Source organism: Convolutriloba macropyga, chromosome 13, assembly GCF_964194025.1.
Source record: "Convolutriloba macropyga chromosome 13, txConMacr16.3, whole genome shotgun sequence".
NCBI classification, from domain to species: domain Eukaryota; kingdom Metazoa; phylum Xenacoelomorpha; order Acoela; family Convolutidae; genus Convolutriloba; species Convolutriloba macropyga.
In genome coordinates, this window is record NC_134480.1 from 29,443,715 (window position 1) to 29,515,803 (window position 72,089).

The 72,089-nt window shown below is 35.2% G+C and overlaps 1 protein-coding gene across 1 annotated transcript; it reads left to right on the plus strand.

Annotated features, from left to right (window-relative positions):
- Positions 1-12,382: 12,382 nt before the first annotated feature.
- On the plus strand, positions 12,383-43,376 carry LOC142351958 (uncharacterized). The gene is made up of 5 exons (XM_075404248.1): positions 12,383-12,989; positions 27,854-28,076; positions 28,374-29,444; positions 41,541-41,788; positions 42,394-43,376. Exons 1-5 carry the CDS (start codon positions 12,555-12,557, stop codon positions 43,192-43,194), a joined length of 2,778 nt encoding a protein of 925 aa, XP_075260363.1. The 5' UTR covers positions 12,383-12,554; the 3' UTR covers positions 43,195-43,376.
- Positions 43,377-72,089: the final 28,713 nt, after the last annotated feature.

Consider the following 72,089-nt stretch of genomic DNA (forward strand, 5'->3'; position numbering starts at 1 on the left):
GTTACTGGTCATCATTATAAGTAAGAAAAATCATGAAATATATGTAATTGCTCACTCCTAAAAGTTCTGCTATCAATCAAGTTAGCAGGAATTTGACTATAGTTCTTGACTTTGTCTTGCAATTTCAAAACCCATATTTTTACATATTGACTGCTCACTCAAATTTCAGACCACAATACAAAAAATATAATAATATCTTGTAGATGTATTCAAAACTTTACTTTTGTAACAAATATATCTTTCCCATTAATCCACTCACAGACTTAGCATTTGAGTAAGCAATTTTTTTGCTTGATGTTTCCGTTCTGGAAAGAATATATTGTATTCTTTTTATATCATCTTACATGAATTCCTTCACTCAAAAGATGTTATTGTTAAGAGGTACACAGTCTCAATTGTATTTAGGCTAGGATAAATTGATTGAAGTAGGTTTTCTTGATAAGCACTCAAACTCCAAGCAGACATATAACTATTGGCTGCGTCACAAGAGGGGACTGTTTGGTTGATTTAATTTGCACATGACTCGCCCAAAAAGAGGGGTGATAAGTCCTGGACATCTGTCCACCAAAATGAGGATATAGCTCTTCGATTTCATTGCTTTAAATTTTAAGTTACCATCATCAATCATTTGACAATAACCAGAGTTAAGGTTTTAATGCCGTTTTGCACGTCAGTACACATAACAGTGTAATTACTGAGTAACAAATTTGGTAGTTTTTACCATTGCTCATTGTGAAATAGAAGCAGAGCATAAAATAGGATGATCAACCGGATCCATACCAAAATGACCTTAAAAAGATTGGAGTTGATGACGCAGTTCCAAATCGCGTTTAATTAGGCTTCGCCTCTAGTGGTTTTCGATTGCGTATTTGACTCGGTCATAGAAAGTTTCTCTTTTCCAGCGCGTTTAATTTTTCTCATGACCAGACTACACCTCGGACAAACTAATTCACAACACTTGGAACATTCTAGCAAACTTTTTTTCGAAAAATTGTGAGCTTTGGCGAAAATAATCAACGCACGGGGCAATCAGAGTAATTTTGAGCTCATTCAAACTGGTCTCATCATAACTGTTTATGAATCCCTACAAAAGAGACATAGTCACCAAATAGTCATGAAATACTTCACTTTTAACCTGAAACTTGGATAAAAAAGTGAAGTAGAATAATGTGTGTTCAATTTTAACGTTCATCACTTTTTGAACCCTTGGAAAAAATCAAATTTTGTTCCATTTTGTTGCTAAAGTTCGCGCTATTCTAGTTAAATTGCTATCAACTATAATAAAAGTTGAAGTTTTTCGAAACACTTTTGTGTCGAAGTTAGAATTATGTTTTAAAACTGGCCTGATTTAAATTTTATGCTAAGTGAACAATCTAACAAGTGAGATCTAAGTTCCGCAATCGGAGTGGTAGATCTGATCAGTTTATGCGTATTTGCCAAGTGTATTCATTAAGCAACTTTCACTTCAGAATTCTCTCTCCATCTCTCTCTAGATGCATCACTCAGAATTTACTCATTTAAGACTTGATTATTTGCCAAAAATCATCACCATTAATTCTGCTATGCTAACTACCAGCAGTGGTTAACTAATCCATCATTTATTATAACTCTGTTATAACTTATTATAACAAACTCGCGAACCCAAATATTGAAACATACCTTCCGACTCCAACAAAATCCCAGTGACAATACTTGTGAAACTTCCGATTTGGGCCAGGCGTCATTAATAGCCCAAATTTTTATCCCACTTGGCTCCGGTCATTGTGAGTGATCGCTAGTTTGGCGCGGTTATAAAAATCAAAACGTCTGGCCAATGTTTGTCATCACTCGAAGATTGTGTACTGATAAGATATAGCCCAATTTATCTGATTACTTAGATAAAACTGATAAGTTATATTGATACGTTATCTTGCTTTCAACTCTAAATTTTCAGTTAAGTCAACAATTAATCGGAAGCATCTTCAACATTTGCAAATTCTACCTTAATACAACTTTCACTCTGAAACTGTCATTTCTCAAGTCAGCGCGAATCAAATCAGCACAATTTGCAAAATATCAAAATTTCAAAATCGTCAAATCGATCGTTTGCAATTGAAGCATTCGAAACAGAATAACGTGAACAACTTCTGACAAATTTCAGCATCAAATACGGTTAGTTTTTTTATTGACAGTTTCCTTATTTCGTAACTATTTTTTAAAATCCTCGAAGAACGAAGCACAGCTGTTGCTCTTTTGGTTTTCAAAGCCTTAAATACAAAAATAGAGAAAAGCTTAAATTTGGTCAATATGAAGAAAGAGATCGAAAAAGAAACCCAAAATAAATTTCGCTCTCAATTAATCAAACTCTTCGCAAGAGAGCGTTTGAGAAGCAGGCGCAAAATTTTATTATATAGTTGAAATGATGGTTGGTGTTTTGTTAGAAAAATCTTTCATTGAAAAAGATCAAACCAAGTTGTTTTTTTAAAGCATGCAAAAAATTAAATTTGTTTTGAGAATGCAAACGTCTGAATACATTACAATTTTGCGACTTTCCCAGAATCAACAAGCCATTCTTGAGGTCACATTCCTGGTTACTTTCCTCTCTCTCTCTCTCTCTCTCTCTCTCTCTCTCACACACACACACACACACACACACGCACACACACACACGCACACACACACAAACACACACACATACACACACATATTCACAGATATATATATATATATATATATATATATATATATATATATATAAATATATATATATATATATATATATATATATGGAGAGAGAGAGAGAGAGAGAGAGAGAGAGAGAGAGAGATTGTATGTAAACACCAAAAAAAAGTTTTGAATTTTTTGAAATTAAAACTGCAAAGTAAATTTGATATCAAATAAGGGTGGCGTTTCTGAGCTTTTAATTAGTTTTTATCGCAAAGTACGATGAGAAAAAGTGTTTCTGGCACTTATTAATCAAAGAACCAAACGTTAGGGGAACTGGTATTCAAAACGGAAAAACAAAAAAAACTAAAATAATTTTGAGAAGTAGAGACACCTTAAAAGATGCAAACAGTGTTCATTTTTTCCCAAAAATAGGCTTTGAATCGTTTTGTATCGTCTCTGAAGATAGTTTTGGAAAACTTTTCAATTTCTGTCCTAAATTAAAGAAAAAAAAATAATTAAAATTATGTAATAAAAATTATAATATCCCTTTACTTACTTTTGGATTTCTTTAAACAACTTATCAATGAGTTTGACTTTTGCTGATGCAATCTTTGATTTTTTTTATATCTCTATCACGTGAAGAATTTTGTTAGTTAACAAATGATGGAAAAACATCCGCTAAAAACTAAGTGCAAATAAAAAGGCATCATTTTCATATGTAGTTTTAGATGAATCGTTTTTCGGTAAATTATTTTGTTTATATCGTAAATTGTTTACTTCTTTATCTTATATTTCTTCAAAATTCTGCTTTTTTCGGAACTTCTAGCATAGAAAATACTACAAAAGGTAATCGGTTATTTCAAAAAGTCTTTCAATTGTTTTTTGCATGAGAAACTGAGGTATTCTACAAAACTTTAATAAACGTGTGTTGAATTTTGAATTTTATGCGTTTTTGAAAATCAATGTTACAAACTGCATAATGACATATTGTTACTATTTCATTTTGCGCGTGGAATTTTTGGACACAGTTTTTAATTTTTGTCATTTTTTGACATAACAAAATGTGCTCTCTTGATTTGTTACTCTCATAAAGTCCCAGAGAATTTTTGATTTTTATATTTTTTTAAAATTTTTTTGATTAAATGTATTCTTTGGATATATAGACAATGTCTGTTTGGTAGGAAATAAACTTCGAGCAAAAATTTTGATTTCATTTTTCGAAGCGCACACTTTGACTTTCTTTGAAATTTCTCTTCTTGATGTTTTTATTTTGTCGCCCTTTTTTTGAAAAAATGTGAATAAACCAGGTTGAGGTCTGGGTGCAGTACAAGTTGTGATTTTTATTCCAAAATTTGATACTATTTTGCAATTTTGTGCCTCAGACTGATTGAAAAAATTGTTCGGTTTATTTTAGGTATTCAATTTGTTTTATATTTAACAGTTCATTAGCATAATTTTCTACGGCTATATTAATCACCCTCCCCCCCCCCCCCAAAAAAAAATTGAAGCTGCTATCTTGACAAATCTCTGTCATTACTCTGGCTGTCTGTTTCATCAAACGCTATTTGCAATAAAATTGTCCAATTGAATTGAAGCAAAGCGGAAAAAATAGCAGGAGATAGCGGATAAGAATTAAGATGAAAAGGGTGTAAATGAAGAGAGCATAGAAAATAGTGCACTGCTCTAATTCCATTCTGTATACATGTTGGTATCATAACCAATGCATCACCTATACTGTAAATCGAACTTAAACTGATCACTAGAGTGATATCAATTTTTTCAATTTTTTTTGTTTATTGATACCAATCTTACTGTTAGCCGAGCCGAATGGGAATATATCAAAATATTGGGAAAATATTTGAAAGATTCAAATATTACCGGTCATATTGAGATTTGTAATGGAACGAGTGACAATTTGTGATAGAATTATTACCAGAGGAGTAAGTAGTATTAACTGACAAATCATTGCAAGAGTAGATAGATACAATTACTATAGTCGCTTCTAGTAGTACTATAATAGCCAGTAGAGTTAGAGAGAGGATAGCGCACGCTAGTATTATAGAACGATAGATTTATCCTTCTATTTTCTCGCTTTCATTCTCATTCCTTAATTCAATCACGCTCTCTCCCTCTTGCGCTTCCCAATAGATAATATACCAAAACAACCACTACTACTAACACTAATACTCTTTCCCTACTGTCTTGCTTCTATCTCTCTCCTCACCCCCGTTTGATTATTATTTGTTCCTACTCTTCTGCTCGGCGTTTTCCTTGTTTTCCTTGTTTTCCTTGTTTGTTTGTTTGTTGTCTTCTTTTTAATTCGACACCTTCTGCACTTGTTGACACCAATACATAAATAAACAAATTGTTGACATACATTATCCATGTCACTTTGTTTTTGTTTACACCCTTAATCAGTTCAATTTTCTAAAACTGGTTATTTTTTTTTAAAACAAAAAGTTATTTTATAGCCTAGTGTTATAGAGTATGCAATTTATTGTACCCTAATTTTTTGTTCGAACGTGAAACAGAATCTCAACAAAAATTGGTAAGTTGTGTATTAATATAGAATTATATACTGTGAAATATACTTGAACTTAGGAGACACAAATAAAAAAAATAATTGCAAAGATTTATAAATTTTATTTTGGTTTTTTTAAATTCAAATTTGCAACTTTTGAAAAATTTTTGGTTGCTTTATTTTACTTATGTTGTGTTAAAAATAAAAATTAAAAATGACCGCACGAATTAACTTACGAGCTGGCAAATTTAAACCAAATTAGGAATATTACTTTTTATAAACAGCTCAAGATTCATTTTCCTTGCAATGTCCGAATATTTCATAGTGTTTATTACTTCATCGAGATCTCAAAAATCATGCATTCTGTACAACCGTCATGTCCTCAAACTTAAACCGACTTACAGAAAGATTATTCATGAAAATCAAAACATTTTTAAAAATATCAAGTTATTTTTGATAGTATTGGTTATTATAAAAAATATTTCAAATATTGCGAGTATCCTGTCCGACTTCAATAAAAACCTTTTAATTGTCGATGCTTTTTGGCGAAGTGAAATTGCTAAAAAATCGTTCTCATGTTTTAAGTAAGCTGGAAAAAATGAAATTCTCTTACCAAAAAGATCAAGTTTGCGATTTATAATTCGGTACGGGTTCTACAGTTTAATGGTTGACCTAGAACTATGTAAAGAATTGAAACACATTTACCGCAACTAGGCTTGAGAACGCAATTCTACAAATCGTATCTCACTTCTCCCTCAAAAAGATAATTTACTTTTTTTCCTCAATTTTTTCATTTTTTGATGAGCGTTTAAACTATAATGAAATTATAAAAATCTTACTCTAAGTTGGTCTGTTAGTGAATGTTGTGTATTGTGGAAATTTAAAAAGTGCTGATGAAAGAAGTTGGTGCATTTTTCAATATAAGTAAGAAAATTATTGAATAACAAAACAGAATTCAAACTTAAGAAAGAAGCTCTCTGCTGTAAGATTATTTGCTGAAACTTTAAATTGAACTTCAGTCATTCAAGGAATAAACTCATCCTAACAAATTCATTGTGACTTACATGAACAGTTATAATTTTTTTCTCGTGAAACTTTACTATCGCGCCTACGGTTACGTTGAGATTGCAGTGTTAAAGTTTTATTGCTTTTCTCTGTTTAGTTTTTGGCAGCACCAATAAAGCCGATCCTGTACTTAACTGCATGTCTTAGTCGGTACAGTACAAATATAATTTCAGTCTGTTTTGATTTCAAAAATTCCAAAAATTCTGTAGTACTTGCTTTTCATTCAGAACTGAAATTTATTTAGAGGGTAAAAATTTTGATTTCCTTAGCGTTTTCAATTTTTTGCTGTTTTTCTGACCTTCTCAATTTGATTTAGATTTGCATTGTCTTGCTCAAGACTTGGTTTTAGACTGCCACATTTGAAATATGACAATATTATAGTTTCGAATCAGTACTAATGTATGACTCGTAATAAGACTATCTCAGTAGAACTAAGTTTGAGTTGGAATTGAATTACATCTCATTTCCAGTCTTCCTTGCACCAGGTTCTTGAACAGTTTTTGAAGTTCTGATTGAAAAATTTAACTAAAAATTCTGATTTGAGGAATTTGAGTTGCGTTTTATGTATATATTTTCTATAGTTCTTAGAGTTTCTCAGTTATCAGTTTCTTTCACGATTTACATGCTTCGGTTGCTTAGTAATTGGATTGAGATCTGCCTATCTCTATTTGCGTATCTGCTGTATTTTTTGACAACGAAAAGATTGCTGATGAACGAAGGTGGTGCATTTTTCAATCGAAGGAAAAAAATGGTGAATAACAAAACACAGATCAAGTTTAATTAAGTCTCTGCTGTAAAATTTTTATTTAAAATTTTAAATTGAACTTCAATCACTCAATGAAAACTGACCCGAACATGTACATTTAATTCCTTGTGACTTTCTTGTGATTTTATAATTTCTTTTTGTGGAATTTAACTATCACGCCTACGATTATGTTGAGGTTGCAGTCTTTTGTTTTATTGCTTTTATCTGTTTATTTTTTGTAATATAAATAAAACTATCCAGGACTTAACTACATGTCTAAGTCATAACTGGACAATTAGATTTTCCAGTTTACTACTGAACTTGAGGTGGAATGGATTTACATCTCTTTTCTAGTGTTGCTCGCACCAGATTCATGAAAGATCTGATTGAAAATGTAGACTAAAAATGATGATTTTTGTCAAATTTGAGTGGCGTTTTATCTATATCCTTTTTACAGTTCTTAAAAAGCTCAGTTTTAAATTTCTTTCAAGATTCACATGCTTTGGCTGCATATTAAGGGGGTTGAGATTTGCGTAAACTGTAATCAGTATTCAGTTGAGCGAGAGGGAAAATTTTTTCCTCTCATCAGCAGCTTGTCTTGAAAAAGATGGCGTGAAGTACTTTTTTGTGGGTGACGGCAATCACTGAAAGGTTTCAGAATTTGATTCATTTTTTTAAAATCATAATTAGCACTAGTCCAGCAAGTATGTTATCTCTGGAAAGTTATAATTTTTAATTGCTGTTACTGCAGCAGCTTATTTTTATCCCTAACGATATTAAGTAAGCGTCCATATACACAATTAATTAAAAACTGGCAAAATTGCAGTATAAGCTAGCTAGCTAGGAGAGGAAAGTTTATCAGTAATTATGAGAGTATTATGGTCTCCTAAGTTGGGGGACTTAAATATCCTCTTTTCATGTCCAAACAATAGAATCTGTGTGATTGTTGTCATAATGTGTGTTTAGTTGTATAGTTCTTTAGGACGCAGCAGGTCTGCGCAGCGAAGCAGCATTTGTTACATTTCTTTTTTCTTTTCTTCTCTATTTTGTTAACTTTTCTTCAATTTTCTCGCTTTTCTTTAAATTTTCTTTCTTTTTCTTTCAATTTATTTCGCTCTTGTTTTTTGCTTATGCGATTAGTAAAATACGGCCGTTCTACTTTCGCTGTGTTAGAGTTGAATAAGTAAATAATAATAATAAGAAAGTTAAAATTGAAGTCGATGGCTTGTGGTGTTGAAACAAAAGGATGAGAGCGTCTTGACTACGACGTTGCTGAAATAAGTAAAACTTTTTATATGAACCAAAAGACAGTATATTCTATCGAGGTTTTCAAATTTCTTAATTTAAAGGCCTGAGCTAAGGATTTTGAGAGTAGAAAACCCAAAGTCGTATAATGAACTGAAAGAGTTCTAACAATTTAAGATACAAAACAGCTCCAAAATTTTTTTTGCAGAAAACAGCAGCTTTTGCATGTTGCCCAAATCTCAAAAAAAATTATTACTTCAGTCGAAATCATTTGAGGAAAAACGAAAGAAAAAAATGTTGTTTGAAAAGCAGAACAAATGAAGCTAAACTGTGTTCAGATTGTTCTGGTTAAAGTCGGTTCAGTTCGTTGATTATCGCTTGGTAACATCTGGTAAAGAATCTAGTTATTATAAATAACTAGAGCAGTGCTGTAATAAATATTTAAACTAACTACATCTGCATTCAGCTTCAATACCCCCCCCCCCCCCCCCCCCAGCAACATAGATTTCTAGATGCTGGCTGTCTTTAGTTAAAGTATAGTAGTAGTAGAATTATTACTTATAGCCTCCTGCTTTGGTGCATCGCTCACACCTACATTCGTCTCCTTTCTTTCTCCCTCGCTGTTTAAAGCACCTCTGGGGGGGGGGGGGGGGGGGGATAACAACACAGGCTGAAATCTTTCTTGCAGAACAACTTAACTCAGAAGTTATTACTTAAGTTAGTACAACTAGTACTGCCGATTAATTAAATATTATTAAAGCGAAGCCAATGTGAAGCCACATACAACTTGCATCAATCATCATTATTGCTTAGAGCTGCTTTGTTGTTTTTGTTGTCGAAAGCTGCTGCATCGTCGCTTTTGTAAACAACCTTTAAACTACTTATAACTCACTAGTTATGACTAACTACCAAAACGTCCTCAGCGGTTAAACAAAATTGCTCAGAAAGAACAAAGATTTAGAAGAAACAGGCGAAGAGCAAAAGAAGCATTTGAATGTTTCCAGATTTCATTTACCTTCAGTTTATTACAAGAGACAAAATCGGCAGTTTATGGTTCAAACTTCAGGTGAGAGTTAAATTTGAATAGAGTTGTTCAAAAAGTTTCATTCAAGACATTTCAAGTAAGTTCAGTTTTATTCAGTTTTACTCAAATTTTTGAAGTTTTGGCCTTTTTTGTTGAAAATTCTGCATTTGATCGAAAGTTTTTTTCGATTTCTTTGAGTCATTGATAATAAAGTTTACAAAAAATTCTCAAATTTATTGAGTTAAAAACTGTAGAATAAATAACTTTTTATTTATTTTCTAACAAGCTTTGGGTTTAAAAAAAAGTTCAAAAAAATTGTAATGTTGACTCATAATATCGTTGATTTAGAAGCAAAAACAAATAAAATACTTAATGCGTTTCTTCAGTTCAGTGGTCTTCACTTCTGGCATTTTTCTTTCTTTTCTGTAAACTTGAATGTAATTGTTATTGTTATGTATTGTTGCTGCTTCTGTTAACATATCAATAACTTTTCATAAATCTACCAAACTGTGAATGCTACAAACAATCGTAACTTTATCTTCTGCTCTTTTTCTGCTGCTTTTGCTGTCTTTTTTCTCTTTCTTTCTATCTCACACTAGCTGTTGTAGTCTCTTTTTCAAAGTGGTTTTATTGTTTCAAGTCTTCTTTTTATACAGTTTCTGTGCAGTTTCTTTATTTATTGACTTTTTGCTTCTTTTTCTGCTGTTTTCACAGTTGTCTTTTTTACTTCTTCTTCGCGTTTCTGTCTTCATTTCGACTGGTCTACTATAACTACTACAACTACCATTGAAAGCATTCATAATGTCTGCTCAGCTCATAATTTTACGCTATATAATGTACGAGTGCGTATGTATGTATGTCTTCTATTCAGCTCAGCAGCTTATTTTCTCTTCTGCTGAAACTTTTTCTGCTGTTTGTTTAAAAAAACAGCAGCAGTTTCTTCTTTTTTCTCGTGTCTGCTTTTATCTTTCGTGCTATCTATCTGAAATTGACCTTTTTTTCTGCTGAAAAAGTTTTCTGCAGTGCTCAGTTTTATCTTATCGTTTCACTTTTGGAGCTGAGATCATTTTTCGCTTATCTTTGATTGAAAATTATGTTTATTACGCTCAACGCAGCCCTAAAACTTCTTGAATTTCGACTAAGAAAGGTACGTATGTCAAAGTTAATAATTTGTTAAAATTCGCAATTTGTAATTTCCACCGAAATTTAAATTTTCCAAATTTTATCAGAATTGCTTAATTCTTTTTGTATTTTTAAATATTGAAACAATCAGTTGTAAATTTCAAATTTTTATCCACAGACGCCAAAAAATGTATTTAGAAAAAAATATGTGAATGCTTTGTGCTCATATTATTTATTATAGGCGCTATGATTCAAAAATAAATCCTAATTTAGAGTTATTACAATTTTATTCACGGCAGAAACATTCTCTTATAATTTTGACCAATTTTTTCTTACCACCTGAAATGGCCCAGCTTTTTGTTTTCCAACAAACAGGTAAAGCTTGGAAAATTCTGATCAGACTTTCTCCACAAAGAGATTCTGATCAGATTTGCTCATAAAAATCATGAGTGAAATTTCTCTCTGTGGAGAATAATCACAACATACAAACAGACTCTGAAGAAGCGTGAAGCAGCAAAAGTAAACAAGTGAAGAAGAAGTAAGAACACTTTCTGTTCAGACTTATTTCACTCCTTTTCCCTGCCTTACTTGTTCGTTATCCTCTTCTTTTCTTCTTATTCTTCTTGTGAAGGACTGAATACTAGCCGATTGGGCAATTAGACGACATGTCGATTAGCCGAGCCACAGGAACTGAGTCGCGTTGGCGATTTAACTGAATTAATGTTTTCTCTGATTTTTCATTGAATTTTGTCCAAGACCTGAGTTTAAGAAACTGTATAGCAAGTTGCTATTGGTTGCATGATATAATGATCGTGCGTTAATTTTTTTTATAAAAAAATAGATCAATTTTTTGCACATTTTCCATTTTTTTGTAAAAAATGGTTTTGGGTAAAAACTCATCAGAAAATATTTTGCTTGTATTTTTTTAAAGATTTCAGGCGGTCGTTATGTTGCTAGTTCTGCAACTTTTTTTTTACTTCATTTTCAGAATTTTGAGAAAAATCGGCAAAATTGGCTCAACTTTTTTTTCGTCTTATATCCAATATTGGTCTAATTTCCCCACAGTCTATCCGTAATAAGAATATTTCCTGCTGCTCTAATTCACCTTTTTCCTTAATTTCTGCGTCTCTTCTGCAGCCTTTCTTATTCTCTGCTTTCGCTGCTTGTTTTTCTCTTCAGCAGTGGCGGGAAAAAATTAAAAAGCAGAATCTGCTGCAGAAATGAAGAAGCGAAAGAAGAAAACGGAAAAGACTTTTGTTCAGCACCTTTCAAATTTATTCACCGCAGCTTTTCCCTCTTTTTCCTACTTTTGCTCCGTCTCATTTTGGACTGTCTTTGTGCGTTCAGTGGGAGTCTGTATTGTGAGGGGACTTAATTAGCCGAAATGAGCTTACGCGTTGAGAAGGCGATTAATTTACTTTTTAACGGAGTCATGCTATTTTTGCGGTTACTGTTGTTTCTACTGCAGAAAGAGTTTTTTTTTAAAGAACTGAGCAGATAGATAAAGCAAAAAATAGCCAGGAATCAATGCTGGAAAAGGTATGTACATTGGAAAATTAAGGAAAAAAAACTGCAGAAAGGTTTGCTGTTAACAATAAGACTAAGAAAAAGGGAAATAAAAGAAGCAGCAGAAAGTATTCGTGGAAAAGAAAGGCTGAGAAGGGAGAGAATAAAAGAAAGGGGGTGTGGGGTGGGGGTAGGAAGTTGGCTAATTTGTCCAGAAATCTTTCCTCTTTGGAGCCGTAGATTTATGAAGATACCAGAATATTCAGTGTCGTAAAGCAGTCATATAGGAGAAGTTAGTGCCTAATTACATCTGCACTGCTGCGGGCAATTCTGCGTCAAATTGACCTTTAGCACCCCCATAAAGCTATCCCCCTAATAATACCCCGCCATAGTATATGACACAAAACAACCCGCACCCATTATTCCACCGGTATCTCTCCTCCATCAAATCCAATACCAACTTTTACTATCACTGTTTCCAGATGCCGCAGAAATAGCAGAACATTACTCCAGAAAACAGTTCAAATTACCCAGAAAGTAGCCAGCCCCCAAAACTGAACTCTATCAATTCTGTATCTGAACAACTATCTCTGAATATAACAGAACACAACAGGCGTAAAGGAAAGGAATCATACCAAACCGTTACCCTAATCAGGAATCCGGCAAAACCGACAGCCGAAATGTCTGCGGGTCCTGCTATTGCAACGTCCCGCGCCACCCCTATAGTCCCAACTTCACCTCGAACCCCGCCCTCTGGCGTTAGCGCGAACCCTTTGTCAGTTAAAAGTCTGGTTTCCTCGTCTGTGGCAACCCCGACCCATAGTGGATCAGAAATCTTGCCCAAGTCGGACTTGAACCCTATTGTTACTGAGGCGTCCGAACTTTCAAGACTAAATTGCGAAGTGGAAGATTCCGCCGCGGTGGATTGCACCCCGAGTATTGAAAAGTTATCGAAGTTGTTGGCTGGTGAGAATGAAGTAGAATTGGCGGAATCGGAGGAGGAGGAATATGACGACGTAATCAAAGATCATGACGTCATAAGTGACCCCGAACTGGAGTCGCCGAATGCGGTGGATGACAAATTTCAGAATGCATTCTCACTTCTTCAGAAAACGGTCAGTTCATTTTTTTTTCAATTTTTAACAAAAGTGCCTTAATTGTGTGTCCTTACTTCAAGTATTTAGTATTCACTGTGGCTCTCAACATTGAGTAGGACTTGAGTTTGAAAAAAAATCATTGGATTATGAGCAATTAGGGGCAAATGTTTTGAGGAACGATTATTTTTTTTTAATTTTAGACGAAATTTAGGTGCCTTTTACAATCAATAATAAGATCGACTCTTCAACACTATTTTTTAAATTAATTTCACTTAGATAATGAGTTAGAACGGTATAAACTGACATTTGTATATATAATCTTAAATTCTTTTTCTAATTTTTCATTTCTAAAAAAATGTGACGTTGCTTCATGAAATAAAACTGTTGGTTTTCAATTTTTTTCTCCTACCTCCTCCCCCCCCCCCCCCGCATTTTTTTTCATTTTCTATCCATATGAAATTGGCGCTCATTTCTGCTACGGATCTTTTGCACTTCCGCTCTTTTGTTCAATGAAGATCTCCAAATGGTGCTTTCTTCACACTGGTTGTTAATTGACTGCATTAACTTGATAAGTTAATTGTGCAGTAATGGCCCTGCTCTTACTGTGTCTGTGATTGGGCCAAGTGAAGGGAGAAAGAGGCCAAAATGCAGCTTCTCTTGGGGATACCTGTAGGGTCTGTTTCCTGACTTCTGGGTTTGTTTCCTTCCCGACTTCTCCCAGGCTGCTCAGCTTCTCGTCACTCCATCAGTCCACTTTTAAACTCGCACTCATCAGTATTATTTTTTTTTCAGTTTTCTCAGTTTTTATGTGGTGTTTGGCGACGGAGGGGGGAAGTGGTGCGGAGTGTGAGAAGGGAAGTGTTGGAGGGGGGAGGGGGGGGGGGTGTGAAGATGCCGAGAGGGAAGATAGCTATTTTTGGTGGGTACGGTGAGCGGCAACCGCTGACTACCTTCATAAATACTTTTTCAAGTTATTTTAAAATTTCGAACTTTTGACAACGTTCATTTGCTGTGAAACTTTCATAAATTCAAAAATATGAATGTTTTCAATCCAATGAATTCTGAAGAAAAAGAAACTTTTTCAGCGGCTGCCTTCTTTTGTGAAAAAAAGTTTGTTTCTTTTTTCACCCTCTTATTATCATAATTGAAGTAACATCTGCTGCGCGCTCTCCCATAAACTCCCACCGACTTGGTTCCTTGGATAAATCATCTTCATCATTGACCAGCTAGCCTGATACTCCTCAACCCCCGCTAATACACTGCAGGTAGTGGGCTCATCTTCTTTTGCTCCCTGACCCCCTGATTTCGTGCTCTATTAGCCCCAGCCGCTATCCATCCGCACTGGTGCCCCCTAATCGAGAGTGAAAGTGATAGAGAGAGGAGAATAGGGAAAAGAAATGAAGTCAAAAGGGGTGAAGTCAACAGCAATCTCTTTGATTAGAATTAAGATAACAGCAGCCACTCTGCGAAAGGACAGAGGGTAGAGCAAGAGCTGGAAGAGAGGGAAGAAAGGGGGAGGTTGAATTGATTGATAAATAGCCAGAAGAACCCCGCACAGCCAGGGCGCAAGTACACCTAACGCAACACTCACCCATCTACCCCCCCCCCCCTCTAGTCAGACCCCCTCTCCTCCCCGAAGTATGTGTGCAGAGAGGGGCATCATAGCGAGGGCTACAAGTGTTAGTTAGCAAGATTAGAGAAAGCAGATAAGAGGAATAACTTAGTAGCAGTTGTCCAAGAAGAAGTAAGGGAAAGAAGCAATTGAACAAGTTCAATTATTCATCCCTCACCATCCCCCACCCGTCTATTTCATCTTGCCTTCCATTTGCCTAATTAACTATCTGACCCGCTTTTGCACCGGTCTCTCTCTCTCTCTCTCACACACACGCTCTCTTTCTTCCTCTCCTCTCTATCTATGTTCTTTTTCTCTTGATCTCCTTTTGCCTCCCAATATGCCAGCTTAGAAAAATCACTATGGTTCGCAAAATGATCAACTCGTTTATTTCCTATGTTACGACTATTAAGCTTAAAAAAATCGGTTCAATGTAAATTGTTTTCTTTGAAAATTATCTCGCCAGTTTTCTTATAAAATTTAAACAAAAAATCATTTTGAAATTTTGAAAAAAAATTGATGGCGTTTTGTAAAATATTTAAATGTATGTTTTAGTTCTTAAAAAGAGGATGATTATGAAATGTTGATTTGTTCTACAATACCATCTACTGCAACAAATTGGGCTTCAAACTAACCAAAAAATCTTCATCAAGCATAATTTTTAAATAAAGAGCTGTGGTCTTTTCGATTAAGATTTTTGATGTTTAACAAGTATGAAAACCTTCAATTCTATAGCGTTTTTTATGTTGAGGTCTATAGGTTTGCTTTTCAAAGATTAACAACTAGAGCATCAAAGTTGAAATGTTTTTGGGTTTCTCCCTTTTTTCTTCGTTCCTATTTCTACGCCCTGTATTTTTTGTACTACTGCCTTTTTTAACAATTGTCAAAGAAGAACTAAGGGATTTTATTAAATATTGTAGTCTTTTTACCTTCTCCAGCACCCATCGCTTAATCATGAATTTGTTCCCATTTTGAAAAATGAGTCTCCCTCACACCGCCTCTCAATCTTCTCTCTTAAAATATGATTAAGGTGAAGAATTTACTTTGATAGTTTTGTGGTTTCGCAACTCTGCGCCCCTTCTAAAATGTTTTCCTCTCCAGTCATTCGAGAGCAATTCATCCGACTTTAGTCGGGTCGGTTTATTTTTGATATCTCTACCTTTGTTTGTGTCTAATTTCTAATTGGTCATATTTTTCCATTAATCTATGATCAGTTCACGATGCAGCTCTACATTTTTATCGCGCCTTCTTTGCTAGCTGCCAGCTGTTTTTGCGTTTTTGTGGACACTTTTTTTTCAGTCTTTGTGTTAAAAAAACTTTGTTAACAAAGTCTTTGTGTTAATTAATGTTGCTCACATGACATGAGTTGCAAACATTTGTCCCTTTCCCATTTTTCTAGAATGATTAACACAAAATTCATGATGATTGTGCTGCTTTTATCATAATTAAATTTGCGTTTTTACCATTCATTTTTTGTACTACTGCCTTTTTTAACAATTGTCAAAGAAGAACTAAGGGATTTTATTAAATTTTGTAGTCTTTTTACCTTCTCCAGCACCCCTCGCTTAATCATGAATTTGTTCCTGTTTTGAAACAAGAATCTCCCTCACACCGCCTCTCAATCTCTTATCTTAAAATATGCTTATGGTGAAGAATTTACTTCGATAGTTTTGTCGTTGTGTCCTGAACTGAAAATAGTATTTGCATTTTAAGAAATCACTTCTAAATATCCAATTTTTTTGCGCAATAATTGAAAGATTTTTGTTTTGAAAGTTAATTGAAGCTTAAGTTGTCCTATAATATATTTCAACACACAACGCTTCTCGATAACTTTTACCTTACAAAAACTCTGATACTTCCTAGCTTCTAAATATTGCAGCAGGTTTATTGAATGGGATTGCTGACCAAGTATTACGTCACTTGAGAGCAGACAGTTTTTTCAGACCATTAATCCAACTACTCTTTGCTTTTCCACTTTCCAAGTGATCAGACTAAACGAATATCAAGGAATCGTTTTCCGAATTTTTTTTCGAATAGTTTTGATGCTTCTAGAGCTCTTGGACTATTTCTCTTCAGTTCTGTTTTATTTTTGTTCGGTTTTTCAGACTTTATTTCTGACGGTGCCGTTTCTGCTTCGTTTTGCCTGACTCTAGGTTTGGTACAAATTAGGCCATAGTTTTTAAATTTTTTCCAGATCAATGGGTTTTTAACTGCTTTCGAAGAAAGCTTGAAGCTATTAATGTACACGTGTGTCTTTTTATGCATTTTTTTTCTGGACTGGTTTATTCTAGAACATTTTTTTGATTTCAGTTCTCAAGTGACATTTTCACGCTTGACTATTTTTTATTGAATTGAATTTCCCGCTTTCAGAAGTTAAATCCGTTGCTAAAATAAAACCGATTGTGAGAGACCACCTTACATAGCACGTATAGTTGAGAAGTCAATGTGCACGACTCGCATCCGGGAGGTCGCGGGTTTGCACCCCTCCGTAGTCAGAGTTTTTGTATCATAAAAGTTTCTCAACTCTGCACCCCTTCTAAATTGTTTGCCTCTCCAGTCATTCCAGAGCAATTCCTCCGGCCTTATTTTTTATCCGTACCACTGTTTGTGTCTAATTTCTAATCGGTCATACTTTTCCATTAATCTATGATCAGTTCACGATGCAGCTCTTCATTTTTATCGCTCCTTCTTTGCTAGCTGCCGGCTGTATTTGCGTTTTTGTGGACACTTTTTCTTCAGTCTTTGTGTTAAGAAAACTTTTTTAACAAAGTCTTTGTGTTAATTAATGTTGCTCACATGACATGAGTTGCAAACATTTGTTCCTTTTCCCATTTTTCTAAAAATAATTAACGCAAAATTCATGATGATCTTGGTGCTTTTATCATAATTAAATTTGCGTTTCTACCATTTAAAATGATGAAATTGATCTTGATCATTGATTAGATGTCCTGATTCCAAATCACTGTATCTTTGATAAGCAAATCTGACCCAAAATTCACTTGTGCTTAAAAAGCTGTATTGATTTGAGTTGTTCGGGCTAATCGATAGAAGAGGCTTTGGTGAAAAGTTGATCGATCCACTGAAATTGTTTCAGATTTGGGCAAAGTTTGCCCTTTGCCAGTGAATGATATAAGATAAGAGAAAAGAGATGGAGAGGAGATAGATATAATAAACACTTAAGTTAATATAAGTTAATAATTATGAACAGACACCTTTAGAGAAGCTGCGAAGTTGGTGATACGTGTTTACATTATCAGATAAGCAAATAGGCTCTAACTACTCCGAGAGAAGTACGTATTTACAAACATACAACAGTGTGCTTCGCTACTGATAGTGTAAGTAATACTAACTTATTATTACTATCACTGATCGCAGATTAAGTAAAGAGAGGGGTTTGGGGGGAAGGCGGGAGTGTGTGTATGTGAATGTGTTGGGGGGGGGGGGGGGGGGGTGGTCGGGGGTTTATGGTTGTGTTACGATGTTAGGAAGAAATTAATGATTATGCGATTTCTGCTGCACTTGAAACTTGTATTACTACAGCTGCTATATATTATTAAAGGAAAGGGGGATATAAGAAAGGAGGTCGATAAAAGATATCGTGTGATATAGATCAGAGTGCGTAATTTTGATAGAGCGAAAGTTTCAAAGTTGTTTACAGATACGATGATTATTGTTAAGTGTATGTTTGCTTTCTTCTGTTTTCTGCTTATCACATCACGGCATGACTTCTGTTCTTTCTGTTTGTCTGTCTTTCGATAGTAACCTCTGTTCTCTAGAATGACTTGAGCTCACTTCCTGTGTCCTATTTAAATTTCTCCTTTTGATTGAGAGAAAATTGATCGAGAATTTATAGTATGCGTATTGATCAGATTGACAAACAAGGCGGCTCGTTAATGTGCGTTCGCACATGATGTTCCGACCCGAGCTCATCTACATTTTTGACTAAAATGTCAACCAAATCAAGAGATAACAAAAATAGATGTTTGAGTTTAAAACAATCGTTACACATTCTATCTACTAATTGAATTACTAATGCCATGCTTCATTACAGCACCAACGTGACCTGACATTGAAGAGACTAGAAAAAAAATAGCACCAACAAAATTTCGGCGGCAAAAAATGAATATCTAAATTTAAAAGCACCTGGTAACAACGTCAAAATGCAGTCAGATAAAACCTTAACTACACAAGTTTACCTTTTACTAACTATACAGCAGATGAAAAGTTTTCTTAACGAGACTAGGTAACAAGCCGACAAAAAGAACGAACAGTGAGGCGAAACTTAAAAATTAATCAACATTTTTTGCACCAAGAAAATTCAAAAATCTTAAAAAACATTGGTTTTTAATAAAAAAATCCTTGATAAATTACTAAAAAGTCATTACAAAACCAAAAGCACCCGTCTGTGGTCAGACTATGCCATAGAAACAAACTAAAGAGAAACTCAAAAAATTACAAACGATTTGCGAAAACACAAACCTTTGCTACCATTAAAATCAATACCTATCATCTGAATATGTATTTTTAATTCAGTTGTTATTTCTGCTATTTCAGTTGAAGGATTTATACTGAAAGATTAAATAAGTTTACTTGGGCCACATTTAAAAACCATTGGGATCTGTTATTACGCGATTGTTCTGAAGGAAGAGAAAAAGAAACGCAAAAAATGGCCATTCAATAAACGTTCAGAAAAACGAAACAACAGTGGCACATAATATCAATATATATGTTATTTCTTGAAATACACGAAATTCGATGGGACATCTGATTGATGAATAGAAGTTAAATTTGACGAAAGGAACCTATTCGCTATATACTGAATGTTTCGAGCAACATCATTCATTCAGTCCTCAATTACAAGCCTATGAGATCTGTGAGCAATTTACGGCTACCTAAAGAACAAAAACAGCGAATTCAGGAAAAAAAATTGAGCGACAAAAGGGTCGAAGGCATTAAAAAAATGAACTTTTCACTAAGCACTCTTCAATTTTAAATTAATTTTTCAGGAGCAATGGGAAAACCTTTTTTATCAATATAATTTCAAAAAATCAACAAATATAAACAAATACATTAGACGCACGAAAATTGCGGGAAAACACGTATTATCAACGCCATTAAATTCATTAGCCTTCAACGGAAGCCAGTATATACAATAAATGATGCCTCGAGGGGACAATAAGTTTTTTTGCCAATCGTATTTCATCAATAAGACCTTACAACAAGTTAATGACTATGAAAACAACAACAGAGAGAGGCAAAAACCACAAATTCAGTAGAAAAGTGCCTGAAGAAAATGTCGAAGCAACTCAAATCATAAGCTCTTCCCTGAAAACTTTATTTATGATCCGTTGAACTTCTTCCCTAAACCAATAGGGACTCTCAGCAGTAAGATGATGTGATAAGATTTCAAAAGGATCGAAAAACAAAATAAAGTACCCAAAAAAAATATGAATTCTCGTGGCATTGATGTTTTAAAACTAATAGGTAGAAGATAAAACCGCTAACCAGATTAATATTGGCTATAGTAGAACGGAAATGGATTCTGTTAGAACCAACAATGACCAAGAGTATTCACGAAAAAAAAATTAGGAATGGTTGAATTTCAAAAAAGTTTCGAAAAATTATTTTTAAACCCTTAACAGCCAGTAAACTCAATCTTTCATCGGAGCTCAATGACGATGCTCAGATATAACCCATAGGGAGGAAAATGATGTCTGTCATGCATAGATAGTTAAAAAGACATCACAATAAGTCTTATGACAGAAAACAATAACAAAAACAGCAAAAACTAAAATTCAGTAGAAAAATGCGAGAAGAAAGTGTCGAAGACAATTAAACCATTAGATATTCTCTGAAAACTTTCTCTGTGATCCACTGAACGTCCTCTCTAAGCCAATTGGATTACAATAATCTTTGGATAATGTGATAAAGAGTTCAAAAGTGACCAATAATTCAAAAAATCCAAAAAAAAATTTAAAAAAATTGAAATCTTTGTCATTGAAGTCATATAACCAATAGCTAGAAGATAAAACAGCTAAACAGAATATTTTTAGTCGCAGTAAAAAGCAAGTGGGTCCAGTCAATACTGAAACTCACTAACAGTTCAAGAAAAATTTAGGAATTGTTATTGTTCAAATAAAATTTTCGAAAAATGATTTTTATTTTAACAGACATTAAATTCAATAGCTTTCAACGGAAGTCAATAAAAACGCTCAAAGATGCCCCGGTGGCAGTACATTTATGTTTGTCATGCATAGGTATTCATTATGAGATCACAGTAAGTATAATGACTATTAAAACAACAAAAAAAACAGGAGAAAACCAAAAAATCAGTAGAAAAGTGCAAGAAGAACGTGTCGAAGCCATTTAAACCATAAATTTTTGTTTAAAATTTTTATTGGTCATCCACAGAACATCGTTTTTAAGCTAATGGGAACTGTCAATATTTGGATAATGTGATAAGATTTCAAAAGTAACCAATAATACGTAAAAATCCAAAAAAAATTTTAAAAAATTGAAATTTTTTGTCATTGAAGTCATATAACCAATAGATAGAAGATAAATCCGCTAACCAGTTTAATTTTGGTTGCAGTAGGAAGGAAGAGGGTGCTCTCACCCTTGGACTGACTTACAATTCACTATAATAAGATTATGATTCTTTAATATTCAAAAAAAAATTCGAAAAATTATTTTTTAAGTCTTAACAGCCATTAGCCGCCCCCTCAATGAAATAGACATGTTCACTTAATGCTCATTATGGAACATATTGCACTGTTAGTCAATGAATCCCTACCATAGGACTCCAAAAAAATAGTAAAACTTCAAAAAGAAATTCAAAATTTCATTCAAAATTACGAAAACTCAGAATCGAAGCCAAAAAAAAACATGAGCAATTCCTTGAAAACGACGTTTTTTGTTCATTGCGCTTCATTCGACTATAAAGGAGTTTTGTCATTAATAGAACGTCGATATAAAATGTGACTTGTCTCTAGGTGACTTAAAAAAGCAAAAAAGAGAAAAGTTTTATTAAAAAAAGGGCTCTCAATTAGAGTTCGATTTTTTTTTGATAGTGAACTTCCCTATGAGACCAGAACTAGTCTTTCTATCGCCTTGCATTCAACTTTTACGAACTCAAAATTTATTCTTTTTATAGAAATTTGAATTAATGTTTTCGTAAAAAAGATCTTAGTTTGAAGAAAATTGTACTAAAAGTGAACAATCATGCTAAAGATCCCATTGTTCACACAAAACTTCAATCCTCGATAACTCCTCGAAAAAAACAAAATTCAAAAAAATCTTTTTACTTTTGAATTCTACGCTGGACCAGCTTTTTAATGATACCACTCACATTTCTCTACGACGAATATATCGATCGGCCAAAATTCACTGAACAAAAAAAAAAACCCATTTGAGTATATAGTTCCTTCCCCCACAAGTGGGGTCGGAACAATAACTTAAATTTTTGATGTTTTTCGAAAGTTTTGATATGTTATCAGGTCAGTTTTTAATGGTCGGTTAAGATATATTGCAATAGTTCTGAAATTAAATTAGTTGTAAGCTTGTAATGTTTTTGAAACAAATAAAATAAAAATGTTTTTTTTGTAAGATTGTTAAAGCGACAAATAAAGTTTCTTTTGCTCGAAGATGAGTACCGCAAAACTGTCATTGTCATTTTCTCGAGAAAATCTGGTTAAAATGTTTGCTAACTGCTTGATTATTAACACAGTAAAATGTCAACGCATTTTTGCAGAAAAGAATTTAGCTCAGAACATTCTAGAAGGATATTTTTTCAAGCAATAACAAGCACGCAAAGAAAATCGAATAAATTTTAAACTCTAGTTTTTTGCATTAACGACCTTACTTGTTGATGCTTCAAACAAATTTTGCTTGGCGAAAGCAACAGAAAACAGACAGGAAGATTAAGAAAAAATAAAGAAAAGACAACAAAAGTCTATTTAATAATTGTAGATTGAAATCACCCCCTCCTTCCCCCTCCCCCATGAAGACCAACCTCCTTCGGAGTGAATGAATGATGTCTGTGAAGTAATTTCTGCATCCTGTTTACTGGCCTCCTTAAGTCAAACATATCACACACTCATTGGTAAACACAGTTCTGCTATCAACCAAGTAGATAGATTACTACAATCACAAACCTCTTTCTCAAAGATAACCCAGCTCTCACTTGTTTGCTTACCATAAGTGCATCATCTCTTTTCAAAACTTTGCTCTATTAATCTGTAATCTGCGCTGGTCAGCTATTGCTGCGAAGAACCTCTCTCATCATCCATCATCGTTTCATGTTAATCAAGTGCCAGAATTTGTTCGATTTTTATCTATACATTCACTCGATTTACAGTGCCTTTGTGCTATGATTGAGGTCAACTTTTGTAGTTTGAAATATCATTTGTATATTTTTATATAGTTATTGAAAAGGACGGACTGTCCGAGGGGGGGGGGGGGGGGGTTGGTACAGCTTAGTTGGTACAGCCTACTCTACTCCGTTTAAGTATGTTTAGCCAAGATAAGGTATGTTTGTGAATAGACTGAATCATTTAAATGGAAATGAGAAAATTGAAAACTTTTTACTTTTTGTTGACAACATTAACAGTTTTTCTGATGATCGCAAAAACAAAAACTCAATAGCCAATCACAGGCAAAACTATAAACTAATTTTCAATTTTTATTCATGCAATTGATGACAAACCATGGTTTCAAGGATAACTCATGAATAACAAAACTCCTCGAATCTATATTTTAAGATTATTCTTCCCGTTCTTTACCTTCCTTTTCACCCCCTCCTCCCCCCCCCCCCCCCCCCCATTTCATTTGCATTGCAAATTTGCTAAATAAAAGCCAGCTACGTGCTAAATTAATCTGGAAGCTTTCCTTCCAGTTGACTTGAGAATTTTTTCAATTTGTGGTGTTGAAGCTATCTAAGAAAGTGCTGTCTTATCCACACGTGGTTCTGTTTCTTGACTAAGATCTAAGCCCCAGTCTAAAGAAATGGGCCGATAGATAGATAGAGAGCAGTAATGTATGTGGCAGTGAAGTCAGTCTGGCCTAGTGTAGATCTGGTTTTGGGTTCTGGGCAAAGACTGAGCGAATGTTTGCCATCTTGGTCCGCTGTCAGGGCACAGGTGTTTTGGTGTTTCTGCACAGGCTGTTTGGGTTCTGGGTTCTCCCGGGGCTTAAGAGGGTCTGTGGCAGAAGCAGCTTAGTCCCCACTGGGGCTGCTAATCTTGTTGATACCCTTTTGAGATACAGCAGATCTATAATTCTCAGGCGGGACGTTTTCACGGCTGTTATTGCCTACTGCTTGACTCTCTCTCTCTCTCTCTTCTCTGTGTTTACAAGTTGATTAGAATGCTGGCTCTTAGGCCGGTGAAGTCATGCTAATCCCTATGTTTATTGCACATGTGTCATTCTTCAATTAATGCTTGATCCAACCACCACAACTACCACTAGAAACCTAAGCTGCCTTTTCAAAATAGGAACCAGCAAAAAGAACGCGTGCATAAATACCTAATTTGCTCAGGTCTTTTCCAGAACAAACAAACATCTAAGCTTGTGAAATGTTTTCCTTGTAATTAAGTTTAGATATTTTGATTTTTATGTCTCAAGCATAATAGATTTGTAGTTTTATTTCTATCGCAGAATCATTAAACAGATCAGATGTCAGAGTTTGAAAATATTTTTTTTCTACAATAGTTTTTGTAAATTGTTTTCAATAATCAGTTATTTGTTTATGCAAATTTTGAAGCATCTTTATCCAATCTGTGATTTTAAGACGGTTCTCTTGTTATGTAATCCGCTCTTAGAAACAATAAAGGTCCAAAAACGAAAGAACTTTTACGAATTTGACCTGAAAAATTTACTATTTGTAATAACACTTTGTTTATTTGTGTATTAATTGAATCTTCTGGCTGCAACTTTTATATCAGACCTGCTGGCAACTGTAACTAATGACCTGGGGGCCATCGGGTAACTTAAGTGGGCTTCCAGAGGTGACGTGAGCCCGCGAGGGGGGAGGGGGTGATCGGGGGTTGATTGGTTGGGTAGTTGAGTACGTGAAAAGTGGGGGTAGTTGTGAGGTAGTGTTGGGGTGTTTTTATGGGGGCAAAAGGAGGGAATTAATCAATTGGCCAGTATCTCTCTTCTGCGGGGCTGACACCTGCTGCGAATAATATTAAAAGAAGTCTGCTTGGAAGATTAGCAGCCCAATTGAATTAAGCATAAGAGCCAGAGCCCAAGAGCCCTCCAAGAACCCTTCTCCCTTCGACTTCTCCTCTGTTTGTTGTATCTTCTTCGCTCTTTCTATTCCTCAATTTATCTCCCCTTTTCCCTCTCCCTTTCTCCCTTTTAATCCTCTGCACTCATACCACCTGCATACAATTACCCAGCCGCTCTCTGAGATCAGTCAATACTAACTTATTAACAAACTAAACCCCAAACTACCTTATACTATCCCTCTCTCTTTAATAGATAATAACCCAATTCGCCTGCTCCGCCAGTGCTGCCCGCTGTAAAAACCCCAAACCACCAATCCCTATTACTAACCTGCTAAGTTTTTTGTGGTGCGGTAAACAAGTATGAACACTTACAAGAAGGATTTCGCTGAAATTATTTACGAGAAAGTGGTTTTGGTTTTTGGTTTCTGAGAAGCAGATTGTCTTGCGTTTCAAAGTGTCATTTTGTGTTTCTGAGAGTCATAAGCGACTGCTCTTATTATGTCTAATCCTTTTGGCTATAAAAAGGTCTCGTGAAACTGCATACAAAGTTCTACCTATCGCAATTGAATTATAAAACTTCTTAATAATTGTATTGTGACCAATGCCTTGTTTTTGTGTACGGATAGTTACTTTTGTGAAACATGAAAGTTCAAGACGGGATACAAATTTAGTGTGTAAAAAAATAATTCGTAGGTGTTTCCCAAAAATTATGCGTCAAAACAAATCATGTGCAATTAGCAATATAAATTTCAATTTTTGAAGTAAGCTCATATTAAAAAAAAATCCTAAGTCGTAAAAATTTTTCTGCTCTTGCTTACATAATTATCTAAGCATCCAAACATTTGAGCCCGGCACTAAAACCGCACTGATTAGGAGTGTTGTCATTGATCACGGGTCACTAAGAAATCAAGCTACTGTTGTTGAGAGACTTCTTCAGTTTCTGAACTTCCTTTGTTGAAAAACAGGCACATGATATCTCCCGAACACTCTTTCCATGCCCTAAGTTTTCCCCGAAAATTCGAAAACTCTTTCCATGCCCTAAGTTTTCCCCGAAAATTCGATTATCTCCACAAAGAAGGAAAAAAATTTTTCATAATGTTTCTAGAATAACTTCTTGTTACTTTTTTGAGTGATTTACGATTTTGAAGTTCTTGTTTTTGAAATACATTTTGTTGATAATAAGGATGCGATTATGATTGAACCAGAATCTGCTACAATGTATCGTAGTGGGGAAGATGTTGCACCGGCATCCTTGAGGTCTGGGGTTCGAGATCCTGTGGTGTCGGTGGATTTTTGCACCCATGAAACATTTCTAAGCTTCGCCCCTCTAAATTTATTTACCTCCGCGTGTTGTGCGAAAGCAATTCATCCGACGTTAGTGGGTTTAATTTTTTAAAATGCCATTGAATTTAATACAGAAACCGTTGTCACAAATAAAAACGCTAAAAGGTTGCTATTTTTTGAATTTTATATTGAATTCAGAGTCTATTCAATGAAAATCTCAAAATTTAGTATAGAAGCTTGTGGCAATTCTTTTCAAAAACAATAATGTCATTGCCTCAAGTTGATATCACAAAACTATTCCGATATCATATTTAGTTTTCTCCTTATCTCAGTATCAAGTTTATCAGAGCTCACTGTTTTTCTGTTTTAACTGACAAATTGCAACTTCACCGTTTATACACTGTCTATAAAGTACACATACAAGTATCCAACTCAACAGTTTTTAAATTAAAAGTTTACAATTGTTTTCTTTTTGTTTTTATCATTCATTCCGTAATCCTGTTTTCAGCTGAACAGCATTCACAAACATTTTTTCTTATTTCTGCAATGATATATATTCGTTTTAAGCAAGTGTTTAAAACTGATAGAAAACAATTTGTAGGTCTGACTTTAAAACTTGCCTAATTCCCCTTTTCTTCTCCATAATTCAACCTCCTTAGCCCTTTCTTCTCTCTCTCACTCTAATTTTCTCTGTTATGTCTTTGTACATCCCTCTTTAAGGACTGTTGTTTCTCTTTCTTGTGTTATGTGCAGTATTGTAAGATGATGGTGGTGGTCGTGTCTTTGAAGCAGTCATCCATTTGGTTTATTAAAGGGTACCACTAGCTTCTGTTTGTGATACGATCAAAGGGCTCTTAACGAGAGCAGAAGCTCTTTATTCAAGCTAAACTGCTCCCCACATTAAATAGAAGACCACTACTTACTGTATGGTCCTAATTGTGTCTATCAGATAAAGTTAGATCTTTTAACTGCTATGACCCACTTTTTATCTCTTATCATCAGCATCATTCCTTATTTCAAACGTAGATGTAGATTGATGAAATAGAAAGAAACAGAAAGTGGTGACTTTTTAACTTAGAGATAACTGTGTTATATCTGACCACTATCATGATAACTTTCTAATAGCCTGATTTCAAGATATGATATTTTAAAGATTTTGTATTTCATAGCTAACAAGAAAACGTTTTTAAACCATCGAATAGATCAAAATCTACCAATATTTTCTAATGATTTCGATGAAATTTTCATATTTATCTACTAATGCAATACGCAGCGATTTACGCATTGAGAACACTAAAAATGAGTAGATAAATATACACGATAAAAATCTTGAAAATCTCATCTCAGGCATTGAGTAAAATGATCAAAAAGCGATGAAATTGGCTAAAATGTAAATGATTGTAAATTGTTTAAAAATGGACTGGCTGAAGACTTTCAATTAGCGAAATGCATCAAGCGTATTTCGGTTGAATTGATTAATTTTTGATCAATAATGCACCAAATCTCACAAAAATAGCAAAAACTCAAGTTTTACAAACATAGCAAAAACATAACTTTAGGCCGGGTTTAACTGAAATTTTTGAATACCCTCTTTATTTAGGAGACTTTAATTCCACTTCTTATTAAGTTACTTTAGTCGTTGGATTTGTCGCATCTTCTTAGAATTTGAAATATTTTATAGATCGGTAAAGGCAACTGTTTTACAATTTTTAATGATTTTCTTGAGAAAATGCTATAAAGCTTCTGTTTGACTTCAGCTCGAATTCCTGGTGAGCCAATACGGAGTTCATTATGCCCTATTCTCCTGCTATCGCACCAAAAACAAACAGACTGTTGTGGCCTCCAGCTCAGGGGGTCTGGCCAGTGCCTTCTTCTCAAATCCCCCCTCCCCCACTCTTATGACGTCATTGGACTCTTCAGATCTGGAAACGATGCCACCCGGAACCCAATCATTAGAGGCCTGGACACAGTTCTGCAAAGGTACTGTTTACATTATTTTAAAGGGTTTTTGACATTATTTTGACATTTTTTTTACCGCGCTCTGAATTTTTAATAATTAGGCAAAAAATGTTATATTTTAACCCCTAAGTAAAGTTTCAATCGGATTGCGCTGATCAATTTCGGCTTCCAAAAATGCTTATAAGATGCTTATTTGCTTCAATTTTTTTATCATATTATGTTACATCTGTTTGTTTTTTAATCAAAAATTTTAACAATTTGCACCCATATTTATTTACGCATAATTAATTTCAAAACAGTAATTTTTTTTATTTTCAGCCACACCCTATGAAGACGATACGATTGACTGCTTGGAACCGTTTTCATCAACAACATACCATGATGTCATACCTACAGTGACTGATAGTTCTGATCCAACTCCAATCGAAGATCCGAAAAACGCAACAAACCATCGTATGTCTTCGACTCTCTCAAGTCCAGTCTCAGTTGACGACCATCGAGGACTGAGTCCAGCACTGACTAAAGATCGGTGTCAAAGCACCGAAGAGCCATCGTTTAGACCACCTTCTGCTGGAGTAAAGCGTCAATTGACAAACAACACCAATAACTCGGACGATAAAAATGAAGAAGCGTCAGATCTTAAGAAAATTCGGGCTGATTTCGAGCCCCGAACCAAAGAAGTTCTTGAAAAAGAAAAGTCTGACAACATTTTATCTCCTACGGTACTGAACTTGACAGGAAATGTAAAAGATGAACCAAAACTGAGTTCCCTAGATGATAAGTTCCCCGTTAAAGACCACAGCCTCGGCAAGAATCCATTTTTTCCTGCCACTGATCTTTTAAACAACGGAGTTTTGGATTTCTCGAACGTCAGGAACCTTGCTGCCGCGGTGACTAACCCAAACAACCTGCTTTCTGCTAACAGCTTGCTCCAAGCTGCCAGTTTAGCCGGAAACCCGCTTGGAACCGGACTCCCCGGGAACCTCTCCGTCAATAACTTGCTAGGATTCGGAGATCCAGTCAAGACGAGCGAGGCACTGTCAAGGTTTGGAGGATCCAACTTGAATAATCTAGTCTCTGGGACCAAGCCACGTGACCAGTTGAGCAACATGACGTCATTTGAGAAGAAGAATATTGGTGGACTTGGAATGAACAAATTGCAGCATGATGACGTCAGAGGTGAGAAAACTGTGATTGACAGCAATGCTTCGAAGTACAACTTGGGCTCTCATCATCACCACCACCACCATCAGGTTTCATCGCCACATTTGGGTGCTGGGGTCAATGGAAGACATCATGGCAAGGGAAGCCCGAATTCGATGAGTGGGGGTGGGGTGGGCGCTAAATCGGCCACAGGCAGCAATAGTCAACAGTCGATGCCCACCCAAGGTGAGTTTACTTAATTGATGTTCATGACCTTCAAAGGTTTGCTTCAAATGGTTTGTTGCTCTTTTGGTATTTATTTACTAAAAACTATACATAATAAATAAATAATTACAAATAGTTCTAAAAACAAATGCTATTCAACATGGCAAATTTTCATCAGAAAACCATATTGAGTTTTTCCATAATTTTCAAGTTTTATTTATTCATTAGCATTTATGTATCATACTTTCTGACTTTCTGGTGAGTTGCTTTTAAAGAAGTTATACGGAAAATATGGTCTTGTTAAATACGATCAAATTTTCATTAAGTGTTCCCAAGTTTTGACGCAATTCTTTTTTATTTTTTGTTTATAAAACGCATTTCCTGCAATTATATACATGATAGCCATAATTCTTTCCAATTCGCTAGTTTACTGTCAAGATACTACTATGCTCTGATAAGTTTCATCTGCTTGTAGTAGAGTAACAACTGCAGTTTCAGTAGCTCCTAATTTTCTTAATATCCCTTTCAATTCTAAACAATGACTCCTGCTTTCTCACTCTTGTGCGTTCATTTCTGCCTCATACTCAAGCTGTTTCCACGTTTCATCCCTCTCGAGTTCTCTCTCTCTCTCTCTCTCTCTCTCTCTCTCTCTTTCTCTATCTCTGTCTCTGCTTTCGTAATGCTTATAGCTTCTATCATCCAACACTATATGATAAAAACGTGACTGTTTTCTGGTTCATTGTTGCCTCGCAAGATGTCTTTAAGAGTGCGCGAGTGTGAAGCCAAAAGCCACAAATCCACTCAAGCGTCGCTAGGAGAACCAAGTCCAAAAACTCATCCAATCTTTATCTCTTTTTCTTTTCTCTCCTTCTGACTTGACTCGTGCTGTGCCATTGTTTATTTCGTCATCATAAGTAAAGCGTGACCAACTTGACTACTCGAGTTAAGGACTCTTTTGACTGTAACAGCAGTTGCGCAAAGCCATACCTTAAGATCTAACTTTTGCTTCTGCCTCGGAAGAACCGTCAAGCGTAAAGTGAAAAAGCAATAGTTTCCGAGCTTAAAAAGTTCCTCACAACATGAATAGCGAGACATTTTTTCTGAATCAAGATTATTTTTTTTGGTACATGATGATCATAATTGCGTACAAAGTTGTTTGTAATTAAAGGAAAATTCAATGTTAAGAGAAAAAAATATCGCACCCAAGCAACGCTCAAAGAGAGTATTGAATGTATAAAAGTAGATGGGCTCCAATTTCATTTAAAAATAATACTTTGACTCTCTTTACCTTTACTTTTTTAAAAAAAAAATTCACTTACTTTTGTTCTAATGCACTTTTTTTAAATAAAAAGACAAGTAGAGCATACAATTTTTGTTCTCTCAAGAATTGAATCTGAAAAAAGAAGATGTCATCGTACATCTGTACAGATGATTAAATTTCTTAAAATTGTTTACTCTAAAGTTCATATGACATTATTTGAATTTCTTCAATTTATAATGGTTACTTTTCCACTGATTCTCTGGGAGCATATAGTCAGACAAATGGTTTCAAGTTACAATCATATTGATCAATAAAAGCACACAAAAGGGGGATGAAATTTAAATAAAATTTAAAACTTATTAGTTTAATAGTTGCTTCTTAAAAATAAGATTTGAACCGTACACCCCCCCCCCGGTTCTGTCGTTTTTGAATTAGGATAGTTATTAAAACTGGTCTTAAAATTCTCCAAATGATTTCTTTTTACTTCTTTCCATAGGCGCTGCCTGATTTTTTACGTCATTACGCCCGCTCTTTTTATTCAACAGCGTTTTTAAACGAATATCAATACCGCTAGAAAAATGAGCGTTCAAAACACATCAGTTGCACTCAAAAGTGACACAATACTTCTACTAATTTTTTGTTGGTTGTTTCTATTTTGCTTTGTTTATAAGGACAGTTTTTCATCAATTAATCGTAGAAAACTATTCAGCCAACTCAATTTTTCTTTTTTTTATTGTGAACAGTTATATCAGGTAATTCAATTTTGATCTCCGGGTACCTTATGAGCGCACGTGCGCACATGTTTGGCTAAAATTTTATTGATCTGCTTCAGTGATAACTTATCGGAAAAAAATTTTGTATTTGGTATTTTATTTGTATTTGTTATAGGATACCAAATAGCTTTATGAGCTGCTAAAATGATTTATTTTCAGATGATTGTTTGGAATCACTCATCGTGGACGATAGGAAAAAGGTCTTGCAAAAGAATTCTCATGCGGCTTCGATCTTTTTACAATAATTTTTTGTTCTCTTGCAGCATTTTGCAGGAAAGAATATACTGAGTGGTATCTTAAATAAAGGAAACTATATGAAAAACAATCAGTAATTGAGCTCCAATTGCTTAAAATCCTTTTTTGCGATATAATTGTTTGCAGTTTTTCTTTCTCCGTTTTTATTCTGCGTTTGGGACAGGCAGTGGTGGAGTTACAAATACGTATTATAAGAGAGTTGAGCGCAGGCGCGGTTGAAATCATCCTATAAACCAGTCTTACATCTCTTAAATATTTTAACTACACATTTTAGAGTTGTAGAAAACTTTTATCCTGAAATTTTGGAGCATCTTGTATGGTTCCTGTATGATTTGAACCTGCTAATCACTAATGATGGAATTGAATTTCAAAATTTATTTCGTATTGATCGCGCCTTTCACGCTAATTGCTAATGTTCCGTAAGCAACTAACACACAAGAAATTATAGTGACATTTTGTAAAAAAAACAAGTTAGAGTTTACACTGTAGTGAGTAAGTTGTGATCATAAGGTAAAGCTTGAAATGATAGCTCAATTTAAGAGACATTTAAAGCCTCTCGCGGTGTGGACCAGTTGGCTCAGTGGAAAACTTAGGATTGCAATCAATTAAGAGATTGTGGGGTCCCAACCCACAAAGGTCCCAAACTTTACTGTCACTATAATGGTGTTGACTTATAATCAACATAACGAGCAAAGCGTTGCTCTGCTAAAACAAATTCGTTCAAAAATTATAGTTACCAAAAACATATAAGTTAAATCGTATGTCATGCTTATACTTCAAATGCTTGGTCAAATGTAATTTTTAACTGATATATTCTATACGCTATGCTGGACGGCACAAGCACCTTATTGTAATCAATAGTCAATAACCGGAGCAGCAAATGATTATTAGATATATAGATGGATAAAGAGAAAGAGGTGAAAGGGAGAAGAAATAGATCAGGAAAGAGAAGAGAAAATAGAGAAAAGAAAGAGAAGGCCTCGTGGGATATTAGAAGTGCTGTAGTCTCCTCCCTGGTACACAAATAAACAAACAAACATGACACACGAGTGGGCAAATGTCAGTTGAGAGGGTAGAGCAGGGTAGCTGCTGCTACTTCTACTGCTACTGCTGATTACAGATATTGGGGGAGGGGCGGGGGAGATACGTGTCAAGGAAGCACCCTGGGTGAAGAAAAGGAGAACAGCATAAGACGAGTTGGATGCTTAACTAATTTTATTGACCACAATGAGGAAGTGTTCTTGGGTGGGGGTTAAGATGGGGGAGGGGACCAGACCATTGAGCGCGGAGGGCTAATAATAAATAAATATACCAAAATAAGTGATTGAATTACACTGCCTGTGAGATCTTACAACTGTGCTAGTTTACTTCTCTTACTTTTCTGCATCAAATGATGAGTTGTTGCTTTGTTTGTTTGTTTACTTGACACCTTTGTCAGCTATCCGCCTGCTGGTCCTCCCATTCCCATAATTCCGCCTCATCCCTAGACAAATACATACACAACCCATCAGATAGAGGAAGACACAGAGCTTATGATAGATAGCTAAGCCTCAATATATTTTCACTTCTCTGGCAAAGACGCGAAGCTTAGACCAGGAAAACTGGGAAAATAATGTCCATTCGGTGCTGAGTGAAAAGTGGGGAAAAGGGAATAGATAATAATTGGGAAAAGAGGTATCAGTATTGATTGGGATGATCCATCGAGGTAGAGTTTCTTTATTATTTTGATGTTATTAGCGGACATTATGATTATTTGGTGTCATTGTTTATCGATGCAAACACAAGAAGCAGTACAGGTACTTATACTACTTACACTAAGTGGATTCTTTTTGAAAAAACACTTTCCGGATTTTCTTAAAGAAGTATTCCCGTTATAGAAAAAACATAAGCGGGCAGAACACTTCTAGCTAAAGTAGTACTGTTTGTTTATTATGTTCCATCGTCAACCTACACTTGTTTTTGTTTGTTTACTCCTCACCTTTAATTATCTAAGTGTGATTTACTAAACAGTAGTAACCCTCCCCTTTATGTTGAAGCTCGCAGCTATAGAGCTGTATGTACCTTTTATCCCCCGTCTTAGCTGCTCATCTTTTCCCGCCTTTCTTTACCTCTTCACTCATTTTTTCTTTCGCTTTTCCCAGTTTTTTTTTTCAAATTTTCCTTTCCATTCTGATAGGTATCTCCTACTCTTTGTCTAAATGATCAGCTACAAGTACCTTCTACTCTATTATAAAAGCAGTTGATGAAATTGTGGAAAGAAAAGGGATTGTAAATGAGGCGCTTGCTTGTTTGTTTATTTGTTTTTGTTTTGTTTTTCAAGTGGTATTGGTGATTAATGCTGTGAATAAATGTCGGCAGGGAAGGCTACTGATGACAACTTTAACAGCACAAATTTTATTATCATCTTCTTTATTTTGATTCTTTGCTGGTAAAAATGACCTGATCAAATGACGACTAAATGTCCATTCAATCATTCCGTCATCAGACGAACAAATAAATAAACAAGTAAACAATGAAACGACCCCCCCCCCCCACACACACACACACACCATTGTGTAGACATTCTGAAGAAATCGTCTCCTTTTAATCTCAGCTTATCTCAATTTAACATTTAGCTGCTCAAGTACCCTCCCTATCTTGTGTCCAATGACCCCCACCCCCCCCCCCCCTTATTCCCACTTTTCAGCCATTTTTTCCTTGTTTTGTCATTTGTATATCACAGTCTGTCATAAGCATAGCATGAGCCGGCGTTCTGAGTTCCTATCTTTCCTGAAGAAGCGAACGAAAAGAAAAAAAAATAAGAAGATGATAATCATCAATCTGATGAAACGAAAGGACTCTTAAAACAGTCCACTTTTATCAATTACAAAGGGCTCAGTGCCTACAATGGCAGTTATATAAGCCGCCTTCTTGCTATTCTTATTTCTACCCCCCCCCCCCCCCTCCCCCATTCCATATCTTCCCAGATCACCGGAATGTGAACAGTTTTCCTTAAGTGTGTCATCTTTGTCTTTGCCATTGTTTTCCTGAAAAGATCTGGCATTCGTTTGCTTTTGTGCCTGATAACAGAAGACTAATTATTACAAATGCACCCCTCAAACTATCTCCAAATTTTGCTTTCTTTTGTTTTCCAAAATATCTTTATCTATCTTTCTTTGCTATCTCTCATCTCAAATCTTTCTCGCTTTATTTTGATTCTTAAGACTCTTTTATATGTCTCCAAGCCCTGCGTATATAAGTCTTTGAAGTACTTTCGTGTCTGCTTAAGTGATGTTTGCTTTTCTACGCCTATTTATTTTTGCTCACTTTTTTCACCGGCTCATTATCATCTTGTCACTTTTGTCAGAAAGCGCCGCAAAATGGCTAGTCGGGCGCTGATGTTGAATGCGAAATCAAACTTTTCTAGTTTTTCTAGTTTTACGCAAATTTGGTGTAAACAGTTACCCAATTTCTTCCCTTTTTGCAAACTTTTCAAAGAGGACTGGCGCGTATCGGTTTTAACCGTCGGCAATTTGAAATTTTGAGTCTGTTTTATGTTAAAGTAAATGTTAAAAGTGTTCAATCGGCAGATCAAGAAATCTAACAAATGAAAATTGAGTAAAACTAGCCGACCATGAAGCCCTAATTAGCCTGCCCAGAAAACAGAGTAAACATAAACAAAGAGGGGAGAGAAAAGTGATAAAGAGGGAGACCAAATTAGCCTTTTCCGGTTCCTCTCTCCCTTCCTTTCCACAGCAACTTTTCCCAGATTTTCTCCCAGTGTCTGCACCTGTTTGTTTGCTCCTGAAAGAGGAGACAAGCAACCTGCTGTGACTGATTGGGCTTCCAATCGCAATCAGGAGAGGGTTAGGGAGAGAAAGGGAGAAAAGGGAGCCAGAGGGTTGCCTTGTGGCGAGAAGAGCCGCCCCCAGCCCCCAATTACCCCCAAGTTGGCTCTGGAACAAATTGCAATTAGTGTCAATTCCTGTTCCGGGATGTGCAGCTGCTCTGCTGTTAGTTGCTGGATGTCTGCCGCCTGCTTTTCAATCACCATAACCTCCTTTTTCCATTTTGATTCCTCCTCCCACTACTACTTTTTATAGTAAGAGATAGTTTGCCATCTTTTCAAAGCAGCAGCATAGCATGGCTAGATAAGTTTTTTGAAACAAGTAAATTCAAAATGGACAAACTTTACGTGCTATCACACTAAGATATATACAAATCATGCGAAGTGATCTAATTTATATTGTGAATATTTTTGATATCACCAACAGAATCCCTTGGGCACATTGTTAGCACAAGTATAAAGGGTTATCAAGTATTATTTTTGTGCTTAAATTTAACTAAAAATTAGATATTTCATCTAGTTATTGCTGGACTTTTTTGAACATTTGATCTCTGCTGAAATTACCAACTCTCCATTGACGGACCTGATTTCAAAGAATCCATTTCTGATCCAAACTCTGATCAATTAAACACAAATACTGAACATTGTCTGCTTGAGATTTTACGTTCATTGTAAGATCGACAAACGCTTAGAAATCTAAACAAAAATACAGTCAAAACTGCCATATCAAATTTAAAAACTAAGAGACTTCAAAAGAGTCAGCCATCAAACACGAATAAACTAAAATTGTTCCAACTAACAACCATTTTGAGAAAATTTAAACAGTTTTTGTCTCTGCGTGATCACAGGGGAGCAACATTAGGCCAACAGCTAACTTATCTCAGCTCTTTTTCCAATTGCTCTCTAGTTTTCATATGTATTTGTGGGTAAATAAAGCCATCTTTTTGCGGCTGAACGTTCACGTGGTACCATCATTGCAGCCAAAATTAAACAGGCCACGGTCGACCTGAAGCTGTAGTCAGGTGTAAGCTAATCCTCACACAAACAGTTTCGTGGAGGCAGTTCATTGAGCCATCAATCATCAGCTTTTGAATCACACTCTTTACCTCCTAATTATCACACCACAACTCATCAATTCAATTTTTCAGTTAGTTTTTTAAAAATCAAATAGAACCCGTGTCAATTTTAGCATCATTGTTATGAATTGCACGGTCTTAAGGGTAGAATTATTTAATATCAGGCACTTATAATCCGATCGCTAGTTTTGCGCAGAACTATTAAACGTTGCCCCCTAATGAATAAGCAAGGATTCTTTGTTAAGGTGTGTTGAGAACAGTTATATACACTTTGCAATTTTCAGAAGATTGTTAAAAAGCTTTTTAATTTTACAGTTTAATTTAAACAGTTCACGAGGTACCATCGAAATTTTCGAAATCCTTCTTCGAGATCAAATATTAGCTTATTTAGAGAAGAATAAGTTGCTTGCAACAACACAGTTTGGATACAGAAAAAAGTGTCAACTACATATTTTCTTTTATATTGCACTGAAAAAATCAGATATGATCTCAATGAAAAAAACATCGTCACAGGAGCTTTTTTAGACCTATCAAAAGCTTTTGATTCGATATCACATCCTACTTTTCTGCACAAAACTAAACTTTTAGGTTTTAGTGCACAAGCAAATACAATTCTAAAATCTTATCTAGAAAACCGTGTGCAAAAAGTCAAATTCTTGAAGTATGAATCAAATTGGATAGCACTTAACCGTGGAGTACCACAAGGTACTGTACTAGGCCCACTGCTTTTCAACATATATGTAAATGATATGAAAGATGATACTGATGTGAATTCTAATATAATCCAGTACGCTGATGATACTTTTATCTTTTGCAGTGGAAACACAATTTCTGAATCAAAGTTACATCTTGAAAAAAGTATTGCTAATCTCATTCCTTTTTCAGGAAAAATGAGTTAAATGTAAATGAAAGCAAAACCGAATTCATTATTTTTGGTGCCCCTAAAAGAAACAAAATCGAAGAAATAGTTGTTAACGGATGTACAGTTCTCGAGAAAAAGGTTGTGAAATACTTGGGAGTTCATATTGACTGTAATCTTTCTTCCGATGAAGAAATAAAAAGTGTACTAAGAAAAATGGCTGTTGGCATAAAGGTCATTTACTCCATCAAAAATATATTTCCTGAAAAAACTAGATCTGCTTTACTGAACGCTCTTGTTTTAAGTCGTCTGAATTACCCAATTGTTCTGTTCTCAGGTCTTAAAAAATCACTTCGAGTTACTCTAAATAAACAATTGAACTGGGGAATAAAGGCATGTTTCAATAGAACCAAATTTGACAGGACCACTGATCTCAAGATCAAACACAAAATCTTACCAGTAGAATACCTCATAAAGTATCGGGTTATTATATATTTTATAAAGCTTCTAAAAGCAGATCTACCAGCTTTCGATGAAATCAAGTTAGCCACCCTAAGTGCTAAAATGAATAACCGTACAAACAAGCTGTCATTTGGAGCAAACCAAAAAGCAAATATAATGCAAAACTGTTTTTCAAAAAAACAATTGACTGGTATAACGATTTGCCTCTCACCTTGAGGCGGAATATCCCTAAAAAGCGGGCTCTCAAAACTACAATAAAAAATCATTTCTGGAATGAGTTTCTAAAATACCCAATGGTTTCTGAATTGAACTCTAATCTCAAATCTTTCATGTTCAATCTTAATTTGATTTAGTTTTGGGGCGTCTTTTAGTCTTCTATGAAATGTTAATTGGAGGATTAGCATTTTTTAAAAATTTCTCTTTTCTCGAAAATGTTAATTGTAGAATTAGCATTTTAAAAAATTTTTCTCAATTATAATTCATCTCTCTTATTTCGTCGATATTTTAGCACATTCTAAATTTAATACAATTTTAAACTTTCACAATATGTGACGTTTGTTTCATTTATACTTCTTAACACTACATTGCCTTTAAACTATGTTCTGTATTTTATAGTTCATACTCAAAGGAATTAACAATGTTTTTCTTTTTTTTTCAGTTTTTTTTAATTTCGTGCTTTAATTTTTTTCTGTTTGCTCGGTTTTTCTCCCTTTTTGAGATGTATCGTTGGTTTTCTTTTTCGATCACGTGATTGTCGTTTGGTAAACACAATTGAATTATACCATATAATTTGTTATTAACACTGCTTTTGGAGTTGCAACTCATGAATCGTTTGCTTTTTCCACTTTTTATCATTAACTGGTATTATTTCAATGTCAGTGTTAGTTATGTACAAATGGGTCTTGGAGGTTTTTCTGATGGTTTGAGCTGTTGTTAAATTCCCTCATAGCGCTTAAAACCTTCCGATAAGTGACTATTTTTCTTCCTTCTTTTCCCGGTTTTTAAGAGGTTTGGACTGCCATGTGTTGTACGTGTGTAGAGAGCGTTGATGGCTCTTTGTGATTAGAAAGCGTGTCGAACAGTGAAAGGGGCAGAGAGACGGCAAGAATCAGCTGAAGATAGTGGCATTGTTTTTGGAAAGACGGAGCAGACATTATCAGCTGTTCTGCTTTCTCTCTTTCTCTTTCCTTCTTTTCCCAGCCAGCCAGCCAGCTATTCATTGTCTTTTTTCACTCACTCACTCCCTTCCTTCAATCTTTCCACAATTCATTCTTGCCTTCTTCTGGCTTTTTGTTCACTCTTTTTCCATGTCTGAATGTACCAAACAAACAACACCGCCATGAGCCACAGCCACCGCCACACCATCTACAAACAATACAACAATAATCAGTTGAAATAATAATAATAACAAGACAACAACAGCAGTCAGCAGAAAGAGAATTCCAGTGCCATCATCACTACAATTGCAGATAGCATTTTGAGAATAGGAACATCATTTTTGTCATTGTTCAAATAAGAAGCAAATAAGTATGCATGATAATAACTCCATACATCTCCACCCCCCCCCCCCCCCCCTCCTCTCCCACCAAGATACAGCTAGAGTGACCCCTGCCGCCAAAACTGCATAGTTAACTTGGTTCATATCATATCATTCAAACATGATATGATACAAATCCCACCCCCCCCCCCCCCCCAACCTCTCTGCTCCTCCTCTCGCCTGCGCTCAAACGCCCTATTTGCTCAACGTACATTTTCGCCATTACTGTCAAGTTCGAAAAGCGGTAACCGAACCCACACCCCCCCCCCTCTTTTTTCTGCTTACCCTTCTACTCTCGCCCCCTCCAGCCTCCTCAACCCCACCCCAAAAGATTGATTGTATTTAGAGAGACCGTGTACTGAACTGTAATGTATGCTAAATGCTATTCTCTCTCTCTCTCTCTCTCTCTCTCTCTCTCTCTCTCTCTCTCTTTCTGTCTAACAACCAATAATGACGTCTCTCATATCCATCTATCCCTCTCTTCTAACTGTCTTTGTTCACGCTCCCAGCTGCAGACGTCAATTGCTTCCCAGCCAGCAGACAACATACACACGCACACATACACACCACACACACCTATTGTCAGCTTGTTAGATAAAAAGAAGAATCCACCAAAACACTCACAAAGCGTACACAGCCAGCCGCTGACTGCTGCAGTAAACAAATAAACAAACAAACAGAACACTACACTGCACCAACAACACTCCAGACACACCAATAAACATCAACAAACAAGCAAACAAACAACCATCTTGAAAAGAAAGCAAAAAGAGTCAATACTAGGAAGACAGACATTTGAGTCTGAAATCTGATAAAAATCAAGTCTGAAATAGATAGATAAGTGGCTGGCTAAAACACTATGTGTTATAACGACAATTTGTGATGAAAATTATCAGTTTCGCGAAATCAGCGCAGCCTTAAAATATCATGAACAAATCATTTTCTTTCTAAATTTATTTGGAAAAAAGTTGAACTAATGTTTGCTTTTTCCCATGATTTTTTCGTTTCTATGCTAGAACTCTGGGCGCATAACGTATGAGGAAAAAATATCAGATCATTAGAGATTATACGACCAAGTCTTAAACTTCAGATCTTTGGATCTTTTGCCGTTTGTGTACCCCCCAACATAGTGAAGGAGAATAGTCCAAATTTTGTCTTGAAAAGCTTAATCAATCAAATGTTTCATAACTTCTCTTTCAGTTGATTAGTTTAAATATGACATATGGTAACAGCAGATTTTTAGTACCTATATGCTTCACTGCTTTCTGGTTATACGTTGCTTTAAATTTTGAGGATTGACTTCTTTTTTAATATCTGACTTGACTCATTTTGGTTGTGCGGTTGCTTCCTTTTTTCCCTGTTCTGTGGGAAAAGGGAAAATAGCGATGCAGCTGAATTGATGAAGAAGCATAGAGTGATTGAGATTAAGACAAAGGTAGACAGAAAGAGCAGAAGCAGAAAGCAGAAACGAAACAAACAAATAAACAACAAACAAAGAAGATAAACATCAATAAAGGCTGCCACCGCCACCATCAATTTAAAAAAAAACAAGAAATTGTTAGCTAAACAAATTTTATCCCGATCGAAAAAGCTAACTAATAAAGTAAAAGATAAGATGGCAATGGAAAAATGCTGATCAATCTTGCTCCATAGATTGCTGAAATACATTTTCTGATGTTTAAGTTGAATTCTTGAAACGCTGAACAAACTGATGAGATTTTGAAAATTTGTTCAAAATTAAACCATCGTGATGTGTCATGAAATGTTTCCTGCTTTCTTGTTACGTTCGACTATCATTGCCAGCTGACCTTAAAATTTGATATAGTGTTGTGATTGGCCTATTATATTTGCAAAAATATTATGATTGAATACATATCTCAGGATACGTATGATTTTGGGATAAACAGTTCTTACCTTCTTAAACTTTGATCAAAAATTTTGCTTTCGGCTGGATTAAATTTTATGTGCAAACGTACATTACCATTGCTCCTTGTTCATTTTGAATCATTTGATCTAAAGCGTTTTTTGTTCATTTTTGTTGGTTTTTGATGAATGGCTGTTTGTTTAGAGCAAATTCTGGCTAAGGGATCGTGGATGTGCCCTCAATGTATGAAGATCATCAAGTACAAACGGAATGCGAGAGCTCACCTCATGTCCCACGCGGCTGTCAGGCCCTGTTTCTCTTGTTCATACTGTGATCAAAGTTTCACCACCAAATGGAACCTGAAGAAACACCTCAAGTTGAACCACGGAATCGACATGGAAATAAACGATCCATTGATGAATACTGGAGGAGGGGCTCCGCCTACTCAAGCGGTACGTATTTTTGGGTAATCTGAAAAGGAATGATTTTTCCTTGATCGCGTTGTTCCCTTGTGCGTTTAGTTCGATTAAATGGTGGTTAATTTTGTTTTATGAAGTATTATTCCACAGTGAGAAATAGTCTTTTTTTTGTAAAAGAAAACGAGTTTTCGAAGGTTGAAAATTGTTGATAAGAGAAGCTTGATATTGTATAGAAAAAACCTAAGCTCGATCAAAATAAACTTGGCTTGAGAAATGAAGCCTTGAGGTGCAATTGTGATAGAAGCGGTAGTAGGTCATAAAAGATTTGAGAGATTAAGACCAATTGGTGCAGTGGTGTGATAATAAGCAATTCGAAGTTTTTCGAATGAACTTAGTTTTTGAGAACATTGGAATTTTTGACTAAGTATAATAGATTGCATAATAATTGATATACCAAGTAGTAAAAACCTAATAATATATAGCAATCTGTTTTTCTAATTAGACCTATATGTGTAGTTTAGTATAATTAATATATAGTTCCTATAATCAACATATTCAGATCTCAATTTTTTGTTTTGTATCTCAAAAATGAAGTAAAACTATCTCTGGTTGTCATTCTAATATCAATTACATTATAGCCGACCTTGCCTCACTCGATGGGGGGAGCTTCGAACCACCCGGATCATCGTACACACCCTCAGCACCCAGGTGTGATCACATCAAAAAGTGCCCTCAATTCAGGAGTCGTATCGCCAGTAGCTGCAGGTCCTGGACTTCAATCACCAGTTGCCTCCCAACCTCCACTCAGCTTCGATAAACCCTCCGGGAATCCGTTACTCGGGAACCCTGCAGCAAACATGAACAAATTCTTTTCCCCTCTTCACACAAACTGGGGTTCTTTAGCTGCAGCTTCTGGGTTCTACAACCAGACATCGGGAATCAGCGACGTTGACTCAAAGGAATCCCTGGACCTGAAAGCAGCTCGGCAATTTTATCACAACCTAACCTCCAAAGACCTTCTAAATGGTCAAAGCGAGGCAGCTAAAGCTCTCCAAGCCCTAACTTCAGTTAACATGTTGATGCAATCTAGTCTGTTTGCCGAGCAGATGATGCAACTAGGAGCCCAATTCAAACAAGAACCCTTAAACCCAACCGGCATTTTGGACCCATCTCAACAGCTTAACATGGCGACGTCGCTCAACCTCCAAAACCTAGCTGCACAGCTGGCCAATCAGAGCTCGACAGCTGGTTTGGATCTGACCAATGGGATGCGAGCACCTCAAACCTCAACCGCCTCCTCTGTTGTTTCTCAAAACGATTGGGAAAGGGGAAGCAGCGAAGGAAGCAGTAGCGATAATGTACAAATTGATGACGATGACCAAAAACAACAGCCTTTAAACTTTGCCGACTGGCAGAAAAAGATCAGTCAAACACATTGATAAACCAGTTAAACTTAAACTCTTAGATTAATATTTTGGAACTGTTTCCTCTTCTCTCGCTGAACAGATCTTTTTGATCATCGATAAGCAACGGCATTTTTATAAACTAAAAAACACACTTGAATTCTTAATTGATTCTTAAGTTATTACTATGCATAAGTTGCGTAGGGATTGTATATCAAACATATTTAATAAAAGAAAAGCATAAAAAAGTAAATTTGAAATGTTTGTCTGAAATAAATGACTTTGCAGTAAACAAACTCCTCCATGTTTCTCGAATAGCATGCAATTGTTTGTTTAAGTTTATTAGAGGCGAGATCACCCATAATGTGAAATCTTTAACTAAAAAGGGGGATTTATATCAATTGACGGGTATTCCACAGGGATGTGGGAGAAGGAAAAAGTTCCATTGTGTAACCCAATAAGTCTTCCGTTAATTAGCAAAGTATTAATGTAAGCATTAAGATAAATTAACACTGAACTAATACAAGAGTTGTAAAATGCTTATTATCTTCCAGTATTTTGGTGCAGTTTTTGGACAATCTATCTTTACTTTTATTTTTTATTCCAATTTTCTATTCAAATTCTACCTCCGTTCTACACAACACTACTTTTTGTTTATTTTTGTTGATATATCACCCGTTTTATGACATTCATACTCATAAATAGTCAAGAATTAGATTGCTCTAAAACGGATTTTATCGCTATTATTTTATCGCCCATTACAAAAGAGAAAATGACTTTGGCAATTAAAGACGAAAGAATTAAAAATTTCAGCTCGAAAGAATTAAAATAAACAATTTTTGCTTCCAACTTTTCGGTAAAGTTTTTGAAATTCATTAATAAAAATCTGTTCAATTTCTATATAATAAGATATAAAACACTCAACCGTTTTGGAGCAATTTCTGAAACTGCTAGTTGTTTAAATGTATCAACAAGTGTACTTCTTACGATGGTCTTGAGTGTCGAAGTTCAAACAAAACTTTCCTGTGTCACCCCCCTCCCTCCTACGAGCCTTAAACATTCTATAGCGCTATTATCATTTGGCGGGGATTTAATAGAGGGTGTGGGAAAATTATGAGATTTATTGGCAGCTAGTCTGTCAAAATTAAATTCGTGTTCATCGCTCTTTTATCTGCCTTAAATTAGTAGTAGTATTGTAACGAGTACAGCTATTGCAGCGGCTTCTTCCAAATAACAGTGGTCTTCTATTCTCTCTTTCTCTCTCTTAATGCTTCCATTAAATCAAATTCACTATCTTCAATTAACTTTTCAAAATTAACCTGTTTTATTCTGAACATATTCTGAACTATTGCAAACTTAAGTAGGCAAACAAGTGAAGAAACATGGCAGGACAAGTTCTGAATTACAATCCAAACGATTGAATTAACTGATGAGCTCACAATCAACACAGGCCTAGGCCTCGACTTATGAAAAGACTTTAAAAGCCTAGTGGGGGGGGGGGGGGCAATATTGACTATAATTACACGGTCGAACTTCCTAGTTAAAGTCGAGCTAATATCTTTTCATGGGTCGAACTTAAGTCTTTTCATAACGAAGAAAGCACAGCTAAGGTCTTTTCATGGGTCCACCATTAGTCATTTCATAACTTTTCAAAACATTACTTTTCAACTTTTCAAAAATTTTTCTCAAAATCCGAAAATTTTTCATTTTTTTCTGCTTATGTCCATACAGAAACAGAGCTGGAGCAAGACTAAATAGCTTTGCACCAGAGCAGTCCAACCTAAGAAAAAGTTGGAAAACCGCCAAAAGCCTTAAGATCTTGGTCAACTCTTAAGATAGAGTTATGGCAGCTCGGGTATATTACCAAAATACTTGATTCAACGAAACCAGCTAGTTTAGGTGTATTGGTCCTAGTCCCATGAGCCATGTCAAAATTTCGGCGTTATTCAGTTTGTTTTCCCCTCCAAAATAATGAAATATCTTTTTTAAAAATAAAGAAGGTTTTTCAGAGATTAGTGGTTCTTCTGAATCGTAAAAAAGAAGGAATATACACGCTGACAGCGTTATTTGCAATATTGCACGTATATGCAATATTGCAATTTTAATGCAGAAAAGCAGAATTATGGAAAGGTTAATGATGGACCCATAAAAAGACTCTAACTCGACTATGTTTGCAAACATCAGCAAACATGTAGAGCTCAATTTCAGCTCAAATATTGAGTCTTTTGTGAAATTTTGGGTCCAGCGAAAGTTTTTTGCGAAAATTCTGAGTCGAGTTAAAGTCCAGATTGTCTTAAAGTCCAGCTAAAATCTATTCATAGCGCAAAGGAGTTGAGCATGATCTTTTCATAGTACCTTTGGGTCGAGCACTGTCTTTTCATAAGTCTGTGCCAAGATCTGGGAACATTTTACAGCAACAGAAAACACTTCGACAGTGACCAAAGCACATGAGCCTATTTTCTTTTTTCCGAGATATAGTGTTTAATGAAGCGCAAAAATAACCACATTTTAATAAATGAAAAAAAAATATGAAAAACAGCCAAATGAAGTATTGACTCTACACTTCCTAGAATGAACACACAATACAACAACCTTATGGGAATCGAATCAAGGACAGACAAAGCATAAAAAAGAAACAAATAGAAAATAGATTGGCAAAATTCAGAACATCCTCGAAGATCACTGGCGTGAAAATAAAAGAACTTCATAACTACAAGCCGAAATCCTTAACAACAGTATTGCCAAAAACCGTAGAGGTCATTAGATACGTTTTAGCAGTCCTATTGGCTGAATAGGGACAAGATAATTACTAATGAAGGCAGGCTTCACAATTTTTTTTAAACATTTCAAAAACAATCGATATCTCAGTCAGTGAAAAAGTTAGCTACGAGAAAAAACAGTAAAAAAATCGTTCCGCACTAGAAACCTCTAATAACTTTTTTGAGAATAAGCGATAAAACATTAAGAGGAAACAAAAACATGCACGACTAAAAGTATCGCCATTTGTATTAAAGAAGAAATGACCGGCATAAACTCAAGCAGTTAAAAAAACTGATTTAGCTACCATGAAATCCATCATAAATGAGACTGCATGACAAGACAATCAAATTTTTCGGGAAATTGCAGAAACGTGCTAACTCTTTTGAAAACAAAGTTTGAAATTACAGAAAGGAAATGCTACACACTTAAAAGGTTCCCTTGATTTACTAGATTTTTACTAGAAGCCTTTTAGGACCTGTTATTAATAGATTAGGCAACGCGACATCAATAACTATCATATATACTAGAAAAACTCAAAAATATCTTTTCGAAAACCAACAGCGCGTAAGTCATAGAGATTAAGAGTGTTGAACTGAAAGAACTAATTCGATTAGTTTAGCGATTCTCGCCAACTAATGAGAACGTTCATCGATGAGATTAAGAGATTAGACAGCAAAGTTAACATTAAAAACCCCCAAAAACGAAAAAACATTAACTAAGGAGAAAAAAATACTGCTAAAACTGATTTTTGAGGCCCACCACTTGTTGAAGGTCAAACTTCTCCATGAAATTCAAGCTCGATACGCTCTCTCAGTCAATTAAAACTCAAAATCATCAAGAAAGTTTTATCCAACCCAATTTGGCATAATTTCAAAAGTATGCAGTTTAAATTGATTTCATCAAATTTTTTTGCTATGTTGAGATACACTGTGATTGGCATTTTTTTCCGTCAAGTAACTCATACAAACTGTTGCAGTAGACTTGCGACAGAGTGACGGCCGAAAAAATGTTCCCAAAACCTTGTTGCTCTGCGCAAAGCTTTAGTAGCAGAAGCATCTTAAATAGTTTATACCTCATGCCCTCAAATCATAAGGAGCTAATCGTGGTTATTGGTCTGTATTTCTTGATATCTACGCTTTCTACGCTTTTCAAATGGGGTCAACGCACTTTTCGAAATGGTGTCAGAAACTGGGAAACTCACATTTGCTAACGCAGCAACTGAAAAATAAAAATGGAGGTTTGATGTATAGTTTAATTATGAATTTTGAGAGCAACAAAAAAGGACTTTGATCATTGGAAATATTTTTTATTTGTTTTTGTTTTAGGAAATATTTTTATGCCAAAAATAAAAACTAGATTAGAGAGAGGTATGACATCCTTGCTGAAAACAGCTTCCTATTTGAGCAAAATCAACTAACATAGAAACTGGATGAATTGAGTCTCATGTATTTCATTAACATAAAAGAAAACTGGCCAAAATTGCAATTTAAAAGAAGCATAACTTTTTCAAGTTGGTTTCAAGCTTGGTGGTCCAGATTTGCATTCAAGCTTGATGGTCATTTGATGGTGGTTTGAACAAAATGGGAAACTGCTCGCTATATGAACTGGTATTGAACTGGTAACCATTCGCAGCATCCTGTTGAAAATTAAAAATTTTTTAACGATGGAGTTTTAAATCTTTAAAGCAATTGCACTATTACTATAACAACTCTTTGTTTCAAAAAAATTTTCCCTCAAATTTTTACAATTTTGCGAAGCAGTCGTCAGCTACAGAAAGACAAAATAATTAACGTATAAGAGTCCACTCTGTGCGACAAAAATGGCGACGAATATCGAGAACAATTTAACGAATCATTAGTTCTTTTGACTAATAATATGAAATCAGATCCTGGTTCAGTAAATTTTCCCCAGAACTGATGCAATGGATAACATAAAATGTTATGAATTCCTCGTCGTTTACGAGAAGTGGAATCAAAATTTACGAAGTTAGAGCAAAAAGCAAAAACTAAATAATTGGGGCTACAAATAATTGACAGTAAAAGCCTTGAAATTGAACAAATAACCTTAGGAAGCGTCATTAAATATAACATTTAAGCAATTGTTAGCCGATTGAATTACATTGATGAGAACATGCCATTGAGTTGACAGGTTGTGCGTATTTAACAATTTTTTTATCTTCTCTGATTTTAATTATCTGGAATTAAAAAAAAATTGCGAGAAATTTGAATACAAACAATCATAAACAATATTTTTTTTGCATCCAGGCATTTAAAATACGAAAATGTCCGCTGGCACGGTAAATGAAGTATAAAAATGTCTTATTTTTTTTTATATATTTGAAGAAAACTTTCACAATAGTGTACAGTCCGAACTTCAATAGATTGAAATTGTGACCATGAGCAGTTTCTTACTTTCTGAGGTTTTATAGAAGTGAGGCCACTTTTTGGCTATTAATAAATTTTATAAAATTCGATTGAAATGAACTGATTGTTATAGATTTGAATGCATTTTTAAGGCCAATAATTTTGCATTCTGCGTATAATGTGATTTCTCACATTACAAATGACTTGTCAAAACATTTTTTATTTTTAGCGACGGAAACTTATAGTAATTATGACAATTATAAAAATGTTTGAACCAAAAAAGTGCCGTCTTTTTTTGTTAGACAAAAGCAAAAATTTTGGCAATTTATAAAAAAATAAGAGACAAATAAGAGAAAAGAGAGATAAATAAATATTACAACTTGAAAATAAGAGACAAAGAAAAACAATGCTAACGCACACCACACTCATTACACATCCAAACAAACGAACACAAAATCAAAAATAAAAAAATCAAATTTTTCTGACAATTGATTTCTAACAAACCGACAAGGTTGGTTTCCGTTCATTTAGCTCTTCATTGTTTTTTTTCTGAGTAACGGCGTGGAGTTTTTGAGGCAATTGTGTCAGTTAATTTTTTGGCACAACTTCGAAAGAAAATTATAGCAATCTTGCTGTAAACGATGTCAATTTCAATTTTTAAGAGCATTGTGAGGCAATTAGGTTTTTATAATCTAGCAGATATGCTATTCCCAAGATTTTTAAAACGTGATTGTTGTTTTGGGTATGTTTAATGCAACCACTTGGAACAAGATATTAAAAATATTTTAAATTTTTTTGTTGATTTTTGAAAGTTTTTCCAATCTGTCTCAATTTTTGTCTAAATTTTAAGTTTAGTTGTTCTACTTTTTACTATTTGCGACATTTGTTCGCACTCTGCTGCACTTGTGTCTAACAGGTAAAAGAACGTCAAAAACTTTCCTTAAAGGTTGTTTTTTAGTAGGTTTGAGGAACAATTGTTACAATAATTTAAGGTTTTGTTTTTTTCAGTATTTTGAGTATTTTCATAGTAACAGAAAGCAATAATAGTTTTCAACGGAACTGAATATAAAAAGATTTTTTTTCAAAATTTTTATTATGAATAGGTTCACTACCATTATACTATTTATTTTATTAACTTTGAGAAACAGCAAGAGAGTGAAAAAGATCAGTTCAAAGAGCAACTTCAAAAGAAAAATTGCGATTTATATTTTGCCAATTTTCAAAAAAGGAACATTTGTATCATGGTCTTCATCCTGGCTATCAAAAAAATTGTTGACTCTTTTCTTTTTTTAGTTTTGCTTTAAACTAGAGAAGGTTGGTTGATTTGTTATTCATTCTCGGAACCGGTTATTTTTAAATCTATTGGTTTTTTTAAGTTTTTAAGTTACGGCTGTTTATTGAATCCACTCAAAAAGCTACTTCTGATGAAAAAAGAAAAATTGTATGCAAAGAAACTTTGAAATTTAGAAAGAATATATTGTTCTGCTTTTTGTTTTAAACTTTCTAAGTTCAATCAAGCTTTCGAAATTTGCAAAAACAATTTTAAATTCTGACAGAGAAACCGTCGGGAGTATCCAAAAGCAGCTCATCACTTGTTGTACCGTTTGAACCAAAAAAATGCCATCTGTTTTTGTTAGCAAACTTACGGCAACTTGTAGAAAGAACAGTATAGTACAACTTGTAAATCAAAGACAAGCAAACACTGCAAACACACACTACATTCATCACACACCCAAACACACAAACACAATACCAAAACAAAAAGCAAAATTTAAATTTTTTGACAACTGATTTTTAACAAACTGACAAAGTTGGTTACTGTTCATTTAGCTATTCTTTGTTTTTTCTGAATAATGGTGTAGAATGTTTGAGGCAGTTATGTCAGTAAATTTTTTAGCACAAACACATCTCATACAAATTGTCTAACAGTTTTGCAGAAACTGATGTCATTTTTATGTTTAAGAGCATATTAGGACAATTAGGTTTTGAGAATCGAGCAGATGTGTTATCACCCAGATTTCAAAAACAATTTTTTTCTTATTTTTATTGATATCTGACAGTTTTTGCACTCTGCTGCACTTGTGTCCAACCGGCAGAATAATGTCAAAGGCTTCCCTTAAAGGTTTTTATTTAGTAGCTTAAAGAACTTTGGTTACAATAAATTTTATGATTTGTTCTTTTTACTCTTTGTAGTAATTTCATAGAAATAAAAAACTTTTATAATTTTCAAAGGACTTGAATAAGAAAAGACATTTTTCTACATTTCTTCATTTTGAATAGTTAATTATAATTACACTATTTATTTTTTTTACTTTACAGAAACGCTCAGGGAATGGCAAAAGGAACTTCAAAGAACAATTTCAAAAAAAACACCAGAGCAATTTATTTTTGATAATTTTCTGAAAAAAAACACTTGTATCACGTTCTTCTGAACATTTGTATCACGTTCTTCAACCTGGCGGTCAATAAAATCGTTAACTGTTTTGCTTTATACCACAGATGTTGTTGGATTTGTTTTTCAGTTCACGAAACTGGTTTTTTTAAAATTGGTTGGGTTAGTTATATAGCTGAGAGTAGCTAATTGAATTGTATTAGTGATACGAATACGTTGTCTTAAATATACATTCGAATCGAGGAGCGAATCCGTAAATTTGTGAGTGTTACTGAATTTATTAAATGGAATCGCAAGGCGAATCCAGGCTAGTTTTATCTTGTGTAAATGAAGAGCGATTGTAGAGACAACTTGAATTCAGAAGATTAATCGAGATTATGATTGCTAACATAAAAATAGTGTGAACAATCTATGAAATAATTTAGTAGACTAGCGTGAATATTTTTATGTGTGAATAATAAAAGTCATCATAACAATAGTTATAAAATGCATGATATAGGTATTAATAATAGAGGGTAATTTACAAATTAGTACACATAAGAGTTTCGATATATAAATATGTATCCATAGGTATCACATTTCCCGCATGACAGGAAAAATTGAAATGCATTTACATTTTCTGAAAAGAACAACACACATAAATTGAACGTATGTGAGAGAATGAACATTACTAATGAAATAATCATTAGGTGGAAAAGCGCCGCGAATTTTAAATTGAATAAACGAAAATGCATAATTTTATGGATTTGCAAAGCAAATACAGATAGATAAATTTAAACACACAAACATCGGATATGCTGTTGGAAAACACAACTAAAACTGGATTCGCAGAGCGATTCAATGAAAGAATTATGAATGTGGAAATGAAGAATAAATGTAATGAATAAATTAAAATACACACACACACTAAATTGGATTCGCAGAGCGAATACATGAAATGAATTAAATGAAGCTTTTCTTGACAGCTGGTAAAGTTTAAACAGTTTTTATTCTTCTGTTGCCGTACTTTTCTTGTCTTGCTATATAGTCTTTCACTTCTTTGTCTTTGATGAGCTAGAAGAGGCCAATGAGCTGGTTGCCGAAATGTCTTTCTCCGAAAAGCCGGAAAAATTGGTTTCGTTTGCGCTTTCGGCCTTCAGTCTGTGCTTGAGAGTCGAATACCAATGACGATCCAGGTTGATCCTGAGGTGTTGGTATTGGAGGAGTGGGTACCAATGAGGGTCCAGGTTGTTCATGGGTTGTAGGTTCGCTAGGTTTGTTCAGGGTGGCTGTAGTTCGACGACGTTTAGGTTGCGGCTTTGAAGGTTTTCGAAGTGTTAGGGCACGGGTGACATTTGAATTTACAGAAAAGACTACTGACGTGGTGTCTCGCGGACTATGACTGATTTAGTTTTTAACCTCTTCTGCTTTTTCAAGTCATTACTGTGTTTTGCTATCTTAGTTTCTGTAGTTTCTTTATAGGGTGCTGGCCGATGTTGCGCATATGTCCAAAACTGTGTTGCTCGTTCAGCTTTAGTGCCAAATTTCGCAAGGTCGCTGTCCCTAACTTTGGCCGGTGATTGTCCATGTTCGTTTGTGATAGTTGTTGTTGGAGAGGATTTGGTGACGTATGATCCGGGTTCAAGGACTTCATACAGACCAGCTAGCTCTTTCTTAGCTCTTTTCTTGTTCGGAAGCTTTCGTTCAAGTTTAACCTTCAAAAAGCCCTCAGTCCTGGGAATGGGATTGGAGATTTTCGGGTGCATTATGAGACGCGATTCCTTATTATCAGAGTCACGATAGCGGCGCCCTGCATCTTGTTGTGCCTGACACATAGTTTTCTCAATTTCCAGGTCGCTCCTATCGGGATTGATCCATCCAGCATAGTCAAGGAAGGCGTCTGCGGGAACCGTATCGGCATCTAAATAGTGGTTAATAATATTTTATAGGTTAAACTTAAACTTGATGGAACAGTACTAATTTTCTTTAAAGCAGTATTTGCGGGACGACCAAAATGAGCTTCGAACGGTGTTATCTTTGTAGTTTTCTGTTTTGTTAAACGGAGATCTACAATATTTAGTTTAATCGCATTGGAAGTAGAAAATGTTTCCTTGTGGTCAGCTTTCATAAAGGAGAGGCGCCGTTTTATTGTTTGAATCATTCGCTCCACTAATCCAATGGCTCTGTGATCGCCTACCGGAGCGTCAGTCAAGAATGTTAATTTTGTTTTCGTTGCAGTAATTTGTGACTTGTTTACCTACTAGACAGGTTGCTTGATCTAAGCGTATTGTTCATGGAATTCCATGATTATAAGCATATTTACGTAGAAATTTAACTACATTTGTCCCATTAGCCTTTTCAAAAATCTCGACTGTAAGATATTTTGAATAACGATCGATACATGTGAGAAAGTAAATTTCTTTATCTTTTCCATTCGATATCGGTCTCCCAAAGTCAATTTGAATTTCCTCATTAGGTTGTTGACATAGCTTATGCGGATGCCATTTAGATATAAGAATAACAGTTTTGAGATTCTTACCGATATCTGTACATGGGACACAATCCGAAGTTTTAGCAAGGATTTCTCTGTGCATGTATGGCCACCATGCATATTGGGATAAGGAGATCATCCCCCAATTACAAGGTTGCGTCATGTGGATCGACTCGAGTACGGCATCTTTAATTGAAATTGGAATTGCGACGTGTTCGTCGACGCAAAGGCAGCCGGATTTCACGTGGAGGTCCTTCCAGAATGAGTGAATAAATGTGCTGACCTCTTTGCATCTGGCATCGTCATCTTGGTGTACATAATCCCGGATTTTCTTTAGTACGGAATCCTTGCTGGTGAGGACTGCGAGGAAGGACTTCGTGAAGAGCCTATTTTAGTTGTTTTCAAAGATCTCTTCCCGGGAGAGTTCAATGTCTTGATTTTCCAGCGATAAAGACGTCTGAGTATTGTTGATGCTTGTGCTCGGGTTCGTATTCGGCGTCGATTGAGTTCGGAATGTCACTCGGGGAGTTTGCGGAGATGCAGACGGGTTGATTTGCGGTGACTCATTAGCAGACATTGTGATATGGTTTACTTTGTTATCGGGATTAGTGGCTGAAATTAACTTTGAATTTAGTTGCCGGATTTGCGGAGCGGATGCAGTATTAATTTGAAGCAAGTGATTTGCGTGACAATTAAAATTTGAAATGAATTTTGGATTTTAATTATTTACTTTTGCTGCATTAGTGAGTGAATTATTTGAGGCATTTGGAATATATGCGTTACTTTTAGTAAATTTACAAGAGTGGACACGCGTCTTGTTTACTACTAATTTGCGTTTGCTGGTATTGTGCCGTTTTTGGAATGGAATTTTATTCGAGTGATTAAATAAAATTGTAATTGCGTCGCGAATGCGAGAAATTGTTGCTACCATGAATTCCTCACCATATTGTGTGATGTTTTTTGGTTTCTGATTTGGTTGGCGCGAAATATAATCAACTAATCCTATTCTAGTGCCAGGAATATGTTCTATACTAAACTCAAAGGGTAATAAAGGATCAATCCACCGTGTTAATCGACTATTATATGATTTATTTGAACGATGAGATTTTAAAACTGACAGAAGTGCTCTATGATGTGTCAAGACTGTCAAAATTTTTCCAAAAATATAATATTTAAAGTATTCGATGGCCCAAACCACACCAAGCAATTCGAGTTCATTAATACTGTAACGTTCTTCGTTGCTAATAAGAAAACGAGATGCAAAAGCCACCGTTTTCCACCCCTCACAATCCAATTGCTCTCGTGCGGCGCCTGGACCTTGACGAGATGCATCGCATGTGACTCGCGGTTCCAATGTCGGATTAAAATGAGTATTTTCCGTAGCATTTGCAATTGTAATTTTAAGTTGTTCAAAATGAGTTTGGCGATTTTCGGTCCAAATAAATTTTTAATTTTTCTTTAATAAGGGCCGAAGTGGGTGACAAATTTTTGCCAAATTGGTAATGAATTTGCTTAAATTGTGAACACTACCTAGGAATGACCGTAGTTGTTTCAATGTTTTTGGAGCCGTGAATTCTGCTATAGCTGCGGTTTTTGATTCTATAGGTTTAACACCTTTTTTGGAGAATTTAAAACCAACCAGTTTATCTGGTGTTTTGCAAAAAGACATTTGCTCATGTTTATTCTGAGATTATAAGTGTCAAGTTTTTGTTAGCATTTGTAGACGTATTTGAGATGCGATTCCTCACTTCCTCACTACCTTTGCTAACTACGATTATGTCGTCAAGGAAACAATATGTATTAGTCACACCAACCAAGGAGTAATCCATGGCCTTTTGAAACTCTGCCGGCATATCCGTAAGACCGTAAAACCCAGTTTTTAAACGATACGTACCAGTCGAGTCACCGCAAATAGTATTAAAATTACAATGACGAGAGGTAACTGAATGCAACTTTAGTTGGCTATACCCATATTTAAAGCCAATCGTTGAAAAATAAACATTATCACCTTGATTTGAATCGTTGATGTGTTGCGAAATAGAGTCGATAAGACTATCTAAGTTCGGCATTTGATTCTTATTTTTGTGGATTGCTTTATTCAAAATTTTTGAATCAAGAGCTAATTTAACCGATTTGTCCTTCTTAATCGTGATTACGATTGGATAAAGAAAGTTTTCATCGGAGCATTCCTGTAACTTTTCGATATGTCCTTGGTCTGAGAGATTCTTCAATTCATCAGATACTTTATGTAACAAGTTTTTAGGAACACGACGACCTTTTTGGTGTGTTGGGGTTTAATTTTTATGAAATTTTGAACGAACTGTATGTAATTTGGACTTACCAATTCTGGAGATTACCAATTCAAGGAAAATTGGTTACAATTTGCTTTTTGATGGGACAGAATTCTTGTTCTACCTGATTAACTGTCTTTGGATTATTAGATTGTTGAATTGAAAGTCCGAGGGCAGGGAAGAAATCTCTACCCAACAGTGAGCGATGACCATCTGTCACTACTTGAATTTCAATTGGATTCGCGTACCAATTGTTGCTTTGGATTGAAGTTTGTAGTATGCCTAGCGTTTGCATGCGTTCTTTAGAGAAAATTTTCAATTGTTTGGGAGCCGCCTCGCGTATCCATTTCAATTTTGGGTCTTGGGAAATGATTGAATTTGGCAGCGTTTCCTTTATTATGGTGCAAACGCTGCCCGAATACACCAAAACATTTGTTGCAGTGTTTCCGAATACCACAGGAAGATTGATTGCTTCTATAGGAGTTGTAGAATCCGCTGAAGATACTGAGGCAACACAATTATCTTCATCCGATGAATAGTTGTATTCCAAATCAGGATCAAAATTAGCCGGAATTTGATTAACATCGTCAGTTTGATCATCTTTTTCGATATTACTGACCCGCGGCTTAGGTTTTGGATATGAACCAGTGTCCTTGGGCTTTCGGCAAACCTTCGCGAAATGATTTTCAATTCCACAATTATTGCATTTCTTTCCCCGTGCACGGCCTTTTTTACGATGTTCCGAAGTCCAACTCAGTGCAGTAGAATTAATGTTTGAATAAGGAGTAGCATTTGCGATGCGCATTCGCTGTACTTGCTCGACTGTGGAATTGAGTTCGGATTTACTTGCGTTCATATTAAGTCGATTAAGTGTGCCCATATCAATATTTATTGCCATTGCCAAAGCCTGATCGGGTTCCACTGTTTCTTTTAGCAGCTCTTTTTGAATATCTTCATTTTGCATGTTTGCAATAAAAACATCTCTGATAATGGTATCTCCCTTTTCTCCCAGGTCAAAATTTTCGAAAATTTCTCTAAGATTACCGTAGATTTTTTCAATTGGTTCACCATTTTGTTGTTTTCGCGTAAGAAAAAGGTATCGATTGAAACTTATATTATGAATTCGAATGAAGGTTGTGTTTAGGATATCCCAGAGATTCCTTGTTGAAATTTCATCTAGAATAAAAGTAGAATAAATGAAAACTCGTCGTCCTTCTGTTCCGAGACTCAAATTTATCAGTGAGAATGCTTTCCGATCGCAAATTTTCCAAGTTTTGTCTCCGCATAGCACGCCTATAGCTTCAATACGTAAACAGTGATTTTTCCACGCCGTCTTTGCTTGTTCATTACGGGCACGTCTTCTCCTCCCTGTAGGATTTTCAACTGTGTCTTCGTAAGCGGGTTCAGGGGGAAAGACAACATGATCTGGAGGTCGGCCTAAAGAAACCCTTCGCGAGACACAAACAAACAAAGAAACAAACCCTTCGCGAGCAAGAATTGAAAGTTGAAGTTGTGTCCTCCAATACTCCTATCGAAGAGTAAGCTCTAGAGTTGCCTTTTCCCAGAAGGGTTGAACTCCGAGTGGAGATTTGCCGCTGTCCTTTAGTGCTGACTGCGCCAGGTTATAGCTGAGATTAGCTAATTGAATTGTATTAGTGTTACGAATACGTTGTCTTAAATATACAGTGGAATCTCGGAGTGAATCCGTAAATATGTGAATTTTACTGATTTTACTAAATGGAATCGCAAGGCGAATCCAGGCTAGTTTTAATTTGTGTAAATGAAGACCGATTGCAGAGACAACTTGAGTTCAGAAGATTAATCGAGATTATGATTTCTAACATAAAAATAGTGTGAACAATCTATGAAATCATTTAGTAGTCCAGCGGCAATATTTTTATGTGTGAATAATAAAAGTCATCATAACCTTAGTTATAAAATGCATGATATAGATATTAAAAATAGAGGGTGATTTATGATTTAGTACACATAAGAGTTTCGATATATAATTATGTATCCATAGGTATCACAGTTATTTCAAGGTTATTAAGTTATTGCTGTTTCTTTTAAAAAAATCTGCTCAAATCGCTGAGCAAATTGACAGCTCTAAATTGCCTGAAATCTTCTATGTTCCGAAAAAAACAAGTTTGATAATGAAAAACATTGGTTCATACGACAGTTTTTAATCAGCAGAAAGCGAAAACACGGAAAAATTTTTTTCAAAAAAAATTTGATGAAAATCTCAATGAAATTGTTTTTTTTTTCAAAGTTTTTAGGCAAATAACTTAAGTCGTTAATTTTTGGGCTTGAAACTGTCGAAAATACTTGTGACAACCAAAACTCGATTTAAGCGTACCAAATTTATTATAATATACTACTTTAAATTTATTCCGTTATAATGAATTTGAAGGCCATCTGTCACCCCCGGAGGAATGATTTTTTTCTATCCTTTTCTAAAATTCCTTCGAAATTTTAATGTGTTCCCATTTTTCAAATTTCTGATAATTTTTTGTATAAATCAAAACTAGATCCTGACGGCTACAAAATTTTTTCTACGATGCGTAAAAAAAATGAACATTGGACTGAATAAAAAAAACAATAATAATCCCCATTTTGAAGAATGTTGGAACAATAACATCAAAGTTTCCACGAATTTTTTTTATATCAATAGCTCAATTTGTAATTTGTTGGCTTTCCGCGTCTTTTGTTGGATATCAGTCACACTAAATCTTCAAAGGGTTCCTTTCTAATCCGCCGTATTCTGTTGCTTTGTACTACATTGTTTGTGTGCGTTTTTTTTGGAGCAAGTCCACATAGAAAAAATTCCAGTGAAACTCTCGATATGAGAGCTGGGATAACTAGTTATTAGTCAGCTAAGAGTAACCTAAGACGTCAGCTAAGAATAGTAAGAAAAACCGCAGAAGAATAAGTTATTAGTCAGCTGAAATTGATCATCGGAAGTAAAGAATGAAATTATCACTCGAGAAACATGTGAAATATACGTTATTCACACGGCCAAAATTAGAATTCAAATGAAAATTTGATGCGAATCGTATCATGAACAGAGAAAAACATGTTGATGTTGGGCAAAAATTAAGTGCAAATTAGACGTCACCTTTATTTCAAGATTTGTTTATTATATTATATCTTGCCATGTATTGCATTTTACCATTTTTTTACGCTACATTTTTTAAACTATATAAAAAGTTTAAAAATTGAAACTGATTCACCTGTTATATATTTAGGAAATCGTAACATTATTGTATTAATTTTATGGTAATTGTGATAACCCTGACTATAGGGTACAATCGTGCTGTGAATCCACGTAGATTTAGATGTATGGATTCGAGGTGCGAATCCACGTTTCCAACGTCAATTGGATTGTTACATTTAGAATTGACTACAATCGCGGTGCGAATGTAGACAGATTAAGTGAGGATGGATTTCTCCTTCAAATCCGCTAAGATTTTATCTAGTGGAAAAGAGATTAGATTGCGAATTCAATAAGGAGATTCAAAAGAATGAATAGTTGAGTAAAAGTGGGAGGTGTGAACAGTACGAAATAATGACTTTTTAGTCGGCGGTAATTTATAATTATGTGAACATTGACTTTTAGTTATACAAAGACAAGTATAGAATAATTAAGTACATTTTAATAAATGAGAACTAAATTATGGTACAACCGTACCACATATCCTGCGCTGAGCGAAAAATTTTAAACTGCATCAGTATAAAATTTGGAATAATATTAAAATATGTACTGGTTATTATAGATAGTATACATAGTGAGTAGCAACAAATGAGTGCCGTAAAATTAATGTAATTGAGTCTCGAATGTAAGAGAAAATTAACATAACGGAAACTGACAACATATGCAATAAATTTTATGCGCGCAATATAAATTAATGCGCAAACGTGATGCGAATCCATCCAACTTATAATACGCGAATTGGCGTTACAAATGCAACATCAAATTAATGGAATGGGGAACTAACACACATGGAGAATTAAAATTGAACAAAAACACGAAATTAATGGAAAAGCAGAGCAATTCCAAATTGATTTTAACAATTACAGATTGGAATTAATTCAATAAGGTAACAATGAAAGTTTGAAATAGTTTTAGTTTAAATTTGATTTTCCGCATCGAATACACTCATGCTAACTTCCCGAGCGTAATCCTCGTAATTGTATTCTTCAGGGGACCAAGTTCCCACTGGTGGTGGTGCAGAGGGGCTTGCAATTGTCAGTTCATAGTCTGTATCAGGAACTGGCGGCCGTGTAGCTTCTTCATGCAGAATTGTCTCAATCACCGGATTTGTTCGTTTCGGTTTCTTGGGGACCGGAGCTGTTGAGTCGTCACTAACCGAATTGACTGAACTTTCGAATCCGTAATATTCTGGGGCTCTTCGGTTTCGTTTGGTACTAGTAGCTGATGAAGATGTGGTTGAAGACGCTACTGAAGGAGCAGCAACAGACGATGCATTTGATGTGTTCAGACTCACCGATGTATTACGTGACCGTTTTCCTCCAGCTTGTGGCTTTCGTGATTTTCTTGCCAACATTGCTTTTGAGATGTTACTATTGGCGGATGACACGCCTGATGCTGCGTCTGACTGTGTTGGGCGGTGTCGAATTTTGATCTCCCCACGGAACTTTTTCTTTAAATCCTTCGTGTGCTGCGCGATTTTTTCTTCCGTGGTTTTGCCGTATGGGAGGGGTCGACGTTGCGCATATTGCCATAGTTCAGTGTTCCGTTCGGCACGAGTACCGAATTTAGCAATATCGCTATTGCGAACACGAACTTTGGGTACTCCTGGTTCTTTGATGACGGTTGTCGTATCCGATGTACGAACAACCGTACTTCCTGTCGCCAGGGTTTCCCAAAGACCGCGAAGGTCTCTTTTTGATCGTTTAGTCACCTTGCGAACGAGTTTCAAATCCAGTGACTTTTCCGATCTGGGGATGGGGTTATTGAGTTTTGGGTGTAATATGAAGCGAGAGACAGATTTGTTGTGTTCGCCGTTGTAGCGGCGTCCGGCGTCAACTTGTGCGCGTTGCATTGCCTCTTCAATTAGAATGTCGCTTCTGTCTCCCGTCACCCATCCATTGTCATCCAGATAATCCTCAACAGGGACAGTATCGGCGTCTAAATAGTGGTGAAGAATGTTTTCATAGGACAGATTAGTTGATTTAGGTGTTGTACTTATATTACTTAGTGGTGTGTTTGGCTTTCGTCCGAAATGTGCTCGGAAAGGTGTGACAATTGTTGTCTTTTGTTTACATATACGTAATTGATATTCAATTGACTTTATTGCTTCTTTAATTGTGAATGTTTTGTTTCTATTATCTAATTTCATGCAGCCTAAGCGTCTTTTAATTGTTTGTATCAAACTCTCCACTAATCCTATGGCTCTATGATCGTTTACAGGGGCAGGTAGTATGTTAATATTATGTTGTTTGCAATAGTTTTTAATTTTATAACCTATTAAACACCGTGCTTGATCGAGTCTAATATTTCGGGGAACACCGTGAATTTGGACGTAATCGTCTAAAAATTTTAGTACATTTGGTCCATTTGCTTTATCAAATACTTCTACAGGAGGATATTTGGAAAAACGATCAATACATGCAAGGAAATATGTATCTTGATCTTTTTTCATTCGTGATAGGACCTCCAAAGTCAATCTGTATTTCTTCATTAGGTTCTGTACATGGCAATAAAGGTTTCCAATTAGACGCCGGAGTAACAGGTTTAAGGTTCTTACCAATATCAGTGCAAGGCTTGCACGTGGCCGCTTTATTTAGAATTTCGCGATGCATGTACGGCCAAAATGCGTATTGGCCAAGCGTTATCATCCCCCAACTTCCTGGATGCGTTAAGTGGAGGCTTTCCAAGACCGCGTTTTGAATTGAGTGTGGAATCCCAACGCGTTCGTCCACACAAACACATCCCGAGCGGACGTGCAAGTCTCGCCAGTACGAGAATAGGTACGGGTTGACTTCCTTGCATCTCTGGGGGACATCTTGGAGTATGCAGTCCCGTACCTCCTTCAGAACTGCGTCTTTGCTGGTCAGTACTGCCAGAAAGCCTTTTGTGAACAACTGTGTCAAGTTGTTCTCGAACACCTCTTCTTTGGACAATTCTACACTAGGGGAAGGGTGTCCGTCATTTGAGGATCGAGTCGTTCCTGAATTTGGAGTGGATTGGAATGTCACTCGACTGTGAGTAGGGGGAGTTTGCGGGTTTCGGCTGTGTGAAGGAGTAGTACTCATTTTGTGGTTTTCAATTACGTGGATATGAGTTTGGTTGGATGTAGTATTTAATTGTGACTGGATTTGAGTTGGATTTGTACTGGTATTAGAATGAGTTTGCAATTGTGCTGCGTGTGCAGAGTATTTAAGAAGCAATTGATTCGTGTTTCGATTGATGGCAGAAAGCAATTTGGATTAGTTTGTTGAGCGAGGATGTGAGGCACGTGTGGAATGTGTGTTAATGAAGCTGTTAAAGTGCTGTGATTGACAGGTTTGTGGTGTGGTATTTACATAAATTGCTGCAATTGCGTCACGAATGCGGGTAATTGTTGCTACCGCAAATTCCTCGTCATATTTGTTTGTAACTTTTGCTTTTCGATTTGGTTGGCGAGAAATATAATCTACCAGACCCATTTTTGCACCAGGGATATGTTCAATGTTAAAGTCAAAAGGTAAAAGACGATCAATCCATCGTGTTAATCTACTATTATAAGATTTATTTGATCTATGTTCTTTCATGATTGAGAGTAATGCTCGATGATCTGTGATGATTGTAAATGATTTGCCAAATAAGTAATATTTGAAATATTCAACGGACCATACAACACCTAGTAATTCAAGTTCATTGATGCTATAACGTTCCTCATTGGAGTTAAGGATTCGAGATGCAAATGCAACTGTATGCCAACCTGTAGGTGAACGTTGTTCTAATGCTGCTCCTAACCCTGCTCTAGAGGCATCGCATTTGATCCGCGTTTCCAAGTGAGGATTATAGTGTGTGTTTTCTGTGGCGTTTGCTACTCTATTTTTAATTGCTTGGAAATGTGTGTCATGTTCCGTGCTCCAAATGAATTTTGTGTTCTTTTTTAATAATGGACGAAGGGGAAGACATAATTGAGATAAGTTAGGAATGAATTTACCAAGGTAGTGTACAGAACCTAAAAATGATCGGAGTTGTTTCAAATTTTTAGGTGCTGTTAGTGATGCGATTGCCGCTGTTTTTGACTCAAGTGGAGCGATTCCAGATTGACTGAATTTATGTCCCAGCCATTCTATTTCGGTTTTTGCAAAATGACATTTAGGTAAGTTGATTCGTAGATTATCCTCATCTAATTTTTTTAAGCATTGATAGACAAGTTTTAAATGGTCTTCTTTGGACCCACGGCTAACCACTATAATGTCATCTAGAAAGCAGTAAGTATTTTTTAGTCCGACTAAAGTATAGTCCATTACTTTTTGGAAAGCTGCTGGCATATCAGTTAAACCGTAGAAGCCTGTAATGAACCGATATGTTCCCGTTCTCTCACCGCTAATAATATTGAAGTTACAATGTCTGGCCGTTTCCGGGTCTAATTTAAGTTGGCTGTATGCGTACTTCAAATCCAGTGTGTATGTATACTTCATTTTTTAAACTATATAAAAAGTTTAAAAATTGAAACTGATTCACCTGTTATATATTTAGGAAATCGTAACATTATTGTATTAATTTTATGGTAATAATTATCGTAGAAATTTATCGTAACTATTTTTTAGGAACAGAGAAAGGTAATCGCAGTTATAAAAGCAACAAATAAATTTGTCTTTATGACAGTTTTGCTTTCAATGTTTGCCGATTTTTCGGTATCCAAAAACTGAATGCTCAATTTGTTCATAGCTTTCAAATCCTGGTCAGTTATCATTCAGTGCACAAACATGTGGATAAAGTTTAGAAATGATCCTTTGACAGAGAAGGAAAATGGTTGTGGTCAAGCTCCTCCGAAGATTGAATTACAGAGCACTTTATCTGTTGAAACATTTTATAAGCTGGTTTAATTGGCACAACGCAGTTAATCGCAGAACGCAGAAAATCACGTGTTTCCTACCTGATTAGAAATATATTTACACTCATAGCCAATATCATTTGATTCTCTGCATTTATGTACACTGGAACGAATTGAACCGGGAGTTTGTTGGACCTGCGTTGGAGTTTGAGTGATTGACGATTTTCGCGGGAGCTGCAATTTCATTTGTCAATGTGTTTTGACGCGGATGTCGAATGAGTTGTTTTGATGTTCTGAGTGGCATGGCTATTTAGTTTCCAATTTATTTTCCTGGCTCTTTTGTTTAGAAACTTCTTTGGTCTGTTTTAACCCGCACCAATCTGCGAGCCCAGAGCTATAACAGTTTCAATAAGTTTAAAAGCAATCAATTTTTGTTACAAAAAGAAATGAAATCAATCAGTTTTTGCTTCTTCCCATCAATGAAACCATCTTACAGACATTACCTTGGCATATACTTCTCAGAAAGTTTATCTTGGGATTATCACTTGCGTATTGTTCTGCAAGATGGAAACCAGAAGCTTGCCCGGGTTGACCAAACTTACTAACCATAAAAAGGGCCATATATGGTCCATAAAAGTCCATAAAAATTTCCGTTTTATGATCTTGCTATGGTTAGTAAGTTTCCATATATGGTCCGTTTTATGGATAATAATTTTTTCTACGAGAGCTTTATTTTTTCCTACTATGGTAATATATGAATGAAAGAGAGGACCCTGCCATATATGGTCCGTTTTATGGTTAGTAAGTTTACATATATGGTCCGTTTTATGGTTAGTAAGTTTCCATATATGGTCCGTTTTATGGTTAGTAAGTTTCCATATATGGTCCGTTTTATGGTTAGTAAGTTTCCATATATGGTCCGTTTAATGGTTAGTAAGTTTACATATATGGTCCGTTTTATTTACGAATCATATATGGCAGGGCCCTCTCTTTCATTCATATATTACCATAGTAGGAAAAAATAATGCTCTCGTAGAAAAACTTATTATCCATAAAACGGACCATATATGCTACTAACCATAGCAAGCTCATAAAAAGTAAATTTTTATGGACTTTTATGGACCATATATGGCCCGTTTTATATTTAGTAAGTTTGTTTGATCATAGGACGTTTCGAGAGCTGAAATAGGTTAAATACTGTGGGAAAAAAATCTACAGTTGAACTAACAAACAACTTTTTGTGATTTTCCAGTATGTTTTGGGTGTGTTCCCCTCCTCCTTCTCTCACCCGGGCTGGGGACCGGCTAAGGCGGAGTTACAAACACAAATATAGGAGAATTGAGTACTAAATTACCCAACGAAAAATACTATTTTTCAAAATTAATTATTCGAAATAATCGCAAATTTCCGTATGAAAAGCTAACTTTTACCAGAGACAAGCTGTAGCAAAAATTCCTTTTGTTTAACAGTCTAGGTACACATGGGACACTCTTTGCCAAGTTTGGTTCGATTTGAACAACTCATTGACCCAATCAAAAAGGCTATATTTGAAAATTATATATTCGAAATAATCGCAAATTTCCGTAAGAAAAGCTAATTTTTTTTCCTAGACAAGCTATGGCAAAAACTCTTTTTGGTATAGACTCTATATACATAGGGGATACTCCATACCGAGTTTGGTTAGATTTGGACAACTCCTTGACCCGATGAAATAGACCTATTTTTAAAAATTATTTAAAATTAATTATTCGAATTAATCGGAAATTTCCGAACGTAAAACTAACTTTTTTCCTGGACAAGCTATAGCAAAAATTTTTTTGCTTTAGACTCTATATACACAGGGGATACTCCATACCGAGTTTGGTTAGATTTGGACAACTCCTTGACCCGATGAAATAGACCTATTTTTAAAAATTATTTAAAATTAATTAATCGAATTAATCGGAAATTTCCGAACGTAAAACTAACTTTTTTCCTAGGCAAGCTATAGCAAAATTTTTTTTTTGCTTTAGACTTTATATACACATGGGATACTCCATGCCATGTTTGGATCGATTTAAACAACTCCTTGACCCGATCAAAAATACTATATTTCAAAATTAATTATTTGAATTAATCGCAAATTTCCGTATGCGGAACTAACTTTTTTCCGTGGCAAGCTATAGCAAGGTTTCTTTTTGCTTTAGTATCTATATACTCAGGGAATACTCCATACCGAGTTTGGTTAGATTTGAACAACTCCTTGATCCGATAAATTTTCTATACTTTTGAAAATTGAATAAGCGAATAATAAGCGAATAAGTGGATATTTCCGTATGAAAAACTAACTTTTTTCAGAGGCAAGCTATACCAAAAATTCTTTTTGTCTCAGATTCTACCTACCATGGGGATACTCCATACCGAGTTTAGTTAGATTTGAACAACTCCTTGATCCGATAAATTTTCTATACTTTTGAAAATTGAATAAGCGAATAATAAGCGAATAAGTGGATAATCCCGTATGAAAAACTAACTTTTTTCAGAGGCAAGCTATACCAAAAATTCTTTTTGTCTCAGATTCTACCTACCATGGGGATACTCCATACCGAGTTTGGTTAGATTTGAACAACTCCTTGATCCGATAAATTTTCTATACTTTTGAAAATTGAATAAGCGAATAATAAGCGAATAAGTGGATATTTCCGTATGAAAAACTAACTTTTTTCAGAGGCAAGCTATACCAAAAATTCTTTTTGTCTCAGATTCTACCTACCATGGGGATACTCCATACCGAGTTTAGTTAGATTTGAACAACTCCTTGATCCGATAAATTTTCTATACTTTTGAAAATTGAATAAGCGAATAATAAGCGAATAAGTGGATAATCCCGTATGAAAAACTAACTTTTTTCAGAGGCAAGCTATACCAAGAATTCTTTTTGTCTCAGATTCTACCTACCATGGGGATACTCCATACCGAGTTCGGTTAGATTTGGACAACTCCTTGACCCGATCACAAATACTATATTTCAAAATTAAATATTTGAATTAATCGCAAATTTCCGTATGCGGAACTAACTTTTTTCCTAGGCAAGCTATAGCAAAAATCTTTTTTGCTTTAGTATCTATATACTCAGGGGATACTCCATACCGAGTTTGGTTAGATTTGGACAACTCCTTGAGCCGATGAAATAGACCTATTTTTAAAAATTGTTTAAAATTAATTATTCGAATTATTCGGAAATTTCCGAACGTAAAACTAACTTTTTTCCTAGACAAGCTATAGCAATTTTTTTGCTTTAGACTTTATATACACATGGGATACTCCATGCCATGTTTGGATCGATTTGAACAACTCCTTGACCCGATCAAAAATACTATATTTCAAAATTAATTATTTGAATTAATCGCAAATTTCCGTATGCGGAACTAACTTTTTTCCGTGGCAAGCTATAGCAAGGTTTCTTTTTGCTTTAGTATCTATATACTCAGGGAATACTCCATACCGAGTTTGGTTAGATTTGAACAACTCCTTGATCCGATAAATTTTCTATACTTTTGAAAATTGAATAAGCGAATAATAAGCGAATAAGTGGATATTTCCGTATGAAAAACTAACTTTTTTCAGAGGCAAGCTATACCAAAAATTCTTTTTGTCTCAGATTCTACCTACCATGGGGATACTCCATACCGAGTTTAGTTAGATTTGAACAACTCCTTGATCCGATAAATTTTCTATACTTTTGAAATTTGAATAAGCGAATAATAAGCGAATAAGTGGATATTTCCGTATGAAAAACTAACTTTTTTCAGAGGCAAGCTATACCAAGAAATCTTTTTGTCTCAGATTCTACCTACCATGGGGATACTCCATACCGAGTTCGGTTAGATTTGGACAACTCCTTGACCCGATCACAAATACTATATTTCAAAATTAAATATTTGAATTAATCGCAAATTTCCGTATGCGGATATAACTTTTTTCCTAGGCAAGCTATAGCAAAAATCTTTTTTGCTTTAGTATCTATATACTCAGGGGATACTCCATACCGAGTTTGGTTAGATTTGGACAACTCCTTGAGCCGATGAAATAGACCTATTTTTAAAAATTGTTTAAAATTAATTATTCGAATTATTCGGAAATTTCCGAACGTAAAACTAACTTTTTTCCTAGACAAGCTATAGCAATTTTTTTGCTTTAGACTCTATATACACATGAGATACTCCATGCCAAGTTTGGTTCGATTTGAACAACTCCGTGACCCGATGAAAAACACTATATTTGAAAATTAAATATTGGAAATAATCGCAAATTTCCGTATGAAAAACTAACTTTTTTCAGAGGCAAGCTATACCAAAAATTATTTTTGTGTCAGATTCTACCTACCACTGATTCTAGCTACTAAGAACTAAGAAAAAGCAGACATATCATGTCACCTACATCTCGAGAGAAAGAAGACTTTAATAGAAGACTTTTTTTACTTACAAAGAGAAGTTTCAAGTTTTCTGGAAAGTGACCAATTTGGCCATATCTAGAATCAAATCAGACTGAATACAGATGGTAAAGACTGATGAACTACTACGAACTAAGAAAAAGCAGACATATATCATATCACCTACATCGAGAAATAGAAGACTTTTAGAGAAGACTTTTTTTTACTTACAAAGAGAAGTTTCAAGTTTTCTGGAAAGTGACCAATTTGGCCATATCTAGACTCAAATCAGACTGAATACAGATGGTAAAGACGGATGAACTACTAAGAACTAAGAAAAAGCAGACATATATCATATCACCTACATCGAGAAATAGAAGACTTTTAGAGAAGACTTTTTTTACTTTCAAAGAGAAGTTTCAAGTTTTCAGGAAAGTGACCAATTTGGCCATATCTAGACTCAAATCAGACTGAATACAGATGGTAAAGACTGATGAACTACTAAGAACTAAGAAAAAGCAGACATATATCATGTCACCTACATCTCGAGAGAAAGAAGACTTTTATAGAAGACTTTTTTTTACTGACAAAGAGAAGTTTCAAGTTTTCTGGAAAGTGACCAATTTGGCCATATCTAGACTCAAATCAGACTGAAAACAGATGGTAAAGACTGATGAACTACTAAGAACTAAGAAAAAGCCGACATATATCATGTCACCTACATCTCGAGAGAAAGAAGACTTTTATAGAAGACTTTTTTTTTACTGACAAAGAGAAGTTTCAAGTTTTCTGGAAAGTGACCAATTTGGCCATATCTAGACTCAAATCAGACTGAATACAGATGGTAAAGACTGATGAACTACTAAGAACTAAGAAAAAGCAGACATATATCATGTCACATACATCTCGAGAGAAAGAAGACTTTTATAGAAGACTTTTTTTTTACTGACAAAGAGAAGTTTCAAGTTTTCTGGAAAGTGACCAATTTGGCCATATCTAGACTCAAATCAGACTGACCACAGATGGTACACACTGAGAAACTACTATGAACTAAGAAAAAGCAGACATATCTCATATCACCTACATCTCGAGAAACAGACGAATTTTAGAGAAGACTTTTTTTTACTGACAGAGAAGTTTAAAGTTTTCTGGAAAAAGAACATTTTGGCCATATCTAGACTCAAATCAGACTGAATACAGATGGTACAGACTGATGAACTACTAAGAACTAAGAAAAAGCAGACATATATCATGTCACCTACATCTCGAGAGAAAGAAGACTTTTATAGAAGACTTTTCTTTTACTGACAAAGAGAAGTTTCAAGTTTTCTGGAAAGTGACCAATTTGGCCATATCTAGACTCAAATCAGACTGAATACATATGGTACAGACTGATGAACTACTATGAACTAAGAAAAAGCAGACATATATCATATCACCTACATCGGGAAATAGAAGACTTTTAGAGAAGACTTTTTTTTACTGACAAAGAGAAGTTTCAAGTTTTCAGGAAAGTGACAAATTTGGCCATATCTAGACTCAAATCATACTGAATACAGATGGTAAAGACTGATGAACTACTAAGAACTAAGAAAAAGCAGACATATATCATGTCACCTACATCTCGAGAGAAAGAAGACTTTTATAGAAGACTTTTTTTTACTGACAAAGAGAAGTTGCAAGATTTCTGGAAAGTGACCAATTTGGCCATATCTAGACTCAAATCAGACTGAAAACAGATGGTAAAGACTGATGAACTACTAAGAACTAAGAAAAAGCTGACATATATCATGTCACCTACATCTCGAGAGAAAGAAGACTTTTATAGAAGACTTTTTTTTTACTGACAAAGAGAAGTTTCAAGTTTTCTGGAAAGTGACCAATTTGGCCATATCTAGACTCAAATCAGACTGAATACAGATGGTAAAGACTGATGAACTACTAAGAACTAAGAAAAAGCAGACATATATCATGTCACATACATCTCGAGAGAAAGAAGACTTTTATAGAAGACTTTTTTTTTTACTGACAAAGAGAAGTTTCAAGTTTTCTGGAAAGTGACCAATTTGGCCATATCTAGACTCAAATCAGACTGACCACAGATGGTACACACTGAGAAACTACTATGAACTAAGAAAAAGCAGACATATCTCATATCACCTACATCTCGAGAAACAGACGAATTTTAGAGAAGACTTTTTTTTACTGACAGAGAAGGTTAAAGTTTTCTGGAAAAAGAACATTTTGGCCATATCTAGACTCAAAGCAGACTGACTACAGATGGTACAGACTGATGAACTACTAAGAACTAAGAAAAAGCAGACATATATCATGTCACCTACATCTCGAGAGAAAGAAGACTTTTATAGAAGACTTTTTTTTTACTGACAAAGAGAAGTTTCAAGTTTTCTGGAAAGTGACCAATTTGGACATATCTAGACTCAAATCAGACTGAATACAGATGGTAAAGACTGATGAACTACTAAGAATTAAGAAAAAGCAGACATATATCATGTCACATACATCTCGAGAGAAAGAAGACTTTTATAGAAGACTTTTTTTTTACTGACAAAGAGAAGTTTCAAGTTTTCTGGAAAGTGACCAATTTGGCCATATCTAGACTCAAATCAGACTGACCACAGATGGTACACACTGAGAAACTACTATGAACTAAGAAAAAGCAGACATATCTCATATCACCTACATCTCGAGAAACAGACGAATTTTAGAGAAGACTTTTTTTTACTGACAGAGAAGTTTAAAGTTTTCTGGAAAAAGAACGTTTTGGCCGTATCTAGACTCAAATCAGACTGAATACAGATGGTACAGACTGATGAACTATTAAGAACTAAGAAAAAGCAGACATATATCATGTCACCTACATCTCGAGAGAAAGAAGACTTTTATAGAAGACTTTTTTTTACTGACAAAGAGAAGTTTCAAGTTTTCTGGAAAGTGACCAATTTGGCCATATCTAGACTCAAATCAGACTGAATACATATGGTACAGACTGATGAACTACTATGAACTAAGAAAAAGCAGACATATATCATATCACCTACATCGGGAAATAGAAGACTTTTAGAGAAGACTTTTTTTTACTGACAAAGAGAAGTTTCAAGTTTTCAGGAAAGTGACCAATTTGGCCATATCTAGACTCAAATCAGACTGAATACAGATGGTAAAGACTGATGAACTACTAAGAACTAAGAAAAAGCAGACATATATCATGTCACCTACATCTCGAGAGAAAGAAGACTTTTATAGAAGACTTTTTTTTACTGACAAAGAGAAGTTTGAAGTTTTCTGGAAAGTGACCAATTTGGCCATATCTAGACTCAAATCAGACTGAAAACAGATGGTAAAGACTGATGAACTACTAAGAACTAAGAAAAAGCAGACATATATCATGTCACCTACATCTCGAGAGAAAGAAGACTTTTATAGAAGACTTTTTTTTACTGACAAAGAGAAGTTTCAAGTTTTCTGGAAAGTGACCAATTTGGCCATATCTAGACTCAAATCAGACTGAATACAGATGGTAAAGACTGATGAACTACTAAGAACTAAGAAAAAGCAGACATATATCATATCACCTACATCTCGAGAAACAGACGAATTTTAGAGAAGACTTTTTTTTACTGACAGAGAAGTTTAAAGTTTTCTGGAAAAAGAACATTTTGGCCATATCTAGACTCAAATCAGACTAACTACAGATGGTACAGACTGATGAACTACTAAGAACTAAGAAAAAGCAGACATATATCAAGTCACCTACATCTCGAGAGAAAGAAGACTTTTATAGAAGACTTTTTTTTTACTGACAAAGAGAAGTTTCAAGTTTTCTGGAAAGTGACCAATTTGGACATATCGAGACTCAAATCAGACTGAATACAGATGGTAAAGACTGATGAACTACTAAGAACTAAGAAAAAGCAGACATATATCATGTCACATACATCTCGAGAGAAAGAAAACTTTTATAGAAGACTTTTTTTTACTGACAAAGAGAAGTTTCAAGTTTTCTGGAAAGTGACCAATTTGGCCATATCTAGACTCAAATCAGACTGACCACAGATGGTACACACTGAGAAACTACTATGAACTAAGAAAAAGCAGACATATCTCATATCACCTACATCTCGAGAAACAGACGAATTTTAGAGAAGACTTTTTTTTACTGACAGAGAAGTTTAAAGTTTTCTGGAAAAAAAACATTTTGGCCATAT

Excerpts from the sequence above, each read along its gene's own strand:
- LOC142351958 (XM_075404248.1), top strand. The coding sequence starts at position 12,555 with ATGTCTGCGGGTCCTGCTATTGCAACGTCCCGCGCCACCCCTATAGTC. Across the intron at positions 28,077-28,373 it reads CTGGACACAGTTCTGCAAAG|CCACACCCTATGAAGACGAT; the intron begins GTACTGTTTACA and ends TTTTATTTTCAG. Across the intron at positions 29,445-41,540 it reads ACAGTCGATGCCCACCCAAG|AGCAAATTCTGGCTAAGGGA; the intron begins GTGAGTTTACTT and ends CTGTTTGTTTAG.